The sequence below is a fragment of the Notamacropus eugenii genome, chromosome 3 (genome assembly GCF_028372415.1).
Source record: "Notamacropus eugenii isolate mMacEug1 chromosome 3, mMacEug1.pri_v2, whole genome shotgun sequence".
Lineage (NCBI taxonomy): Eukaryota > Metazoa > Chordata > Mammalia > Diprotodontia > Macropodidae > Notamacropus > Notamacropus eugenii.
Genome location: NC_092874.1, coordinates 337,741,858 through 337,813,946, shown reverse-complemented (window position 1 = coordinate 337,813,946; position 72,089 = coordinate 337,741,858). Strand labels below are relative to the sequence as shown.

At 35.7% G+C, this 72,089-nt stretch overlaps 1 pseudogene; it reads left to right on the top strand.

Moving 5' to 3' along the window:
• The first annotated feature begins 43,711 nt into the window (after positions 1-43,711).
• On the top strand, positions 43,712-44,766 carry LOC140532151 (galactose mutarotase pseudogene; annotated as a pseudogene).
• The last annotated feature ends 27,323 nt before the right edge of the window (positions 44,767-72,089 follow it).

The following is a 72,089-nucleotide window of genomic DNA, read 5'->3' as shown; positions in this document are numbered from 1 at the left end:
AGGTAACCAGGGATCACGTTAGAGGATAAAAAGAAAAGAAAACATGAAACAACTCCTGCTATTGAGAGGCTTACATTCTACAAAAAGATTTTATTATTGCGATAGGACAGTTGTTCAGATCTTTCACTGTTGAGATATTGAAATACAGAAAGGACTGGTTATTGGGCCAACATGGAGAACTTCCTGTGTGGGAAATCTCTCCTCCAGTGGATCCATCAGATCATTGCAACCCATATATGACTTAGCTAAATCCTAGATAGTTTGCCAGAGGCACATGAAGGTTAAAAGATTTGCCTAGGATCAGCTAGTAAGTGTTAAAAGTAGGACTGGATTTTCCTAACTTCAAATCCAGTACTTTCTCCACTATTGCATGCTGCCTGTGAATAATTGTTGGAAATAATATAAAAACCACATTATCCTTGCCTGTTGACTTGACTAGCTAAATCTGAATACCAAAGACTTTCCTTCTGGGACCTTTTCCTTCAATTTCTTTCAACATTTTTATTTAAAGTTTTGGCCAAATTCCATCCCCCTCTCCCTGAGATGGTAAGTATCAGGTATAGGTTACACATGCAACTATGTTAAACATATCCACGTTAGTCATGCTGTACAAAAAGGCTTGAAAAAAAGAAAGAAAATGAAAGAAAGAGAGTGAAAATTTGCAGGATTCTATCTGTATTTAATCAATATTGGTTCTTTCTCTGGAGGCAGATAATATGCTTCATTGTTAGTCCGTTGGGATTGTCTCAGATCATTGTATTGCTGAGGAAAGTCAGGGATTTCTTTAATCTCACCTCTGTCTTGTAAACCCAGGACTACATGGGAATTTAATACACATTTATCGAATTGAATTAAATCCTCCCAATCAGAAAAAGTTTCAAGTTATCTTTACTATTGTAACTTGTTACTACCCAATTGTTTTGGATCCCACTTCTGAAAAAAAAATTCTGTTTTTGTCTCAGCATCTCTTCCATTAAAGATTTCAAGTTATCCTTCTTCCTTTTTCTTTTAAAAAGATTTCTTTCCTGAAGAAAATGTTTCACTTGAGATCATTCTATTGCAGAATGTTGATCAAAGGGTATTCAAGTTGAGTAGAATTTCAAAGTATAATTATTTTAGTTAAACGTTGCATTATTGAGAAACAAAGTTCCAAATAGCTTACCATTGCTAAATGTATTTTCCATTTTCAATGCTTCCCTCAGCCATCTTGTTATAACTGGTATCTTGAACAGTATGAGTTCAGGAGAGGTACAAATAGCTCACTGCTGAGGGTCTAAATAAAATCAATCCACTCATTTTGGCAAATGTCTTATTGATTTAAGTTGTTAAATATATGTTTTTACACCCACCTACATCAAGTATGTTGATCATTTTTTGCAGAGAACATATCATAAAATATTTCTAAATTCTTATAATATTTCCTGAATGGAAGAATAAGAGAAAGTAAAAAGTAGAAAAATACGAAAGCTAAAGGTAAACTGAGTTGGAAAGGTAAAGGTAAACTGAGTTGGAGCTGAGAGACCCTGTGATGGATCACATGAAAAAAGGAACATGGTATAACTTGGCTCAGTACATTCCTACTCAAAAAACATGTACCTATTATGGCTAAGGGAGTAAAGATACTAGACATTTCTAGTGAAATTACTAAGAATATTTGATTGGCTCTGTTTACATCTCAGTTGTGTGTGTTTTTAACTTAACACATAGGACTGTTCTATGCTCTGTCAATAATATAATATTTGTAAAATGCTTACCACAGTACCTGACATATAGTAGATACTTAATAATAAAAAGATTCTTCACAAGAAGGTATTTAATAAATGTTAATGAAAAAATATACTTTACATGATTATTGAGTGAATCTGTGATCTCTAGGCAAAAAGAAGTGAATATTATTAAGATTTTTTTTTCAAATATATTGTCAACAATAAGCAATCAGTAACAGAACTAAGGTAAGTAGAGTTGTCCAGGCTGGGCATCCTTAACATGGTCAGACTTTGTTAATGGGTCAGAATCCACATAAATGGAAGTAGGAATCTCTGGAAGATGTCATGAAGAGGGCACGGTGAACTGGGAAAATATCTTGTATCATCTCCATTTTTTCTGCCTCATTTTTTACTCCTTATGTAGATCCCTATTATTTCATTCTTCCATGTACTATTTAAGTAGGCATAGAAATTTTATTTTTCTTTATACAGGGAAATTGTATCCTTTGAAATATAGCCATGTACTAGAACATGCATTTTGCATATATGATTTGAGATCTAAAAATGTCATATTTGCAGTCTTTGTTGAGTTCATGGAGTGTGTTTTCATATTTTTTATCACTTCGTATTTCTATCTGCAAAAGGCCATTGTGCAAATCATGAATTTAAGTTAAGCTATAGAGGTATTAGAGTTTCACTAGTTTCCCTATCCATAAAAATTCATCACCTGGTGACCAACATTCTGATGATGAGTCTCTCCAAACTTATCTAGGTAAGTACCTAGACAACAGACTCATAGTCCATCATCAGGTCAAGATACAATGTCTTAAAGATCATGCTTTTCTAGCATAGTTTTTGAGAATCAGAGAATCACAAAATTTTAGACTTGGAAGGGACCTCAGTAGTTATCTAGTCCAAATCATATATATAGAAGACCATAGAGTCACCTCTATGCCACTGTGTGGAGGAGGACCTTAGTGAATATCAGTGATGACAATAGTTCACATTCAGAAAGCTCTGTGAGGTTTGCAAACACTTCAATTACTTAAATATCAGACGATACTGCTATAAACTAGCTTACTCCTGATTACAATAAAAACTAGGAACTGAGTCACTCTACACATACCCTAGTGTTTGTGGCTACACCAAATACTAAAAACCACTTGAGGAGACTGCCAAGCTTTCTTCTCAAAAAGCTGCTCTTCCATCTCTCACCTCCACTGCATTATCAGTGGCAAGTACTTGTTTTACTAATATAGGATATGTGGGCAACATGGATTTATCCAATTGCATTACCTCTTGAGCCTCTATTTCATCAGAAAAAACTCTACACTCTAATTCTACTTACATACAGGTAATCTGAGTTTCCATGGTTGTTCTCCAAAAGACATGAATACTCTTCAGAGAAGATTACTAATTTAGACTGTAGGTATCCTTTCATTATGACTTAATTTGTCCCTAGTGTTTCCTCTCTCTGGCTCCAGGAAGTTAGCTTTGGCATTATATAGGAGAAAAATATTTTTCCCCTGGGGTAGAAAAGAGCTCATTTCTGTTCTATTAACTGGTAAAGTCTTTCTGACATCAAGGATCAAGTTTCGGCCCTTCTCATAGACACAGTATTATGTTATGACATACTGGACCAAGGCTTGGCTCTTCACAAATGAGTGAATGGTGACTCTCTGATTAATATATTCCCTTCGATCTTTTTATATAAATCAAGACCTGTATTTCCTTAATCAAATCCTCTTCATTTGAAAATACTATGCTTACTGTTTTCTAGTTTTTATATCTTTCTTAATATAGCTTCTATTTTGGAATGATCTAATAGAGTACTATCAAATGCAAATAGAAATAGAAAACATACTATGATTGTATAATGTCTTAAGAAGTCACATATTGCCATTATCTATGTTTTGTTTTATTTTGCTAATTATTTCCTCATTATATTTTAATCTGTTCAGGACTAAAGGAGTAGTTGAGAGCACATTTCCTCCTTTGATAGCCCCTCTGTATTTGATGCCTCCAATCTAATAAATGGAACAACATGCAAAGGACTCTTTGAATAGTCTCTCAGCCCTTTCCTTGCTCTGAATTCCTTGGCATTTCTCAATATTTTCAAATTTCTTTTCAACGTCCTGTTATGCACCTATTTTTAGACCTACGTGTCCCTTGATAAAATAAAGAAACTCCTATAATTTATTAGTTAAAAGGACTCCCAACATTTTTCAAGCAACGTTTACTCCACATAGCAAGCAGATTAATCTGTGAGGGACGTACAGTACTCACCAAACCTACAATAGAAAAGTAAGCCACACATGCAGTATTATACCACAAGGATAAAATAAAAATATGATCTAAACAAATGACATAGAAAATAACAGTAAGCAAATATGCATATTGGTAACAATGACAGGAAATGATTTTCACACTGAAACACAACTAAATCACACTTAATGTCATAATTAGCACCATTAAATAGAAGACTTTCACACATAAATTCAATATATGAGTACAGCAGATTGCAAATACATTAGAGGCAAATACCAATAAGAACCTGGAAAACCATATACAAAACAAAAGAGAAAGAAAGCAAAAATAGAAACGATATTTTTTTTAATAAGCAATTTATTTTCAGTGAGAAAGGAACAAATATATTACAAAAAATAAAAAGGAAAATGGTATCAAAAATTAAAATTCAATAATTCTCCTTGAAAGCAGCAGGTTTGTTCAGCTAAATTCAACTCCAAAATCAATCACCAAAAAGAATAAAATTCAGCCTATAAAAAAATTGAAAAAGGAAATGTTCATAATGAGGTTATTTCCCATAATTATGGTAATAATACTGGCAATTTTTGTACAACAATAAGGTTTATATAGGATTTTAAGTTTTACAAAGTCAAGTAGATAGATATAGATAGATAGATTTAAATATCCATATCTATCTACAGATAGATATCTACAGATTGAGCTCCCACTTAACAGCAAATTGAGAATAAGTCTAATTTTACTAATTGCTTGAGCCCCCACTACTAAGGCACTCTCTTCTGATCCTTTCCTTCAGTTGTTACTTTACCTATCTTTATTTAGTTAATTCATTCATTCATTCACCTCCTCTCCCTGAACATGGCTTAGTCTTCCTTTTAAGTCAGTCTTTGGGAAAGAAACAATGAAAAAGGAAGCAATCAGTGGCCACCTCCTATATCAGTCATAGCTTCCCCCAAAGAAAGCCATTCAACCTGTTCGTCTAGACAGGTTCACATTCATAATGTTTCCTACGTTGAGAACGTTAGAAAAATATAATTCAATAAAGTCTCCTTTGTTTGGTGTTGAGCCTCCATTTTCTCAAGAAAGGTTCCTGCAGCCACAAAATACGTCTCTCCCTTTGTCTATATTTTATTACCTTTTACCTCTCCCTTATGTGCATTTGGATAACATATGGATCAATAATACAATGGTTAAAGATTTTTTAAAAAACAGCAAAATGTATTATTAACCATCAGAGATTAGGAAATGGTCTTGCCCTTCCCAGGGAAGAAGAGGCAAAACGCAGAAGAGAAGGAAATAAAGAATTACCAGCTCTGAGGCCAGACCTCTGTGTGAGTTCAGGAAAGAAAAGCGGAGCACAAGAAAATGCCTTATGGCTTGAGAATCTAGTACTGTCAAGTTTCTGTCACTGTGGCTCTATTACTTATTCTATGCATTTAAAACTGTTAGTCTCCATCACTGATTATCAGAACTGCTTCCTCTACATCTCTTGCTTCTTTCACGCTCAGCAATTTTCAGGGCAACTGCTCCACCTGACCATGGTTCTTCCCAGGCCATGTTAAGTCTCACCCTTGGGTCCCCAGTGCAGCAATTAATGGCAGTGGTAACTACAACAGCAGTGACAGTTTAGTGGCTCCTCAGTTCTCTTACACTAATCTCAATTCTATAGGAAGTCTTGCTTTAGTCACTGTCTGGTTGTCAGTCCTTGTGAAGGTTGATCTCTTGAAGGTCAAAGAGACAAAGGCTAGTTGGATTTCCAATCTGACCAACAGGCTTACATTTCTAGTATACATAAATATATAGATAGATAGATAAATAGATAGATATAGATATGTATACATATATATACATACACTATATATATATACAAACATATGTATACCTATATGTATGTATATATAATATATGTGTATGTATAATATATACATATATATTATATAATTATAATAATATATAAGTATGTTATATATTATATACATATATACATATGTATATACATATATTTATGTACATATGTATGTACACATACATATAATTATAATGATATATACATTATATATTATATACATATGCATGTATGTATATAATATATAAAATATATTTATATATTATTATAATTAATGTATATATAAATTTATATATATAATCATATAATATTATACTTGGTACTCAAAAGAGTCTTTCATGAGCCTATCCTTTGAGAATAAATAGCAATAAATTGGTTCTGGGAAATGGGAAACTTAATCAGATGATTACAAAAGTACCTCCGTTTGTCATACTTATTAGAAATGGAAGGACTTTGTATTTTTTGCCAATAATTCTCATGGTGAAATCATCTTCCCCTTCATTTTGCAGAAAAGGAAATTGAGACCAGAGAGGTTAAGACCTCCCAAAGCACACAACTAGTTGTTAACAAAATCCAAATCACACTTTGAACCTGTCTCATGTCCTGTCAACCACACCACATAGTCTCCAACATGCTCACATTCAAAAATTCAGCTGTCATTTCCTTATGCTTAAAATGCTTAACAACAGAACAAAACAAAACAAGACAAAACCCAACTAGTCCATTCCCATGACTCTGATGAGCAGCACTTTTGGTCATGTAGTTCATTTTCCCACCAACTTTTCTTTTGTCAGGAGTGTTTTTTTCAGAATAGAATCTTAACTTGCCAAGTAAATAGATAAGATAGAAAGAAGTATTATGCAATCTTCTTTTAAAAATGTACATTTTAAGTGTATTTAAAAATACACATTTAAAAATATATTTTGATTGATGTGTTTTTTTTAGCATCACCATAATTTGCCCAAGTGTCTCTTCACCTCCACCATACAGCAATCCTAAATAATAAATAGAACTTTTAAAAGAGAGAAAGAGAGACAGAGAGACAGAGAGAAAGAGAGAGAGCAGCATGGTGAGCATGTTTTCCCACATTTCTTCCTCTCTCACAATGTATTTGCTTATGATAATTTTGCAACAATCACTTCTGATTTTGTGTGTTTTTGTAGTTCCGTTTACATTGTTTAGTCATTGTGTATTTTGGCACTACTTCATACAGGTTTTTTCTATGTTCCTTTGTATTCAAACCTACATCATTTCTTGTTGTTCCGTCATTTCAGTCATGTAAAACTTTTCATGCCTTCATTTGGGGAGTTCTTGGCAAAGATACTAGAGTGGTTTACATTTTGTTATCCAGATCAATTTACAGATGAGGAAACTGAGGCAGAATTCACTGACTTACCCAGTGTCACCCAGCTAGTAAGTATCTAAGGCCAGATTTGAATTCAGGAAGATGAGTCTTCCAGACTGCAACTCGATCCATTATGCCACATAGCTGCCACATCATTTGTTACATAACAATAATATTCCATTTCATTCATTTGTTTAGTTATTTGCCCATCAATTGACATCTACTCTTTCTAAATCTTAACTATCCCCCTCCCCAAAAAAAGTGTTGCTATGAAGTTTTTGCTGTACATGGAAACATTTTTTTTTCTTATCAATGGCCTCCTTGGGGTATAAGGCTAGCAATGAAGTATCTGAAGAAACATAAAGACATCTCAATCTCTTTATCTGCATAATTCCAAATTGCTTTCCAAAGAGGTTGTACTGATTCACAGCTCTATCACTAATGGACGATTTATTGTTCCTTCCTTTCCACAATGCATCCAACATGCACTATTATCAATTTTTGTCATTTTTTCTGATTTTCTAGGTATGAATTAAAATTGCTAATAGAGATTTAGACCAGTTTTATATGAATTTTAATAGTTTCCATTTTTGAGAATTATGTATTCATATTTTTTTACCACAGTATATAATCTCTCTAACATTTAATTTCTTCTGCTCCTATTCAAACCGTCTATTAAGTTCCAAAGCAGACCTTATGTCTACTATGTAGAAAAAATAACATGTACGTTATAAATTAAGATCACCATTTTTGAGAATCAATGCAAAAGGATTAATTTGAAAGCCTTAATTTTATTTTAATTTATAAATATATTCATGAACATCAGTTAATAAAACATATATTTTCTTCTGTGTACACAAGCAACTTAAGGATCTTTATAGTCAAACTATAAAGATGAAGAGGTCCAGAGTTAAGTTTTTCAGAGTTCAAGTTTTTTCCAGATTGAAAATGTAACTTGACCTTGTATTAAATCTAATCCTTTCTCAAAATATGACAAAACTCCACAAAGTATATACTCTCTAAGAAAATAAGCCTCAAATTGAAGGGGTTATGATTAACATATAAAAAGGAAAATGAATTTGATCCTTAGAAATTGTGTGTGTGTGTGTTTGTGTGTTCGTCCTTCATTGCTTAAGAAGACCATGCCATCAGAGAAATAATGACATGGCCTGAACTTGACTTTGTTTTGAGTGAAGGAGGGCTGAGTAGGTCACCAGCCTCACTTTTCCTCCAGAGCCATATGAATCCAGTGACCAGATATTCATCAGAATGACTGGAGATGATCCAGGATGAGGTAATTGAGGTTAAGTGACTTGCCCAAGGTCACACAGCTAGTGAGTGTCAAGTGTCTGAGGTGAAATTTGAACTCAATCTGACCTATCTAAATAAGTAAAGTAGTGTACAATGTGACAGTTTAGAATGGGATATTTGGAGCTGAAAGGGACCTTAGAACTCATCATTATCCATTTCTCCATGTTATAGATAACAGTATCAAATCCTAGAGACTTGATGACTTGCTCAAGGTCACCCATAGTTAGGTCTAGGACTAGAATTCAGGTGTTGTGATGTTCACTTTAACGTGATGTCATAAAATAAGAATTAATTCAATTACCTTGTAATGGAGGGAGATATTCCAATTAAAAAGAAAGGGTGGTGTTATAATAGAAAAGTGCTTGATTTGAGTTAGAAAAACAAGGATGTAACTCTGGCTCTTGTGCTAAGTAGCTTAACTTTAGGTAACTCATTTGCTCTCTGGGTTTTGTTTTAGTTTTTCTTCTATACAATGTTTTGTAAATGCTGGAGTAGATGATCTCTAAGTTTCCCTCCTGCTCTAATACAGTAAGTATATCTGTTGTTTATATATCATTTTATGGTTTGCCAAGTGCTTCACAGTGATCACAACAACAGTTCTGTGAGGTAAGTATAAAAGGTATGATACCCATTTTATACAGTGGGAAACTGTGACAACAAAATAAAGGAACTAAAAGTCAGAGGCAGGATTAAAACTCTTATATCTCCTAATTTCAGGCCAATTTCCTTTCTGTTAAAGCATACTTCCATTATGAAAATAAGATCAAGAGAAATCATAGAAAGTCTTTTCAATCACTAGAACATATAGCACATAAGTGTGTTTCTCTTATTGGCCACATGCAGTTACAAAGAAATATTAAGATATATATATAGATATATAGATATAGTAAGTAAAGAAATATTTGCTGATTCTTTTAATCTTTTTTACCTGATTTAGTCTTTGTTGATATTTTGCACTTAGAAATCAATGCAATATGAAAATTAAAAAAGACAATAAAAGAAAAAATAGTAAATCTAATAAATTAAGCAAAGTTATAACATAATAGAAGGACTGGGGAATATCCACAATGCCTGCAGCTAAGCATTTTATCAAATACTGACACTGAAGTTTACATACTTGGCCACATAATGAACACATGGGACTCATTGGAAAAGATATTGATATTGGGAAAGATTTAAGGTAAAAGAAAAAAGGAGAAGAGGGTGATATGAATTAATAGTATTATGGAAACAATGAACATGAACTTGGACAGACTTTGAGAGATAGTGGAGGATAGAAGGGCTTGGCATGCTATCTTCCGTGGGGTCATGAAGAGTCAGACATGACTGAATGACTGAACCGAGCAAAGTCGTTTAAACAATTAGAACTACCCAGTAAAGAGCAATGGCATGGTTATACTTAGTTTAATGGGACACTATCATTTACATATTACTAAATATAGTTGATCCCAGTAGAAAAAAATGATCAGAGCTAGTTATTTTTACTATTCAGTCGTAGAATATATATATTTTTTGAAAGTGGTCAAGGGCTAGTTATTTTCATTACTCAGTTATGGAATATAAAGTTCTCGGAATTGTTCAAAATCCAGGAATATTCACACATTCAGAGCATTTCAAGGACAAGATTGAATTGACAGAACAATCTACTTTCCATCTGCTGTGAGTGATTTCATATGTACCTGTTTATGTACATGTTGATTTCCACATGGGAATGAGGGCAGAACTGTTTTTATATTTTCATTGTATGCCCAGTGCTTAACACAATGCCTGGCACTTAGGAAGAGCTTAATATGTACCTGTTTATTGATCAGTTGATTTGGGGCAAAGAAATGAATCTTCTTTTCCTTCTCAAAAGAAAATCAATTGAACTGAAAAAAAAAGAAAAAAAACAATCATTTCTTAAGAAAGATAATTAACAAATTTAGAATATTGGACAGGTATTTAATATTTCTCCATTAGCTCCACTGTTATGGGTTTACTTTGACATCTTCCACTAGGGTCCTACTCTGATGCTCCACTGGAAGCATCAGTTGTGTACTCAGAGGTACTACATCATGTCTGATTTATCCTATCAAGCTGAAAAGGTTCCAGAAACAGATAAGCAGAAGCCTCTACACCTATAATAGGTAAATTTGTAGGATCTTATTACCAAAAAGTTGACAGCATGTTGATGAACTTTTTCATTAACAAGAATCCTTAAAGATCACTAAGTCATTGCTTGGATAAAATCTATATTGTTGGAGCAGGATGTAAAGGATCATGCTAGGTCTAATATTATTTGACTTACTAAGGAAGAAAGCCATACTCACTGAAACAAATAAACCTGCACCAAATTTTGATATTACCATCTGTCCATATGCACACAATTAAAACACGAGGCAAACTGCCATGGCAAACAGGATGGAGAAAAGAGCTGGCACAGTAGTTTAAGTGATGCTAATCTTCATGCCTTTTTACAGTGTATGTTTTCACATTTTTGCCCCGCCCATGGATTCCCTGGTCAGCATAACCTGAAGATGGCCTCCGAAGCATATGTTCTTCTGCTTATACAGCTGGCTACAGAGCCCGGTAGCCTGGTGGGTAAGTTTTCAGTTCATTAGACTTGTCATCCTGGGCCTCTGAAGGTTCTCAGCTCCCTACCCTTCAGGGTCTAAGGGTCTGAAGTATTAAATTGACCTATGCCTTCACATTTATTGCTTAGCACTCAATTTTCTACTTTGGGATCAAAAGGTCAACAGAATAAATTTATGTGAACTACTTCAAACACTCTAGGAAGCCAAAGTTCATACTTTTTTTCATTCAATTAGGGAAATACTTGTTCTTTTGATAAAATAATCAACTTATTTGTAAAGAAGAAGAAGCATAGCTTCACAGTAAGATGAAATCTTGGATTTTTAAACACTTTGGAGTTCAGTGTAATACTGATGTGGGAATTTGGGAAGAAATAAATATGTTCTTCACCAACGATTCTGAATCAAACTGTTGTGTTTTTTTTTTCATTTTTCTGTCTCTTCCTCTTCTTATCATCTCTTATATACAACTTCCCTTAATTCTTCTCACTCTCACATACAAGTCATAATATTTAAATCAAAAGATTTCTTACCCCAAAGTTTTCTAAGTTAGGAGGAGATGAAGATCTAATTATTCCCTTTCTAAATTAAGTTCAGAAGTTACAAGTTTTGTTTCATTTTTTTTTAAATGACTTGGGGCAAGCATGAGAAAATAAGCAAATTAGCATTAAAACTTTCCATGATTCAGGTCTAAAGTTACAGAGATTTAGAGAGGTGGAGCTTAAGACTAGGACATTTGGGGAATCTTACCAATGAGAGGAAATATTTCCTCTGTTGGGAATCTATGTAAAACATATTCCTTGACAGTAAGGCTTGACCTCAGACTAGTATATGTCTCCCTGTTTTTTGCTTTGATTGATGTTGATCACTCAGAAGATGAATGACAAAGTTATCTTTGTGGTCACAGCTATGTTAAAAATCATTTGACTTTAACATATGCTTTGCAAATTGCTTGTTTAAGGAGGGATATTTTGTGATACCAAGTAAAAGTTTTTCAAAATTTTATTAATTTTTTTGGTTTTTACATTATACTCATCACAAATTTCTGCCTACCACATTGAATTCTATTTGTGACAAAGAAAAATAGGCAAAAATATCTGATGCAGTGATTGTATCTGAGAGTGTGTACAATATTCTGTCCTAACATTTCATTACCTTTCTACTGTGAGAGAGAGAGATAATTCATTACCTATTTTCCATGACCTTTATTGATTTTTCAATTACTTAAAACTTCACTTGATTTTAGTGACCTTTTTTTTTTCATTTTCATTGTTCAGTTGCTAAGTATATTGTTAGCTTGGTTCTGCTTACTTCACTCAAAGTTTCACTTTGTATAAGTCTTCCCCTGTTTCTCACATGTATAGAAATATTGCTATATACTTCAGTGTGTTCACATAGTATAGGTTTGTAAGGCATTCTTAAACAGAGAATCCAATTATCTACTATCACAAAGGGTACTGCTATGAATATATATGTATATAAAATATATATGTATCATATTAAACACACACATATTTTATATTGGGTCATTGTTTCTGTCTTTGGCTTTTTTGGGGTATATGCCTATTTATGGGATCAATGGTCGAAGCATATGGACAGTACAGTCTCTTTTCTTATTTCAAACTGATATCCAGAACGATTGGACTACTTTACAATTCTACCAACAATTCATGTATTCTTTAGAATTTTTAAATCAATAAATGCATTAAGTGGGGAAAATTTTTATTAAATATTTCTCATAAAATATCTAACATTAAAGATGCATGAGAAATTGGCACAAATACAGGAACCCCAGGGACAAGCCCCAATTGGTAAGAAGTCAAAAGATATGAACACTTTTTCAAAGAAGAAATGAAAATTATCAACAACTGTATAAAAGATTGCTCCAGATTACTGAAAAAAACTAAAACAATTTAAAAGTTTTACCTCACCCCTCTCCTTCAGATTTGTAATGATAAATCTGTCAGTGTGAATGACAGAGGTATAGTATCTGAATGTGAATTCTCATAAATGATTTTATGTTGGATGTGTTGTGAATAAGTTCTTGAGTCAAGAAGGTGAAAGCATATTCTGTCTGTGCTGGAAAGACTGATACCTTGGGTTCCAGTATTAATCCCAATGAAACAATATCAGCATTTTGGGATCTCTGATTAAAAGCCCTGGTGGATATAGGTATCAGACAAAAATAGTACAAAGGTATCAGTTGTCTCTCTGTGGAACAAAAAAAGAGTCTTTAAAGGGACATAGCTCCAGTAATGTTTGATAGAACTTCCTCAGGATCATAGAGCTGTTGGAAAACCATGAGGTTAATCTATATTATGACACATAGGAGAACAGGAGTCCTGGAGCAAATTTCCCACAAGAAGCTATATAATGGAAAGACAGAGTAGGAAGAGGTAGTTGTAGCTAAGGGACTTGACTGCTCAGGTTACTCTAAACATTCATGGACACATAGTAATGGCAGATGGGTATTGACTGCCTAGTGGCTATAAGCAGGTAACAGCAAAGGTGATAAGACCAGGACCAGTTAAGAGTAAGATTTTAATGGGAGGTGGATTAGCCAAAGCCTCAGAGAAGAAATTAGACCAAACTAGCAGGAGGTTGATAATTCATTTCTCTCTCTCTGCTTCCCTAGAACACTGCCAGGGGAACTCCTACTTCTTTCATCTATCAGACAATTGATTTCCAGTTTCCCCCACTGTCTTTGCTACAGTCATACCCAGCAACCATATCTGGAATATGAGAATTAATTGGCAGTATGGAGAGAGGACATGGTGGGAAGAGAAGGAAAAATACAAATCTGGCTGCAAAGTCTATTGCAGCCTTTTATATCACGTTTGAATGTGTATCTGTGTTTTCTATGCTACTTGACACTGTTAATAAATTATGTGGCTGTTAACAGTGATTTTATCCAAGTTTGTCTCAGTTATAAATTTATGGTTTGAGACTGAGAAGATAAAAAGCAACACAAATGACATACAGAAATGCAAGAATGTTCAACCTTATCAAGATGCTTAATTTCATGAGTATTTATTTTATATACTATTCTTTTTTTAACTTCAGTGACTCTGTATTTGGTATGTATTTCCTTTTTTAATCTTTTTTTTATTTTTTATTGATTCATTTATTTAGTTTTAGTTCAACATTCACTTCTACAAGATTTTGAGTTCAAATTTTTCTCTCCATCTCTCCCCTCCAACCACCCCAAGACAGCATGCATACTGATTACCCCTTCCTCCAATTTGCCCTCCCTTTTATCATATCCCTCCCTTCTTTTATCACTTTCCCCTCTATTTTCTGGTACGGTAAGACAGATTTCTATATCCCATTGCCTGTATGTCTTATTTCCCAGTTGCATGTAAAAACAATTTTTAACATTCATTTTTAAAACTTTGAGTTCTAACTTCTCTACCTTCCTCCCTCCCCATCCCTCCCCATTAAGAAGCCAAGGAATTCTATACAGGTAATGCATGTGTAGTCATGCAAAACACTTCCATAACAGTTATGTTGTGAAAGACTAACTATATTTCCCTCCATCCTGTCCTGCCTTCCCATTTATTCTATTCTCTCTTTTGACCCTGTCCTTCCTCAAAAATGTTTACTTCCAATTACCTCCTCCTTCCACTTGCCCTATCTTCTATCATCCTCCCACACCTCACTTATCCCATTTTAACTGATCATATGACTTTCTGTGAGATTTTGTTCAGGATGCATGAATGTTCAAGGTATTCAGGCATTGTGCTTTACTTCTTGCAATAACTGCCTAATACCTTGCATAGGCTGGAGCTGGTTTAAGTTGTTTCTGTTAATCCATAGATAGTTGCTAGTTCTACACATAGCAAAACCATGGTGTCTACTTTCATGTTGACACCAACACTATCCTTAGGAAATTTCAGAATTGTTCTGAGGGATACCAAATATAAACGAATGGATGAATGTTTATTAAGCACTTTCTAAGTCTTGGGAATATGCTAAGTATTAGGAATACAAAAATAAAAAGGCAGACAGATTTTGCTTTTGAAAAACTCACAATTTCATTGAGGGAAATAACATTAAAGGAATATTCAGCTACGGGGAAGTTCCGAAAGTCACAAGGTCACAGAGGTAAGGGAACAGAAAGACTACCAGGTCCTTAAGCACATCCATAGATGAAGATAATAATGGTGAGAGCATAGAGTATATAGAGACAGGGCAGAAAGTTAGGTCTGGTTGTTGTCCATCCTGTGGAAAGGAATAGGGTCGGTGACTCTCAAAATCTAAAGCATACAAGCAGGGAAGGAACCTGAATGAGTTCTGTGCTACTAGACCAGGAAGGAGAGAGAAGGTAAAGTCAAGGAGAAAAAGCATCACATGCCCCTATTATCACAGCATTTTCTGCCATATCTTCTACCTTCTCTGTCATCTGAAATGGGTTTTGATTCCCCCATGGGCCAGAGGAAGGGGTTAAGAGGAAGTTTAGTCTCCATAGTAGCAGGTCCTTGTCAATCAGTCTCTGAATTCCATGTCATTTTATAGACTGCAAAAGTATTTTCCTAAAATGTCCCTCATAGAATAAATAGAATACAGTGGTCACTTGATATTGACTGCCTGTCACAGCAGGATATTACACATTTTAAGTGTTCACTATCACATCCGGATGGGGTTATATGAATCTGGATAGGACAGACCCATAAGTAACTGATGATGAGGTCAGGCCTACTCTGCGGAATATGTAGAAATTTCTGTACTCAGTTCCATCCCAGTTTCTCAGAGGAGACCCAATGAGCAACAGCTTTTGTTAGAGAAATTAAGCATTTATGTCTCCAATGGGTTTGATCTTTTAGTGGTCATATAGACCAGAGCTGAAGCAGAAAAAAAAAATCTAACCTATTAGTCTTATTCTTAAATCAGGGTGTTGTGAACTCTGGTCATACACTCATTTGTGTATGTGCAATGCTATAATTTGCAAATCTCTTTCTCAATAAATTTTCTATAGGCTCCTGCCTTTGAGTCTAGGTGACCAGTGTAGGTTTCTCGTTTTGTTTCTGTGGTCCAAACACAAGGCATTGCAAATATAATTAAACTAATTTCCTGAGTTTGATCATTCCTTTTATAGACATTCTTCAAAGCTTTCTTTTAGCAATAATTCAGTTGTTTACTTTCTTCAATGATGACCAATAGTGGTGCTGACAGATTCCAAAATTTTTATTTGCCTTTGCTCACATCTACCAGTCACTTATACCATCCACTTACTGAGATTGAACCATTCCTCTATAGCCCTTCATAGTATTGAAGGTCATTTGCCCTATCTCACAAAATCAAAAGATCTCTCATTTTTGTGCTGAAGGACCAGAATCACCCTAGCCAAGAACTAGAATACATTTGGGCAAACTCCATAATACCACTCCAGCTATTGCAAGGACATGAGATTATGAGATTTGCTGTGTTCTGATGCACAAAAATGAAAAAGTGGCCTTTCTACGCCTTCTATCACAACGCTCAAGTTTTCTCTTTTGACATGCTCTTCTACACCGTATGTAATAATTAAGTCACTTTGCGAACCTGAATTTCTACTGGTTCTTCTCTTGGAGGATGTATGTCCTTTGCAGAAATTTGAGGGGTTCATAATTTTACTGTGAAATGGAAGGTCTATTCTCAGAAGCATTCATGGATGAAGCCTCTTTTCTGATTTAAGGAAGCTTTTTAATATTTGACTATGAAGTTTTCTCTGTCCCTCTACTTTCTATGTCAGCTATGTCTTTTCAGAGCAGAATGCAGTGATGAGTTTCCAATGACTAAATCCAATTGCTCTTATATGAATGATCAACTGTCTCTGATAACTCAGTTAGGAATGCTTACTATGTGCTAAGCATTGTGCTAAGTACTGGGAATACACAGAAAGGCAAACACACATCTCTGCCTCAAGGAACTCACATTCTCATGGCAGAGACAATATGCAAATCACACATACAAACACATGTTGGAATTCCATGGTTTAAACTTGTCAATCCCCATCTCTCCAAATCTTTTTGTACGTTTTCTCAATGTTTTAATAATTTCCTTATTTTAAGATTCAGATTCCATTATGGGGATCAGAAGACTTCTTCATGTTTCTGTATCCATTGTTATGTACCATATTTCTAGAATACTAACACCTATCACATTATAATCAAAATGTGAAAGTTGTATTGGACAAATGCAAATAAACAAAAGTGAAGTACCAAAAATAACAAAGCATTAACCAATACGCAAATGCAATCAACAATGTACAGTGTTGCTGCAAAGTAGCCTACACAAAAGCATGCAAATGAAGGCAACATTAGATGAACAACTGGCATATAAAAAGTAATCTACAGTATCCAGGAAATCAATGCCGTTGGCAAATAAGCAGAAGTATTATCAGTGACATATGACAATGTATTAATAACTAATAGCCTTCAAAAATTTAGTGCATTCAGAATTCTAAGAAATGTAGCATGCTGCACATTAGAAAGGAAAATATTAAAGGAGGAAACAAACTAAAAATAGAAAAGTGTTTTTATTTTTATTTTAACATATGTAAATATCTAGACTACTAAGAAACAGGTCTCCTGAAAAAATAAAAAAACGATTTGTAATTAGAACATCACAGGAGTTTTTTTTCAGAATAAAAACAAAAAAAGAAAAAAAAGAAAAAGAAAAGCCCAATATTCAGAGGTATTTATCTCTATTTGCAATTCCTTCAGGTCCCTGAAACAAAACTGTAGTGTGTGTTTGTGTGTATATGTGTATATGTGCACACATACAAATATATACATATATGTACATATACTTCATTCATAACTACAAATATATTCATTATAGCAATTTCTATATGTAAGTCATATATAAACATCTAACTTTATGTATTACATATTTTATGCAAATATGTTAAATACATATTTACAACATTAGAGTATACACTGTTATGATCAGGTCTTCCTCTACACTCAAATTAGAGCAATAAACGCAATAAAAATGGGTCTTAATCAGAGCAATTTACTTCCCTTCCTGATCTAAGAAAATCAGTTATCAGTTGCAGTATCTCCATCTGGTCAAGAATAATGACTATCTTCCTAGCTAAAAGGAAGAGAGGGTTCGATAGATAGGAGAGTTATGATTTCTGAAATGTTCATAGCTTCATGGATGAAGTATATTTTATGAATTTAAAACACTGTCATTTTTAATTGCCCACTGTTCAGAATAGAAAAAAAAAAAATTGGGGTAAGCAGTGGCTTAGCCAAAGGTTGAATTTGCATGCTGGGAAAGGAGAAAGTGACAGGAGTGGGGTTGGGTGCTGGTAGTGAAGATTATATTCAATTTCAGTCAGGCTGAGGTCACAGGTGAAATACTGTGAAGAAAAGTTCTTTGTCTTATTAGTAAATAAAATCTTTCAGATTCTTTACTAAGGCCACCAACATCCATGTATATAGTTAAACTTTTTTTTTTTTATTTTTAAGCTGAACTACCTTTTTTCTTCACAGCACTGCATGAAAGCTTCCCCAAGTTGTAAATTTATTTTCCCTAGTTTATATTTGCCTGTCATGAATCTTTACAATCCATGGGAACTTTGCTATAGACTCTGACATCCAGCATAAATGATGCATTTCCCCGTGATTCATTGCACTGAGATGGATTTGCTGTTTAAAAGAATATAATGCCTAATGTCAGTAAGTTAATGCAGGACACTGGAGATCACTAAAAACAGACTTAAGAAAACTATAAGACTATTTGCTTCCAGCATACTATTAAACAGAAGAAACTGATAAGGAATTCTATTTATCTTTGTTCAAATTCTGGTGCTGTGTCCAATATTGAATTCAATAATGCATTCAAAAATTTTGCCAGGAACTAAAGTAAGGGGATTCCATGGTTTGTTGCAGTTTGTAGTCTCTTCCCTCCCCCTCAAAATAATAGAACATTTATCTTCTCTAATCCTGTGGCATTTTTCTCTTTCTACATGATTTTTATTTTAAATAGGTTTATTGATGCCTTGTTTTTTATACCACAGCCATTTCTCCTTAACTCTCTTCTCCATTGAAACTTTCCTTGTAATCCCCCTCCCAAAATTAATCAAGCAAAACCAACACAAAGTGACTGTATTGGGCAGTATATTTCACATTCCACATCTATCATTTCTCATCTCAAAGGAGAGAGGTAGGCTTTTTTTTTTTTCATCAGTTTTCTGGGGATAAGTCTTTTTTTTATTGCAATTGATTTTGGTTTCGTTTCCATTGCCATAGTCAAATGTCTGCTTACTTCTACATGTAGCAGTTCATGCAAGTCTTCCCATATTTCTCTGAATTCATCATTGCCATTTCTTATGGCATAATAATATGCCAAAATATTCACATAATTGTTTAGTCAAGATCCAATTCATAAATCTCAACTTTTTTACAGTTCTTTCTTTTGTTCCCACAAAAAGAATTGCTGTGACTATTGCAGTATACAGGAGCTATTTTCTCTATTTTTCACATTTCTGGAACTTTTACCCACTACTAGAATTACTGGGTGTGCATGTACTTGAGGAAGTATGTCACAGACTTTGGTGATGGGGGAGAAAGGAGGAGTGGACCATTGTACTATTTCTAAAAGCTACCAATTGGTTCTCAACTGAAAATTTTGGTGGGGTTTCCAGCCAATATCATTAGTCACTCCTAAACCCTTAGAAGTCAGTCCTGGAATCTGAATGGAGAGATGCAGGTAGCCATGCTCTGGAAACATGATTCGCCAGTAGAAGAAAAAGTTGAGATAATGATTTTCACAACACTGTCAGGTAGGAGATAATATCACCTCATATGAAAAAATTGTGGATCAGAGATCCAACATCAGTAGTGGTCTTATTCCATATTTTGTCCTTATCTCTTCACCAAAATAGTTCAGATGAAATGACAGTGAGGTATTCATTTTCTATTATCCATTCTTGCTTTTGTCTTCTACACATGTGTAGGCCAAGTTGGTTGATGACTGCATATGTATCCTCACCTAACAATTTGGGGCAAATCATTTAAGCTCCCTGGTTCTAGTTTCCTCATGAATAAAACATGGACCAAATGACTTAAAGATTCCTTCTAGCTCTAAATCTCTGCTTTTGTGATTATTAAACCAGCTCCTCTCTTTTCTTAACTGAATTGTTTTATTTTCTTCACTTTCAGCCTTGAATTTTCTATTCCTCCTGCCTTTTTGCCTGTAGAATGTTGAGGCATATATTCCCAATGCATCATCATCATTACCATCGCCACCACCACCATCATCACAGCTAGCATTCATATAGTGCCTACTGTTGCCAAATACTTTGTTAAGAGTTTTACAAATAAAATCTCATTTGAACTTCCCCCAAATCCTGAGGTAGGTACTATTATTATCCCCTTTTTGTAGATAAGGAAACTGAAACAAATAGAAGTTAAATGACTTGCCCAAGGTCGAATAACTAGTAAGTGTCTGATGTTGAATTTAAACTCAGGTCTTCCTTACTCCATGCCCAGCACTCTATCCACTATACCATCTAGTTGCCTCCTTATTATAATAAAATAATAATTATAAATAATGTCTTTTACTTATTAATAATATATGTTTAAAAATATGCTTTCTTTAAATTTGATCTAAGGCCAAGGGCCTTATGACAGACTATAACTTTCCTTGTTCTTTTACCACCAATTCTAACATAGACCTGGTCACTTTACAAAATGTTGCTATCATTTCTGCCTAGCAATCACTTTTTCCTTGTTGGTGAGAATAGGAGCCAGAATATGTCCCCCTCATCGCTTTTTCTACCTCTTAAAGGATGGAATAATCATTAAGGTAAGCCAAGACATTATTAACTACTATGTTTTGGCAGGCAGAGAGAGTTTCAGCAGATGTCTGGATAAATGAAGTCTGCCTTCAATACAATTTCAAGCCCATATGACACATTTGTGATTTGTTTCCTAAATGCCTGATCATTTTTTCCCTTCTGTCTAGGTTGTAGTGTACTCAGATGAAAGTAATCATGTCTGTTTCTACTTCTGTTCCTTCTTCAGATTCTTGGATTTCCTGATGTATGTATGTATGTCTTCATCAGATGCACTGCTACTTTGCATCCTCACATTTATCTCTTCAGTTCTTTTTAAATAAGATGCATACCTCAAAAACCAGAGCAAATTAGCTCCACTACATTGGGAGCTCCAGTTCACTTTGCTGCCCAAGCTTTGAGGATTTATATACAAGTAACTGCGGCCATGAAGTTTTATTGCTGGTTCTTTGCTTATAATTTACCTCCTATAAATCATAAGATTATATTTAATGATAATCTTAAAGTTCTATACCAATGTATTTGGTATTTAGCTTGTGCAGTTCTCTCCTCTTTCACTTTTTTTTTGAATTCTTAAACCCTTTTGATTAGATTTTGAAAACTTTCAAATATATATTTATCAATCCAATCCTGAACAATATTCATTTAATTCTATACCTTTAGCTATAGTTCTAATATCATAATTCGATTATTAAACACTATACTACATTCATGATTGCTTTCCAAATATTTCTTTTTCTTCCTTTGAGAGAACTATTTCAATACAGTATGGTGCATGATAGTGTCAAACACGTATGTAATTTGAAACTTTCACTTGGACATATATGTAGGAATCTTAAGACTATCAAAACCAAAACACATCAAATGTCACAGTGTGCTGTCTGAAAAAGTATACACACATTCAGTTAAGTGTATATGAATGTGTATATATATTATTTATTAAAATGAAAGTATTAAATATATTTATTTTATATTTCATATATTTATTTATATGACTTTAAGTACACTCATAAATAGAAGTGGTTTTCCTCATGCTTATAGGCAAGGTCTTTGATTATGCAAGATGTAATGCACTGTAATGTCCTAATTCAAAAATAAAATATAGGAATTTCATCAAATAGCTGTTTCAATGAAAAGATACACATATTGAGTTTCTCTTAACCTGAAATTCATCAAATGAACTTTTTTTCCTACAGCATCAGACCACCAACCTTTATAGATAACACAATATATTTCAAAGTGCATAGATTTCAGTAGAATTTCCTTGATCTCTACAATGTTCAGAAAGATAAAAAAGTAAATAGTATTCATTTGACTTGAACGTGTCAGATTAGACCTCTTTTTGTGAGGAAAACTAGATCACCGGGTCCAGAATCTCTGATTTAAAGCCTTTTTCTGCTTTCTTAATTATTGATAGCCTGATCATCTTAAGCAAGTTTCATTGATTTTTCTCATATTTTACAGTTGTAAAATAAGTATCTTTACTTCTTAAGCATCAACTAAATATGAATTAACCTCTAGCAATGTAGATTGTCAAAACAAGTGTTAATACTGACATTACATTCAAAAGACTCACCTTATTCATTCCTTTATTTTGTATCTTCCTTTTCTTTCCTATTAGACAATTTAATAGGAACAAGGTAGAAGCCCAGAATTCTTTTAATTAGCATTTCTCCAATTGATAGTGAGTTAGATTTTGTTCACATGACTATGGTTAATTTTGATGACTTAATCTGAAAACTTCATATTTTTGATCATTTATCAAGTGGAATACGACTCATTTTTAGAAATCTGACTCAGTTCTCTCTATGTTTGAGAAATGGGGCATTTATCAGAGAAATTTGCTTCCATTTTTTTCACACTTACTATTGCTAACTGTATTTTCCTCGATGCTATCACCCCTGTTTATTCTGTTCTCTGCCTCCTTTCACCCTGTCCCTCCTCAAAAGTGTTTTGTTTCTGACTACCCCTTCCCCAATCTGCCCTCCCTTTCCATCACTGCCCCTTTTTCTTATCTTTTCCCCTCCTAATTTCTTGTAAGCTGCAATAGATTTCTATACCCAAATGAATGTTATTTCATCTTTAAGCCAGTTCTAATGAGAGTAAAATTCATTCACTCCCTCTCACTTCCCCCATTTTTCCACTACTATAAAGGCTTTTTCTTGCCTCTTTATGTGAGATAATTTACCTCAGTTTACCACTCCCTTTCTCCTTCTCTCAGTACATTCTTCTCTCACCCCTTAATTTTATTTTCCTAGATATCATCCTTTCATATTAAAATCACACCTATAGATAGATAGAGAGATAGATAAATTCCTTCTAACTGCCCTAATAATGAGAAAGCTCTTATGAGTTACAAGTATCATCTTCCCAAGTAAGAATGCAAACAGGTTAACCTTATGAAGGACCTTATGATTTCCCTTTTCTATTTACCTTCCTTGCTTCTTTTGAGGCATGTATCTGCAAGTCAAATTTTCTATTCAGTTCTGGTCTTTTCATCAAGAATGCTTAAAAGTCCTCTATTTCATTGAATGCCCATCCCCCCTTGAAGGATTACACTTAATAAGTGATTTTTTTGGTTGTAATCCTAACTACTTTCCCCTCCAAAAAAGTTCTCCAATCCTTTGATGTAGAAGCTGCGAAATCTTGAGTCTTTCTGATTGTAGCTCCACAACACTTGAATTGTTTCTTTCTGATTGCTTGTAATATTTTCTCCTTCACCTGGGAACTCTGGAATTTTGCTATAATACTTTTGGGAGTTTTCATTTTGTGATTTCTTTCAGGAGATGATCAGTGGATTTTTTCAATTTCTATTTCACCCTCTGGTTCTAGAATATCAGGGCAGTTTTCTTTTATAATTTCTTGAAAGATGGAGTCTAAGCCTTTTTTAAAAAAAAATCATGGATTTATGGTAATCTAATAATTTTTAAATTACTTCTCCTGGATCTATTTTCCTGGTCAGTTTTTTTTTTTCTACGAGATATTTCACCTTGTTTTTTGTTTCATTCTTTTGGTTTTGTTTTATTGCTTCTTGATTTCTCATAAAATCATTAGCTTCCATTTGTTTCTTTCTAATTTTTAAGGAATTATTTTCTTCAATGAGTTTTTGTACCTCCTTTTCCATTTGGTCAATTCTATTTTTTAAGGATTTTTTTTCCTTCATTGAATTTTTGTGCCTCTTTCCCCCTTTGGTCAATTCTTCTTTTTAAGGCATTCTTTTCCTCATTGGCTTTTTGGACCTGTTTTACCATTTGGCCTAGTCTGTTTATTAAGGTGTTATTTTTTCAGTATTTTCTGTGTCTCTTTTAGTAAACTGCTGACTCATTTTTCAACACTCTCATTTCTTTTCTCATTTTTTCCTCTATCACTCTTACTTGCTCTTCAAAATCCTTTTTCAACTCCTCAATGACCTGAAACAGATTCGTATTTTTCTTAGAGGCTTTGGATGTAGGAACTTTGCCTTTTTTTGTCTTCTTCTGAGTGTATGTTTTGATCACCCTTGTCACCATAGTAACTTTCCATGCTCAGAATAATTTTTCTTTTGTTTGCTCATATTCCCAACCTATTTATAGACTTTTATCTCTTTGTTAAAATAGGGTTCTCTTTCTAGGGTGCAGGGTTCACTGTCCCAAGTTTCAAAGGCTTTTTACAGCTGTTTTCAGGCATACTTCTAGGGCTCTATAAGTTTTCAACTCTTCCAAGGTGGCATGATCTAAGGAGTGGTTTGTTTACTACTCTTCTGGCCTGTGTTCTAGTCACAAGAATTCTTTTCTGCTCTGGAATTTTGAGGAAGGACACTGTTTCACTGTGGCTATAAGCTCTGATGTACTAGTGCTCCTCCTCACCATGAGACTGCCAAACAGGAACTTGATACCAGTCCTCTAGTCTGAGTATGGCCAAAGCAACAGAGTCCTGCCTCAGTGCAAGCACAGATACCCTTCTAATATCTTTCTGACCAGTCGTTTGATGCCCTTATTGTCCTTAGGCTGAAGCTCTGGAACCAGATTCTACCACTGCTAATTCAGATTCCCAAGGACTGCTCCTGGAATTAGGCCTGTGCTGGGACTGCCTGCACTAGATTGTGCTCCCCTCTCACCTAGGTGTGACAGACCTTTTCTGCTAATTTATAAATTGTCATTGTCTGTAAAACTGTTTCACACAGTCCTGTTCTGTTGCTATAGGATTTGTTTTATGGCATTATTTAAAGGTTACAGAGGGATTTTAGGAAGAGCTGAGGCAGGTTGCTGCTTTTTCTTCTTCATCTTGGCTAACCCCCAGAAAATGATGTCCTTAAGATTACTGATTAATCAATAAATTCAAAAATATATGCCCTACCACATACATTGAACCAAAAGTACACAGCAAAATGTAACAGCTATGATTACTGACTTGTTTTTAATTCTATTATTTGCTAAGCTAGGCTTTTAAGGAAAAAAACATTAACAGAAAATCTCCAAAGTCACTCATTCCCCCTGTTATCCTGTAAATAAACCTGAAGTATCTGCTTGTGTTTAAGTTAATAATTTAAACAGGCATTGTACCAATTCAAAGAATTTTAGAATTTAAAGACACCTTAGATAGGTAATTCATTCCTTTCATTATAAAGATGAAGAAAAAAATATTTTTAAAAAAAATCAGATTTATCATTTTGAACTAGAAAATATCAACAAAAAAATGACTATAATGCAGAGCTTCAAAAAGGATTACATTTGAAAATAAGAATCTCTGTCATATGATCCCTATTTTTTTAATCTTAATATAATTTATTTTCAGTTTTCAACATTCACTTCCACAAAATTTAAAATTCCAAATTTCCCCACATTTCTTCCCTCCCCCCGTCCCAGGACACCATGCACCCAAGCTACCCCTTTTCCCAATCTGCCCTCCCTTCTATCATCTCCCATCTTCCATCCCCCTCCCCTCTATTTTCCTGTAGGGCAAGATAAGTTTCTATAACCCATTGCTTGTACAACTTATTTCTCAGTTGCATGCAAAAACAATTTTTAACATTCATTTTTAAAGCTTTGAGTCCCATATTCTCTCCCTTCCTCTCTCCTCACACACCCTCATTGATAAAGCAAGAAATTCTATTTAGGTCATACATGTGTAGCCATGCAAAACACTTCTTTGCCAGTTATGCAGCAAAAGATTAATCACATTTCCCTCTTTCCTATCCTGCCCTCCATTTATTCCAATTCTCTCCATTGACCCCTTCCCCCCACAATAGTGTTTGCTTCTGATTACCCCTTTCCCCAATCTGCTGAGAATCCTCCTTAATAGGCTGATCCTTCCCCTGGAAGATGGTCATATACCTGAGAGCCAGTGTGGCTTCAGAAAAGGCCAAATAACAGTCCACATGGTGTTTGTTGCCAAAAACTCCAGGAGAAATACCAAGAGCAGAGCGGAGGTCTTTACACAGTGTTTGTAGATCTGACCAAGACCTTTGACACTGTTATTCATGAGGGCTTATTGAAAATCATGTCAAAATTTGGTTGCCCAGAGAAGTTCATCAGCATTGTACGTCAATTTCATGATGGCATATTTGCCAGGTTCTGAAGAGTGAACAACATTCTTGTGCCTTCCTAGTCACTAATGGAGTGAAACAGAGCTGTGTGCTTGCTCCCATACTTTTTAGTATGCTGTTTTCAGTCATGTTGACAAATGCTTTCAATGAGTATGAACATGGAAACAAGGTCAACTACTGTACTGATGGTAAGTTCTTCAATTTGAAAAGGCTACAAGCCAAGACCAAAGTGGAGGGAGTTCTGGTGCATGATTTTCTCTTTGCAGATGATTGTGCACTCAATGCAGCCTCTGAAGCTGAGATGCAACAAAGTACGTATCAATTCTTTGCTGCCTGTGCTAATTTTGGCCTAATAATCAACACCAAGAAAAAACAGATGCACCATCAGCCACTACCACATCATGCATATGTGAAACCATTGGTTACAACAAATGAAGAAGTTTTGAATGCAGTGGATAGGTTCACTTACCTTGGTAGTGAACTTTCCAGGGATGTACACATTGGCAATGAGGTTGACGCATGCCTTCCCAGAGCTAGGTCAGTGTTTAGGAGGCTCTAAAGAAAAGTTAGGGAAAGAAAAGGTATTAGATTAAATACCAAACTGAAAGTCTACAGAGCCATTGTGCTGACCTCATTGTTGCATGCCTGTAAAACATGTACAGTCTACCAACACCATGCCAGAAACTGAATTTCTTCCATATGAACTGTCTTAGCAAGATTCTGAAGATCACCTGGCAGGATAAGGTACCAGACACTGAAGTCCTTGCTCTAACCAAACTGCCAAGCATTCAATCTATTCTTCAGCAAATACAGCTCCAATAGGCTGGCCATGTTGCTCGAATGCAAAATGTATCCTTGACAAAAAGACTGTTTTATGGAGAACTTGCACAGAGCAGGTGATCACATGGTGGTCAGAAAAAGCAATGCAAGAACACTCTCAAGGTCTCCTTCAAGAACTTTGGATTTGATTGTGGGCCATCGGAGACATTGGCACAGGATCACTCAGCATGGTGTGCCCACATCAGAAAAGATGCTGTACTCTATGAGCAAAGCAGAATTGAAACTGCACAAAGGATGTATAGGATGTGCAAGTTTGGAGTAACCACCCCAAATGTTCACATGGTCTATCTGAACTCAATCTGTGGTACAGCACTCAGAGCTCATATTGGTCTGAGTAGTCACAGTCATACACACTGAAACTTCAATTTGTAATGGCAATGTTCCTCTTTGTGAACAAAGGACAACAACCAACCAACTAATCCTGTCCCCTTTCCTCCTGCCTTTTGTAAGGGCAATTTAAATAGGGTAATCTGTCCTATTCATTAATAGGCCCATGTGACCTGCCTGGGTCACATGGAAGTCTGAGTCACATGGAGCCTGTGATTGGAGAAGTTTTCTGAATGGATGTAATAGGAAGGGTGTAACAGGAGGAAGTGAAGCTAGAGCAAAGCTGAGGGGAAATTTGGAGAGAGTAGTCAGAACCAAAGGATGAAGGGAAGCCACCAGCTGGCTGTGAGTATGAGAAGGGCATTTTGTTGAAGGGAAGCCTGCTTGTGATTTGTTTAATGGAGTGGTTTGTGAGAAACCTAGCAGGAGAAGGATTGGGCTGGTATTTTTCTCTGCATTGTTACTATGTATAGACGTCTTTGGCTTTCTGGTATCTGAATAAATGTTTTGGTTCTGCCTTCTGTCTGTAGAGTCTGTGATATTTTACAATTCAGAAATGCCCTGGGATATTCATGGATACCTTAGGCACTATGAATATCACATTGGCCCTACACTTTGCTGCAGGGTAAAATAGATTTTAATATTCAATTAAATGTGTATTATTCCCTCCTTAAGCCAAATTCAATGAGAATAAGGCTCATTTATTCCCCCTTACCTCCTCCCTCTTCACCTCCATTATGAAAGCTCTTTCTTGCACCTCTCCTTTTCTTAATTTTATATTTTAGGGATCCTACCTTCATATTCAGCTCATCCTGTGCCCTCTGTCTACATACACACACACACATATGCACACACATACATATACATATTCCTACACATATATAACACACACACATATATATTATATGTATCTCTCTCTCTCTCTCTCTCTCTCTCTCTCTCTCTCTCTCTCTCTCTCTCTCCATATATATATATATATATATATATGTGTATGTGTGTGTTTCCTCTAACAGACCTAATATTGAGAAAGGTCTCATGAGTTACAAATATCACCTTTTCATGTAGTAATATAAACAGTTCAACTTTAAGGAGTCCCTTATGGCTTCTATTTCTTGTTTACCTTTTCATGCTTCTCTTGATTCCAGTATTTGAAAGTCGAATTTTCTATTCAGTTCTGGTCTTTTCAATAAGAATGCTTGGAATTCCTCTATTTCATTGAAATTCCATCTTTTCCCTGAAGTATTATACTTAGTTTTGCTGGGTAGGTGATTCTTGGTTTTAATCCTAGCTCCTTCCACCTCTGGAATATCATATTCCAAACTTTCTGATCCTTTAGTATATGTATTAACCTAATTGCATTTCCACAATACTTGAATTCTTTTTCAAGCTGCTTGAAGTATTTTCTCCTTGACATGGAAACTCTGGAATTTGGCTACAATATTCCTAGGAGTTTTCCTTTTGGGATCTCTTTCAGGAGGTGATCAATGAATTTTTCCATTTCTAGTTTACCCTCTGGTTCCAGAATATCAGGGCAGGTTTCCTTGATAATTTCTTCAAAGATGATGTGTAGGTTGTTTTTTTTTTTTTTTATCATGGTTTTTAGGTAAACCAATAATTGTTAAATTATCTCTCCTGGATCTACTTTCCAGGTCAGTTGTTTTTCCACTGAGATATTTCATATTATCTGCTAGGTTTTTTTTTTATTCTTTTGGTTTTGTTTTATAATTTCTTGATTTTTCAAAAAGTTATTAGTTTCCCTTTGTTCCATTCTAATTTTGAAGGCATTATTTTCTTCCATGAGGTTTTGGACCTCCTTCTCCATTTGGACAATTTCACTTTTTAAAGAATTCTTCTCTTTATTGCCTCCTTGGACCTCTTTTACCATTTGGGTGAGTTTATTTTTAAAGGTGTTATTTTCTTCAGCATTTTTGGAGTCCCTTTTGCAACCTGTTGACTCACTTTTCCTGATTTCTTGCATCCCTCTCATTTTTCTTGCCAATTTTTCCTCTATTTCTCTTACTTGTTTTTGAAAATCCTTTTTGAGCTCTTCTATGGTATGAGATGATTTCATATTTTTCTTGGAGGCTTTGGATGTAGGAGACTTGACCTTGCTGTCTGCCCTGTATTGTATGCTTTGATCTTCCTCATCATAAAAACAATACCTTTTCACCAAGAAAGTAATCTTCTTAGTCTTATCTCCCCTGCTTTTTGTCATTTTCCTGGCCAATTATTTGACTTTTGAGCTCTTTGTTAAGTGTAGGGTGTACCACCCCATGTTTTAGAGGTTTTGTGTAAGTGTTTTCAAAGATATCTCTAGGAAGTTGTAAATTCTCAGTTCCTCCAAAGTGGTATGGTCAAAAGAGAGGTGGTTACTCCTCTTCTGGCCTACACTCTGGTCTGTGAGCAACCACAAACACTCTTTTCTGCTCTGGAATTGTAAATGGGATTCCTTCTCCATAGCTGCCACCAGTTCTGCCAGTCCAGCCCTCCTCCTTGCCCCAGGACTACCACCCAGGATGGTGATCCAGATAAGCTGCTTGATTTCCCCACAGTCTAAAGACTGAGAGCTCCAGAAGCAGCCACCACTTTGGCAGTGCCTGCCACAAGCCTGAAACTGTGGCTGAGACTGGTAATGAACCATGTTGCTCTCTCACCCAGATGAAAGAACTTTTACACTCACCTTTCAAGCTTTCTTTGGCATTAGTGGCTTCAGAAGCCTGGAAACCACTACAGCTTCCAGGGATTCAGCACCCTGAGGCCTCTTCTGGTTCTATATGTACTAGCATGATCCACACTTGGCTGTGCTCCATTCTGAGTCCTGTGCAATAAACCTTTCCTGTTGGCCTTCCAGATTATCTTGGGCTAGAAATCTGTTTTGTTCTGTCATTTTGTGGCTTTTGCTACTGTAGAATTTATTTAGTCTTTTTTTACAGACATTTTGTGGTGTTTGTGGAGGGCGAGCTCAGGTAGGTCCCTACTTCTATTCCATCATCTTCATTCCGCCCCTATGACCTTTATTTTTAAAGGAAATTTAAATTTCCTATGGTAATTACAACATTTCTCTGGTTGTCTAAGCCCCTTTTTGAACTGCATTCTGCTCTCTAGTGTTTATTGTAATGATTCCTTGATCATGTATAATTAGTTTTTCTCCTTCTTTATATGTCTCCTTAACTATTAGAGGTGGCAAGATGGCACAGTGGATAGATGCTAGCCTGGAGTATTGGAGGACCTGAGTTCACATCCAACCTCAGACATTTATTAGTTCTGTGACCCTGGGCAAATTACTTAATCTCTATTTGCCTCAGTTTCCTCATCTATATAATGGGAATAATAATAGGGCCTATCTAGTAGGTTTGTTGTGAGGATCAAATGAAATAATTCTAGAAGTCCTTAGCAGATTTCGTGGCCCATAGTAAGCACTACATAAATGTTAGCTGTTGTTGTTATCCCCAAACTCTGTTTTCTTCCCCCTCAAAAATTCCCATCCCTTATAAAAAATAAATATAACCATTCAAAAACAATCACATATTTTCCATGTCAAAAATGAAAACTATTATCTTTATCTATACTTCTACTTCAACACCTCTTTGCCAATAAGGGGATCAAGTTTTATTTTCAATCTTTTGGAGTGATGATTGTTATCCTTTACAATACTCTATTCACATATTATAATCCATTCTGCAAGAGGTGCTCACTGTATGGTGCACAGTTTGTACAAGTCCTTTCAAGTTCCTCTGAACCTATCCTTTTCTCCATTTGGCAAAATAATATTTCATTAACATTGAAATAACATAGCTTAGGTTTTCTTTGTTAATGTACATCTTGTTTGTTACAAATTTTTGATACAATAAGAACTGAAAAAATAAAAATTTTATTTTCTATTTCCCTAGCTCTTTGAGGTATATTCCTTATAGTCCTATCATCAGTGTAATGACTTTAGGTATATATCAAAATTACTTTCCACAATGTTTGAACCAATTCACAGTTCCACAAATAGTGTACTATTATTCCTGTATTCTCACAGCCTCCCCAAGAATTACCATTTCCTTTTTTGTCATCTTTCTTAATCTGATAGTTTTAAGGTAGAAATTCAAAGTCATTTTAACTTCTGTTTCTCTTATTAATGATTTGCAACATTCTTATTCATATGTTTTGACTATTGGGAAATGGCTGTTATGTTTATATGTTTATATCAAATTCACTATATATATATATATGTCTACAATTGTATGTCAGAAGTAAAAACATAAAACATTTATTAGATAGATATGCTGTAAAAATTTCTTTCCAAGTTCCCTTTTTTCTTCCAATTCTAACTGCATTGGTTCTTTTTGTACAGAAACTTTTCAATTTTATATAATCAAAAGTGCTCATTGTATCTCCTGTGATCTTTTCTCTTTCTTGTTTACTCAAGATCTTAAATTCTATTTTAATATGAAGAATACAATCCCTCTGATGATTCCTTAAGTTGTTGTTATATGTCCTTTTACATCCAGGTCATATATCCATTTGGTACTTATTATGGTATATGATTGAGATGTTGATCTATGCCTAATTGTGGCCAAGTTGCTTTCTCGATTTTTTCAAGTAGTCAGTTCCTATTCCCGTAGCTGGAGTCCTTGAGTTGATCTAACATTATGCCAACTTGGTTCAGTTGCATCTGACTCTTGTGCACTTGCTTCATTGGTCGATGTTTTTCTTTTTGAAACCAGTACAAAATGGCGGCGATTATTTGTAGCATAGCATGAGAACTGGTTATGTTAAATTGTTATTTTTATACTTTCTACTTTTTTCTAATTACTTCCTTTGGGATCCTTCACTTCATCTTGCTCTGTTTTGGCATATTATAAATAAATAAGCTATCCTTTAAATGTTTGACAAAATTCACTTGTGGAAATGTTTTCAAGTTTTTTGGGGTTTTTTTTGCTCCTCCAACACTGATCCCTGCAGAAGTACTATTTGACTTGCTTAATTTTTTTTTCTGACCTTAAGTTATTTAAATTCATATGTTCTTCCTCTGTTAATTTGGGTAATTCATATTCTTTAAGATATCCAACCATTTCATTTAAATTATCAGTTTTACTAGCATATAGTTCTCAGTGATTTCCTTTATTTCATTGTGAACTTCCCCCATTTTTTTCTATACTGACAACTGATTTTGCTGTCTACTTTTAATCAGATTATTTAAACAGCTATTTTGTTGAATTTTTAAATCATCTGCCTTTATTTATCTATTCAAAGGAAGTTTTTGTCTTTTTTTTAATCTTTTCTTTGACTTCTGGATTTTTTTCTTTGCTATCTTTTCTATTTAAAAGAAATCAAACCCAATTAATTCATTTCTTTCTGTTTTGGTGTTGAAAGTATTTAGAGACATAAACATTCCCAGAAAGGCTACTTCAGTAATATCACCAAAGTTTTGCATTTAAAAAATATTGTGTATCTATAATTTGTTCTTCAAATAACAAATTATTTAAGATAAATTGTTTAGCTTTCCATGAAAATTTAATACCTTTTTCAAATGATCTTGATTATATAAAATTTATTGTGTTTTGTTCAGTGAATGATTTGTCTAATATTTCTGGCTTCCTATAATTTCTAATAAGGTTTTGTATATCATACCACATGACTCATTTTATAAAGTTGCCAAATATAGTTGAAGAATATACACATTCCTTTCCATTTCCATTTAGAACTTCATCAGACATCCAGTATATCTAATATTTCTTAAAACATTAATTGAGATACTTATTTCTTATTTATCTTTTTTGTTAAATTTGTCTAGGTGTGAAATGAGAACACTGAATTCCTCAAAAATTATAGTGTTACTATTTCTCAGTGTAATTCAACTAATTTTTTTCTCCACATATTTAGAAGCTATGCAATTAAGGAAAAATATTAAATAGCATGTCATCATCTCAATCTTCAAAGCTTTGCTTTCATTTTTTTTCTACCCCAAATTCTTTACTTCTCAAATTCTCATGAGAGTAATTTAACTAGATGCCCACATTTTGCCAATATACATATTTTTTAAGATAGCTCTCTCTATCTCACTCTAACTGGAATTACTAAGGCTCAGTGTACCTAGTGATAGTCATGATATTTGACCTCTGTTTCTAACTTGGGTTGATTCATCTCCCCTTGGATAGCCTGGTGGTCCTCACTCCTGCAGGCTCAACATAATTATGACAGACCTTACTCCATGTTTTTTTTATTCTTTCTTTCTCCACACACACAATTTAAGCTAAATAGTAATTTCTTCATTTTTATACTAATATTTTTTCTAGTATATTTTTATTCTCTCCTTACTTAAAACCAATAAAATAGAATACTACCACTCTCAGGTTCTGTATTTATCTTATTTAACTTCCACTGTGACTCTCAAGAATGATAATATTCTGAAAGCACTTTTATCTCCTCTAGTGCTAATACAATTACAGTACTTCATCACTGTTAAGTCCTTCTAATTGTTCAAATGTATTCAACTTTTGAGATTTCTCTTGACTCATATGTTTGTATTTGGCAGTTTTTCCTAAACTCTGATCTATAAATCACAAATGCCTAGAATTTCTCCATCAAAAAATTTAAACTTTTCCTCTAAATGATTATATTCAGTTTTTTAAGGTCAGTTATACTTGATTTTAAACTTGTTTCTGGTTTTAAAACTTTAGGAAAACCACATCCCATGATTTTCTCTTTTTTAAATTTGTTGCAATAAGATTTTCAGTGATCTTGACTGGTTCTTCTAAAGCTGAACACTTCCCTTTGGAAACTTGGGATTTTGTTATTTGTGGATATTGGGTTTGCTTGTTTTTGGTTTTTCAGAAAGTCATCAGTGCATTTTTTTTCTATTTTCACTGTGTTTGGTTCTATTAGATTTTTCTCTTTCATTATTTCTTAAAGTACTGCATCCTGGTTTTCTGCTAGGTAAAGGTTTTCAGGAAATCTAATGATTCTAAAATTCTCTCTCTTTGATCTTCATTGCAGTTCAGATGTTACTTATTTTTTTCCATTTTCTTATATCATTTCAATCATTATCCTATACTATTTTTCAGACAGTCCACTAATTGTGTAAGATTTTTAAAAATGTTCTTTCATAAGCTATGTAGTTTCTTTCCACTTTTTCTTCTAAATTCTCTTTTTTGTCGTTTAACTTTTCATTTCATTTTTTAATCTCTTATTTCATTTGTTCATTGTATTTTGCAGTTCTTGTGGTAGAGTCATTTTTTATTACTGAGGCTCATCTTGTAATTGTTGGGGTTTTCTGTTCTGCTGGGTTTATCCTTAGGATTAATAATGACTTGTAATATTTCTTTGTGTTGGATGTTTTCTTCTTTTTCTCATGTTTCTACCCTCCATTCTTGGACTGGTACTTTGTGTTTGGGCCAGTCTCTGTAGTGGACGGCCTGCATCCCTACACGGCTCGGTGAAGTGGTTGAAGAAAAGAGACATGGGAGGCGGGAAAAGATAGACCAGTTCCCTTTATTGATCTGAGGGTCAATGTATTTATAGACAGAAACTGCAAGCCTAAATGAGATTCTGCTCATCCCCAGTTCCAGATATTCGGCCAGTCCTATCGACTTTAAAGACTGTAAGTCTAGAGGACATCTATTTTACATATCCCTTGTCTTCTGTAGTTCCCATGTTTGTCTCACGGAGACAGCAACATCTGGGGGGCATGGAGAGCCATTCTGGATGATAATGAGCACAGTCTCAAAAAACAGTTTTCCCGAAGGTCTTTCCTGATCTTGTCAACAGCACTCCACCCTGGCCCTCAACAAGTCTCTTCTAGAACCAGAGGCTTAATAGATTGGTTTGATCTTGTACCTTCTGTAGTCTGGAGATTGCCATCACTGCCAATTTGGATGGAGTAACTGATACTAGGGCAAATCACTTCTTAAATCCATAGTTTTTTCTCTCAGTCTACTAATCTTTCACTGTGACCCTGGTCCCCTTTTCACAACATCTCATCAGGAATTGATTTTATCCCCTGCTATAGAGCAGAAAAGTTATTATTGGTTTTCTAAGAGGAAAAACTGAACAACAACTATAAGTTAAGCCTCAGTAATAAAAATGACTCCACCAAAAGTACTATAATATACAATGAAGAAATGAAATAAGTAAAAAAAATGATTTTAAAGGGACATTACATTTTTCAAACTATGTTCACATATTATTTCACCCATGCTTCTTCAATGAAAAAGAAATGCAGGGCAATTGGGGAGTGTAGAGAAGAATTTTTGAGTCTCTACTGATTTTTATTAAAATTTTAGTGAAAATATTTCCTGGAGGGATAGACTTTATGTTGCTAATGGTTTTTTAGGAAATTTTCTATCAACAGATGTATCTCAATGGAAGTCTATATCTCAATTGCAATGATAGATGCATAGAGTAGTACAAAAATGTATTAAATAACATTAATTAACATGCTTTTTTGTTTTAAGGTGAAAAGGTTGCTGTAACGAAAACCCTTTTAACAACTCTAGTTGTCTTAAAATTCTGAGCTGTTTCTTTTTCACTGAAAGGATATAACACAAAATGCTATCTGACTTAAATTTCAAATATGTAAGTCACCATAAATTTTTATAGTGGTGAACAGATGTTGATTTGGGCTTCACTTAGTAGAGAAATACTTCCCAAATTTATCTCAGTGCAATGTCAAAGTGAAATCAGTGAAGGAATTATCAAAGGGGAAGAATCAAAACTTCAATATCTATTAAGAAGGTAGAATAATCTGCTCAGTTGGGCAGTGAATATCTTCTGGTTGGTCTTCTTTAGATACAACTGAAATCTGTCATAGCCTAACAAAATACCCTAGCACCAAGATCTTCAGATATACACAAAAAATGAGTGAGAGATATAAGAATTCTCCATCATTTCAAGATGAGATTTTCCATTGAATATGAAGAAATAATATTTGTGTATAATAATGAAAGCAATACATTTTATACTTCAGGGTTTACAAATATTTTCCTACAGCTCCATTTTATAGTTGAGAAAACTACCATGAGACTCTGAAAATTATTGCCACTGACATATTTATACATTATATGGTTGCCTAAGGTGGGATTCAAACCCTTATCTCTAGATTTCAAGACTTGTACTCTATCCTCTATTTCATACTACCATTCAGATATGCCTAAATATATCATATGTTTACGATCTTTCATTCCTGCTATTAAAATGTTGTCTACAGAACTGTAATGGACTCAATCTTTTCCTTGGATTCACCATCCTTGACAGCCATTCTCTCATAAAGAAAATAAAAACAAATAGCCCCCAGATTGTCAAGAACACATCTTGCCACTGTGAAATTTCATCCACTCAAGAAAAAGTAGACATGACAGAGATGTTTCAGGGCAGGAAAACTGCCCTCCTTGTTATTTATTTGAATTAATACTGAATCCCATATATATCAAATGAGGGGATTGGACTAAATGACCTCTAATATCCCTTTCAATCTAAATGTATGATCTTATTATTCCTATGTTAGAACTCATTAGGGAGATAGTAGTCTGTCAAATGTATAAATGCATCAATTATCCAAGACACATCTTCAATACAGTGAAAAGGATTCTATGAAAAACATTTTTAAAAAATAAATAAATGTACCATAAGCCCATTATAAGACTGCAATAAGTTAACTTCAGATCAAGGACAATCTCAAGGTTACTTAATTTACCCTTCAAACTCAAAAAAGGTGAATGAATAGACAAATCAATGAATGATGGATGAGCACTTGGTTTCTCTTGTTTTAGATTTCTAGTGTTCCTAGAATCCTTACTTTTTTTAGGGATTAGATAACCTTGCTTATGATTTGGAAAAGAAATCATGAGAAGAAATCAATTTTCATGGAGCAAACTCCATTCAAAATGATCTCCCTTCTCTGTATTCCTTCCAAATCTGAGCATTTGCTTCTATATGTTATGAAGTGGTGCATATTTTTAAAGAAACAGATAAGGGAACAGGATATAATGTGAAATCAAGTCTCTACTAACTCATCTAATCAACAAGATCAAATATTTCTAGCAAGTCTATTCATTATATTCCTCTCAGCTTTATTTATTTTTTACCCACAATAGCACTGACACCCAAACTTGATTTCTAATAGGAAATCTAATCAAAATTTCACTGAATACTCCTAAATGTAATTTTATTTTTTTCTTCATCAGTAGTTTATTATCAATAATGATGATAAAATTGTATGTTTATGCTGTACTTTACTCACAAAAAAACATACAAAGTAGATAATCTAACTCTTATTATTCCAATTTTGCAGATGAGGAAATAATGCCCCAAAGGTGAAGCGCCTTGCCCAAAGTGACATGGTTAATAAGTTGGTTAGTTGTTGTCCTTCATCCTCGAAGAGGACCAAAGTGACATCACTATGCTAGAGTCAAATTTCAGTGTGTCTGACTTTGGCTGATCAGGCCAATATGAGTTTGGAATGCTCTTCTACAGGTAGGACACAAATAGTCTATGGGAACCTTTGGGGTGGATATGCCACATTTGTACATCCTGTTTTTCCTTTGCATTGTTTCAATTCTGCTTTGCTCGTAGAGCACATCACCTTCTCTGACATGGGCATGCCAAGCTGAGCAGTCCTATGCCAGTGTCTCCCAAGTAACACAATTCCAAAGTTCTTAAGAGAAACCTTGAGAGGGTCTGGCATCTCTTTTTCTGACCACTGTGTGAACACTTGTCTTGTGTAAATTCTCCATAAAATAGCATTTTTGGCAAGTGTATGTTTTGCATTCAAATAACATGGCCAGCCCATCAGAGTTGCCCTCTCTGAAGCAGTTTTAATGCTTGGCAGTTTAGTTCGAGTAAGGACATCAGTGTCTGGTACTTTATCCTGCCAGGTGATCTTTAGAAACTCAAATTCAGATTATATATTTGCTCTGTACTATTTCAACTAGTCAGTCTATTTCCTACCTCAGTTTTTTCACTGACTACCACCCATACCTGTAATGGAATCTTTTCTTACCTTTTATTCACAGAATTCCTTTCTTCCTTTAAGATATGGTTTAGATACCATCAATTGCATGAAGCCTTTCCTAATTCCCTTAACCTGCTCATATCCTCCCTCCCAACTACCTTGGACTAAAGGACTTTGTGTGCACATGGTGAATATGTGTATGTGGATAGAGAGGCAGACAGAGATAGATAGACAGACAAACAGACAGACAGACAGACAGATAGATAGATAGATAAGATGATAGACAATATTTCCCAAAAGGCTTAGAGCTATTTAAGCTCTGATAACTTCAGAAGTATAAATGCTACAAACTTTAAAAAAATCAAAATTTGAAAAGTTGATTATTTAAACTATTTGAAAAAATTGAGGAACTCCTTTTAACAAAGTATAGAAAGGTCCTAAATATTGGAAGGGTTTTGGTTACTTGATAGTATTTTGTTACACTGTTAATGGAAACCCAAACAATTCATGTGAATTTCTAAGGTAATTGATATGAAGTAATAATTTATCAAAATAAATTATATGGTATAAAAAAATATTTACCCTTGGTAAAAGAAAGTCTTGGAATTTATTTACCTCACTCATCTAAAAGTACTTTGGTCTCTTATTTCCCCAAGTTATCCATTTTCTTTGGGATCTGTAGGGATGCTAGTAGAGAATAAGAGCTTTCAGTCAACAAATAGTTTTTAAAAGTTTACTTTGTACCCAGCAGTGTCCCATATTGCTAGAGATACATAGGAAGGCAATCCCTTCCTTCAAAGAACTCACAAGGAATTCCCTGTCATCAAGGGGATAACATCAAAATAAATATGAATATGCAAGATAAATACACATTACCTTCCATTATATAATAGAAGAGGGAAAGCATTGAGGTTGAGAGATGGGGGGGTGAAGGATGGGAAGTCTGAGAAAGATCTCCAGCAGAAAGTGGGATTTGAGTTGAGTCCTGAAGGAATGCAGTGAAGTTAAGATGAGGAGGAAAGGAGAGAGATAATCCAGGCATGGAGGACAGCCATTGAAAATGCAAAAAAAAAAAAAAAAGAAAAAGTCAAAAAATGGAGATACTTGCAAGGAAGAGAAAACAGATTAGTGGCTGGATCATAGATTTCTTGGAGGGAAGAAAATTATAAGAAGATGAGAAAGATTGAAAAAGATTTAGGTTATGAAATGTTTTAAATGACAACCAGGAATCTATATTCCAAGTCAAAAAGGAATGCCTAATAGATGATAAAGGTCACTACATGCTTCTCTTACTGAATGGACCTTATGCTGATAGCAGCTTGAGAAAACTGTGATGCCTTCTATACAATGGCTGTTTCATTCAAGAGTTTAGACTAATTTTTCACATAGGAAAACAAAACAAATGTATGAAAAGTGTCTCATCTTAATTTTGATGTAAGCTTGAATAAATAATCTATAGAGTTGATCCATCAGTAATAATACAGCAAATGAATTGCTAATTGTATCTAGCATTGAACAGGAAGAAGGGAATGGACTGGTTTGCATTTGTAAAATACACTACTTCTTTTAATTAGTCCAAGTTTCTCATTGAAGCTAGTTGCGTCATTATTAAAGTCAGTATTCTTCTATGGATGGCATATAGCTGCAAGTTATGGAATACCAATCTTTGAAGATTTAAAGCTAAGGGTCACTGTGTAGATAGAGGATAATGTAGAGCATCATTGTAGGCATGAATTGGCTAAAAGGTATTAATGCAAAATATGTAAAAAAAAAAACAGCATTGTAAAGAATTTAATTAATGAACTTAAAAAAAAGAACAAGATAATTATTGTAAAGTGGTGAGCACACAGATGACACAGTAAATGCCATGTAAATTTTTTCTTCTTTTTCTTTTTTCTTCTTTTACTTCTTGTATATATATGCATATCTATGTATGTATATATACACACATCTACACACATATACTTATATACCCACATTCCTAGAGTGGGACCTTTGACATCAGAGAAAAAAGATTGTCGTCTAGATTCAGGAGAGAATTAAGCCTGTGAGGCAAGCTGGGTTGCAGAGAGACCAAGCTCTGTGAGGAAAGCTGCCCACAGAAATACTGCATGCAGGACAGAGTAACATGTGGACCCCACAGAAGAATACAGTACATCAGGACATTAAAACACCCTCCTTGGCCATATATGTTTGCTTTGTGTATGACTCATTACCTGTGCACTCTATATTTCTGCCCACATTTTCCATGAGTAGTTTTAGTACCTATGGGACATTGCAACCCAGTTTTATGGAGAAAATATGACCTCACATTTTACATGTCTTTTACTATATAATCTAATGTAATTTACATTGCATTTTTACGTGTATTATATAACATCTTAGCTATGTGTATTGACTGACTATTAGAAGGAAGCTCACTAGTAGGTAGGTGCTGATGAACTACAGTTGTAGGAGTGTAGGTCCACTTCAAACTGGGTATAGTAATATCCCTAGGGATGCTAATTGCAGGTTGAAGAGCTGTTGAGTAGAGGAAGTCGGCCAAAGAGATTGGTTCACATCTTTTAAGGAAGTATGTATGATTTTGATATATAACACAAGAAATACCTTGTAGGATTTAAAGTGGCATTTTTCTCTACCAAATATATAAACACTTAAAACACCTTGAATTTGAACCTGGCATACTAAAGGGTTACAAGGGCAAGTAAAATCCTTTTTATACAACAATAATTATAGACAGTTTGTATGTAACTATTTGTATTCTACCAATCTCCCTTGACATTTCTTCATATTCCAAATTTCTTTATGTTCTTCACATTTGTCATCTTTACAATGCCATAATATTCTAATACATTAATATCCCATAATTGATTCATCCATTTCTCAATAGTTAGGTGATTTCTTGTTTTTCACAAATGCAAAGAAAGCAGCCATGGCTCAACTGATTCTCCAAATTTGTCAAGTCACTGCCTTCTATAGTCACCTGTCTCTAGTATGTGTTGTATTCCCCCATTAGAATTGAAGTTCCTGGAGGACAAGGACTGTCGTTCTTTTGTGTTTATGTGTCCAGCACTTAGTAGAGTGCTTAATAAACAGTAAATACTTTTCCTTCTCCCTTTCTTCCTCGTTTCATTTATTCATTTCAACAGATTTCCATGTCCACAGATTTCCATTTACTTTTTCTCTTATGTGTTCATAATTCTACTCATGGTCATAAGGATTTCTTTTAGTATTTTTTACACTTTTTAATGTTTGTCTCTGTTAATTAAATATAGCATTTCATAAGCGTTCTCAATTTTATCTTTGTATCATGAAGCTTTTTGGTTGTCTGGTGAGGCCATGATGAAGTCCTTTTCAGAATAATGTTCTTACATGCATAAAATAAAACATATTGGACTACAAAGGTAATCTGTTGTATTAAAATGAAGATGTATTTTTTCCACCATTCAAGTTTGTTGACCTTTTGAAATCTGTCCATATATATTAAGAGTCTATGAACTCTACATTAATAATCTCCCTGTTACATTAATATATCACAGTTGATTTAGCTATTTTTCTATTTTTGGATAATTCATGTTTCCAATTTTCAATTTCAAGTAACAAATAATGATATTACAGATATCTTTGAATAAATAGTTCATCTTAACTGGTTTTCAATAACATTTTCAGGGTATATTCTCTCAAACAGAATTATTGATTCATTATAGCATTGCTTTTTTTTTTTTTTACATAGCTCTACTGGGAACTGTCAGAGTGTCCTTCAAAAAAGTTCAACAAGTTTGCAAATACACTAACAATGACTAAGTATACCTATTTCTCCACAATCTTTACAACACTGAGTTTCATTTCTTTTAATTATTTTTGTCATGTTGGTTGTAGGATGGTATTTCAAAGCTGTCTTTTTTGTATCTATTATTATATGTATGGTTGAGAATTTTTCCAGTATTAATAATTTGTTTTTCCTCTTTTGATAAAGTTGAAATATGTGTGTATATATATGCACACATACATATGAATGTGTGTATATATGTATAAATGTGCATGTATATTTATATATTATATATATTATTTCCTATAGTAGACTGAACCTCGGTAAATTTTTAGTAGTTCCTCATTTATTTTCATTATTGAGATTTTATCTACCATATGTATTATAAGTATTTCACAATCTGTTATTTGTAGATGACAAAAATATTACATTATTTACATAATTATTATTTAATGTAATCAGACATATCTTTCTTGTTAATAATTATATTTAATTAAAAATTCATTCCCCTCTACACAGTTGAGATAAAGACAATATTATATATTTTTTCACTTTTGTTATTTATATTTTATATTTAAAATGTTATTACTTCCATCACATCTCATTCACACACTTCACCATGGTAGCATAAGTTAATAAAGCCAGCATGGTACAGTGGACAGACTGCTAGCCTTGGAGACAGAAAGTCATGTGTTCAAATCTGCCCTTAGATACTTACTAGCTATTTGAACCTGGGCAAGTCATTTCATCTCTGTTTGACTCAGTGTTCTTTTCTTTTTTGCATCTATAGAGTGAAAAGTTAGATTGTTTACCTCTAATATCCTCAAATCTATAAATCTATGATCCTATGACATGAAGGTAACCCTAATTTCTTGAAGGCTAGGTCAGCGTAAAACAAGCTGTGATCGGATCTACCGTACTTGAAAATACAATGCAGGTGGCAGGCTAGGTCCTTCCTGAGTCTTGTCTTGCTACTCATCATCGACAGGTCAGCCATCAACTAATAATGACTTTTTGACCATCTGTTGCAGCTCAGTCATTCAATCATATTCAATTCTTTGTGATCCCATGAACCATGGTACACCAATATTATCCATGGGGTTTTCTTTGCAAAGATACTAGAGTGGTTTGTCATTTTCTTCTCCAGCTTTTTTTTTTTTTAACTACAACAACCAGCAAAATTAAGAGAAAAAAAAACAAAGAACTGCTGTACTGTGTAGTTCATATCCCCCTTTTCAGTGACAAAGGCAAGATAGGTCTCCTAAATTTATTAATAAAAATATTTTTGAGATCATAAGACAATAGCTTCTTTTTATCTGGAATTAACTTAAAGTGCTATCAGAGTCAATCCTTTCCCTCTCCTGCATTTTACAGACAGCCTAGAAGCAATAGTTCATTAAACAATCCTTTAACTACAATTCCTTTAAAATGTAAAAATTAGGTTTTGTGTACCTGTACTACAGCTCCATTTTGGGCAGGGCTTGGATGTTTTCCTTAGTCTTCCCATCCACGGCTTCAGTGGCCAGAAGTGTGTTTGGAGACCTCCCTGGTGGAGCAGGGATTGTAGAGAAGTTTCATCTACAGTCAGACCAGTTAAGGGTAGAAATTATCTCCCTGGGCTGTACTACTACTGCTTTGGAGGTGAAAGACAGGGATGGGAAATTCTCAGATGCAGTACTAGGCTTTGGCAAGGCTATTGGAAGGCTATTTCAAGAAGCATCCACACATGGGAGCAGTAGTTGGACAAGTGGTCAATCTAATTCCCAAAGGGACATTCACCATGGATGAGAAAGAATACAAGCTGGTCATTAACAACAGACTTAATAGCCTACATGGAAGACTAAAAGATTTTGACAAGGTCCTTTGGAAACATCAAGTGCTACCAAATGGCATTCAGTTTTCCCAGATCAGTCCAGATGGAAAGGAAGGTTATCCTGGCAAATTGAAAGCTTGAGTCACATACATGCTCAATGTGGGGCAGTTGATAGTGAATTACAAAACCCAGAGCAGTGGCACCAAGTGGGTCAGTCTGATAAACAACTCATATTTCAACCTGGCAGGCCAGGGTTCACCAAATACATATAATCATGTGGTTTATAATCATGATGCCAAACCTTGCATGGTCAGTGATAACCTGATCACTATTGGAAAGTGGAACCTGTGCAGGGCACTGTGTTTGACCTGAGGAAGCCAGTGGAACTTGGAAAGCACATAGAGAAGTTTCAGATTAATTGTTTTGACCACAATTTCTGTCTGAAGGATATGCAAGAGAAGCATTTTTGTGCAAAGGTCTGTCATCCCCACACTGGGTGGAAGCTAGAAGTATACACAACCCAGCCTGCTGTTCAGTTTTACATGGCCAATTTCCTAGATGTTACAATGAAGGGAAAGGGAGCTGCTGTGCATCCCAAACACTCAGGGTTTTATCTTGAGACCTAGAACTGGCCAGATGTAGTCAACCAGCCACATTTTCCTTCTGTACTGCTCCATCAGGTGAAGAGTCTAATCACACTACTTGGTTCAATTTTTCTGTGACTTAAGGAGGTCCACATTGGCCCTACCAGATTAAGAGTCCAAACAATGGAAATACATCTAAAGACTCTTTGGCACCAAGGTCCTAGGTCTCACCTTCATAAAATGGGAGGTGCATATTTCAAGGATCTAAGTAATCAACTGGGTTGAAGGCATCACAGTGATAGATTCTATATTAATTAGATTCTTAAATCTAAAATGGCTAACTCCAAGTTATGCTTAAAAGTCAACTCTGTTCCCTGTGCTAATGAAGGCAGGAGGAAATAATAAGGAACACCATTCACTGCAATCCTAAGTCTCTCCCTGTAGAATAGGTGGAAGTAACTGGGGACATTAGTATTCTGAGGGTCAGGGACAGAGAAGGCAATTGTTGGTGGCCCATCACCATTTGTATTTCTTTCATTTCCTTTCTCTTCTCCTTTCCCCTTTGCTTTCCCCCCCTTTTTTTCTTTCTTCTCTCCCTATGCCAAAGGGCATTACTCATGGAACTCCAGGTAGAGTTTCTGGCTCCTTTTTTGACTATTTCATCTTTTTTTCCCCACTTGCCCTTCATAAAAATTGCTCCCAAGTAGCAGAGATCTGAGCAAGGGTCTTGAGGCAGTTGTGCTTCGAATTATTTGCCTTTCATATAGTGGAGGTGATTGGTTCCCCACCCCTGCTTTAGTCAACCCCCTAAGACCAGCAAAATTTACAGCTGTGTAGCATCTTCCTCTGTAGTTCATTTAGTATGAGTGAAATTAGACTAAAATCAAAACTTAATGGAGATGACCTATTAGAAGTAGACTAGGATAGTCAATACTACCTAAACGTCTGGCTGCAAGAAACCTTATTTTCTAGAATGACACAATTGTCAGTTGTATTGTGTTCATCTTCAGAATATCAGAATTGCTAAATGACTTTGTTATGTACTCACACCTCTTCTGAATCAAATCAAACTCTGCATGTTGAAAAATAAAATAAAATTAAATATAAAATTATCCAGTGACCAGTTACTGGACATAAAGGTAGAGTAATTGAATTATATCAATATTGGCAACCTGACAATAAATGAAATCAAAAGACCAAAGGAAATATCAACCCACTAGAAGGATAACTGAAGGGGATAAACATCAGATTAAAAATGGAAAAGACACATTTCTATATTAAGCTATGTTCTCCAGCAACTGCAGAGGAGTCACTATATTCCTTTTCTAAGGGTGAAGTTACCAAATGAGGAAGCAGAAAAGGCATTAAATGAATCAACATGAAGTTATGAATAGTTGCAGAATAGCCCAGTCCTATCACACACACACACACACATGCATGCACATGCATGCACATGCACACACAAATGCACACACATACGCATGCACTCACATTAAATAACTGAAAAGAACACCAGGTAAAGCAATTATGAAGAAAACCAAAAAGAAACTGAAATAACATGCTCAATATAGTCCAAAACAGCACAAAAAGATGGCCAGAATACAATGGCTTTTGAAAAAGAAGTAGCTCTAAGAACTTCAATATGAGCTCCAATAAATAAATCTGAATCTTGTGCGTTTTGAAAGAGTTTTCTTATAAGTGAAGTCATTATAAGCCTAGATGAATGAGCATGAAGTCTGAGAGGGAAAGTCACCACATCAGGGAACCCAGTGTGAGCTCTGGCAAATAAGCAGGAAGCCAGTGAGTACAAGGAAAAGGGCTAATTTAGGGAAAACACTGTAGGTTTTAGTAAACAGGCCTGAAGCAGGCAGGCATTCTGAATGAGGATGTTTCAGGGGCTTTTAAGGCAGTGCAAGGTCTAAAGTGAGATACCGACTTTGGCCATTCAAAACAGAAATGTGGACAGAGCTAAATGCCACAGATCACTGCAAAATGGGAAAGGCTAAATCACTAATTTTTCAAAACAGGAGGATCCATGGCAAAAGAAAGTACTATCTCAGAACTCATATTCCCACACTAGGAAACCTTAAAAGAGGCATAAGAGAACATCATGATACTCAGTGATAAACCATAAATTGGGAAGGCTATAACCAAGCCCCTTTGGGAAGGGGATTACACAAGAAGCAAATTAAAGACAAGAACACAAGATATCGAATGGAGCCAAGATATCGGACAAAAATCAGGGACTCTCCTGAGTTCTCCCAAATTTCCCTGCAAATAACTTTAAAGAATTCCTAAAAATGAATTTTGAAGCGGCAGAATGAACAAAAGCATATAGTGAAATCATTTTCCAGCCCAAGACCATATAAAAAAGGGTGAAAGTGGCATTCACTCTAGATCAGGCAAGCCTAACAAGTCAGTAGCAAGCCTTGGGGGTAACTGAATTGAGAGCAATGACTTTCAGAGCTCTCAGCTCACAAACAGTAAAGGGACTAAACAAATGGTCAGAAGGAGTGGAGGGAGAGTTGTTGTGCAAGATTTTTTGGTTCACACACAATTATGCACTTCATGCAGCCTCTGAGGCTAAGGCAACAGAGTATTCGATTAGTTCCCTATCACTTGTGCTAATGTTAACCTAATAATTAACACCAAGAAAACAGAGCTTCTCTACCAGCCAACATTCATCTTCCATATTTGGAACCATCAATTACACAAAATGGTGAAATTTTGAATGCTTTGAATAAATTCACTTATTTTGGCAGTATACTGTCTCTGTCAACAGAGGTGATAAGGTTGACGCACACATTGCCAGAGCTAGCTCAGTGTTTGATAGGCTCCAAAGCAAAATGAGGGAGAGAAGAGGTATTGGACTGCCTACAAAACTGAAGTTCCCCAGAGCCATCGTGCTGACCTCATTATTGTATGCCTGTGAAACATGGGCAGCAGAACAGTGTCACGCTAGGAAACTGAATTGCTTCCTTGATTTGTCTTAGGAAGATTCTGAAGATCATTTGACAAAATAAGGTACTAGATACTGATGTCCTTTCTCAAAGTGAACTGCCATGCATTTGAAGTCTACTGCAGAGAGCATTACTCTGATGGGCTGATATAGCACCAATGTGATACCCACAGCAGCTTCTATGGATATGCATGCGTATTTCAGGGGTAAATTTGCAAAATATAAATAAAAACTCTTTTCCTCAAAGGCAAAACCAAAATATTTATTCAAATACCAGAAAGCCAATTCCATCAAATTTTTTTCTTGTTTGTTAGTTTGGTTTTGGTCTGTGTTTTGTTTCACAATATGACCAATATGGAAATATAATTTATTCATGACTGTGTATGTATATCCTCTATCAAATCACTTATCTTTTCAGTGAGGGGAGAGGGAAGAGAAGAAGGGAGAGAATTTGTAACTCAAAATTTTAAAAAGTGAGTATTAAAATTGTTTTTACATGTAATTAAGGGAAAATAAAATACTGAATATATAGTTCTTTAAGTAAAAAAACTGGAACACAAGAGTTTGAGGCAGAGGATGAGACAGGTTTGAGACAGAGGATAGGCTCTAGAACAAGTCACTTCTACAGGGAAACAATGACAGGGGAATATAGACTATAGAACAGACCAGTCCAAAGGAGGCTTACCTTGCCTATCCAAAAAAACAAGAGTCTTTTCTCAGAACAAAGTCCTAGTCAAAGAAATAGGGCTATAAATAGAAGCAAACAAAAGAAAACAACAAAAAAAAATGAAGAAATACTATGTATTATGAGAAAGAAGCATAAAGTTAAACCCCAAAGAGGGCAGTAAGTCCAAAATTAATATAAACAGAGCATTCTAGGAAATAAACTGCTTGACAATAAGCATTATAAGAATGATAAGAAGAAATGGAGCAAGAGATAAAAATGAAATTATAATGAAAATTAGAGTTTGTGTGGAAAAGTTAGAGTAGGATATATAGCTTAAAACAGATTGTGGAAAACTTTGCCCCAATAGTGGACTCCATGAAAAATATTATGAAGCATTAATGAAGTGTTAATCACTACGTGAGGGAAAAAGGCACAAGAGAAACAGTAAAAGTAATTTAAGGCAACTACTAGAAAAATCACCTGACCTAGAAATATTCTTCTTTGTAATCTTAGGAAACAAAATTTTAGTTTTCTGAAATTTCCAACCAAGGACAAACTGAGAGAGTTTTTCCTCAGACCCAAACCTTGTCTAGATACTTAAAGACCGGAATTTCAGGGCATAGGTTTCACTTGGGATCATGTCACCTTGGGAACTCAATAAACTTACAAGTTCTCAACTTGAACTGCCCCTAAAATACTAGAATAATGTAATACTCAATACCCTGAGACATTTCCTCTAGAAGTTCACAGAATCCACCCCTAATATAAAATCCAAAGCCAAGAAAGAAGCTGGAAGAATGAGTAAATTTTTAAAATGTATGTTTTGATAACTCTCTTGGAATATAATGTTTCCCTTGATTTCCTATATATATTATTTTACACATTTAAAATTATTATTGAGAAGGGTTCTAGATGCTTCAACAAACTACCAAAGATATCTATAAAATTTTTAAAACAAATAAAAAATTAAGAACCCCTTCTATAGACTAATCTCCATGACATTTAGAGAATGTTCCCTGAGAATTAGAGTATAAAAGATGGAGGACCTCAGGCAACCCCTGAAGGAGCATTGGGAATATATACCTATGAAAGTTAAAAAGTCTCTGCTGTCCATAAGCTCACATTTTAAGTGGGGGAGACAGCACATCTAGGAGGGTTCAGTTGTGAGGCAGATGGAGGGGCCCAGGGATTCTGAAGGTTCAGCTATAAGACAGATGGAAAGGCCTCTAGGCCCTTAAGGCACATTGGCAGTTCAACACTCAGTGCCTGGGGCTATGAAGGGTATAGTGGCATAGCAGATGGTAAAACCTTTCACCTTCCTGGGTAGAGAGCAAACCTCCCCTTCCCCCCTTCCCATGCCCTTTCCTTTTAATGTAGGGGAGAATTCAGAGTACCTGCCTGGCTAATGTCCCTATAAATACAAAAAGGTTGGGTGAAGGACAACCATGGAGCCTTCTTTCTACTGGGTCAACGGGATGGAGATTTAAGACATAATTATCTACAGCCTTCCTCTGATCTCAATGTTCCTAATCACTACCCAAAAAGGAAAGATATTCTAATATGATTTGTTCTTGAAAAACCCAGGGTGGCTCTCAATGATTAATACTTCTTTAAGTCATCATAAACTGAATTATTAATTTCGTGTCAGAATTTTACATAAAAATTCTGGCTTGTTAATCCATAGCAAAGAATTCATATTCTCCCCCTTTTTGAAAATGGGGCAACTTTCCCATTCCCCATCAGAAAATGATTTTGAATGCATAAAACAAAATACATAAGAGCCCACAATAATATTATTAATCATAGTGATAATAGCTGGTGTTTATACAGTACTTTAAGTTTAATAAAGGGCTTTATACATGTTATATCTTTTGAATATTTTAAAACAACAACCCTTCAAAGTAGGTACTATTATTCTTATTTTAAAGATGAGGAAACCAAGGCTGAAAGAGGTTCTAACTTGCCCGGGGTTGCAAAGCTAGCAATTATCTGATGCTGAATTTGAATTCAGTTCCTCCTGACTACAAGTCCAGCACTGGATGAAGTAGCAGAAAATTATGTTGAAATTAAGCTATCAAAAGATTTTTTTAAAAAAGTTAACCCAGGTTAAGAACCTCTGGTTTAGAGGGTGTTTTTCCCTCCAAGTCACTAAATCCTCAGCATTCTTAAGTCAATATAAAAATAAAAGTCTATGATTCGGTGGCACTAATTCCACCATTAAGTGTGATTTTCTTAACAGTGTTAGTGTATAAATGAAGTGTTGTAAGTGAAATTGCTATTAATTTGCATATTTGCTTCCCTACTTATTTGCTGTGCCACTTGCTTAAGGCATTGTTTTATGGTATTATTGTTTCATAATACTGCACTTTCATTTAATGAGTACACACTTTTGAAGCCAAGACAGACATATCTACTCTTTGATGCTTTGCATAGTTCCTGACCCGAGATAAGACCTTAATAAATGTTTCCTTTCTTCCTCCTTCCTTCAGAGTTCTAGGGTACCCTAAGGAGTTTTGCTCCTTACATCTTTACTGCAAAAGGTTCAATTTCCCAAGGGTTTGATTCCATTCCCCAGTCCATTGCTGAGTGCCAGTAACTTCCACTCCCATATCCCTTATCTAATTCATGCCAACTACCCTTTTCCAAAGGGTTTATTTACTTTGGAGGTATAGCAAAAACAAATATAAAAATATCCCCCACCACACACACCTCCAGGAAACAGTCTTAGCTCAACTCCTACATAACATTGGTCCCATCAAATTCACTTCCAGACTAGGTATGACTGATGGAGGAATCCTCATCTCAGCTATCCTAGGCTGGGTCCCAAAGGTCTTTCTTACTTCTCAGGGTATGCCTGGCTGGCTACAAAATTCAGAAAAATCTGGAACTCTGGGGTGCTACAGTGCCTTCCTGAAATTTCAAAGATTGAAGACTCTAATCCTTCACATGAAGCACAAAAAAAAAAAAAATCAGAGGCCAAAAAGTAAAGATGTTTCACAGTGTCACATGGCATCAGAGGAGAGAAGACCTCTGCTCTTATTGTACTGTCCACCAACAAAGGGCATGAATGAAAAAGTCAGTGAGATCCCACAAAAATGAAGCTGAAGAATTTTAAGCAAATAGAGCAGGCTGGAGCTTACTCAGCCTTTTTGAAGACAGTTCTGGCTTTGAAGCCAATAGGAAAAGGCTCCTTTTAACCATACAGATAGCATGCCAGAACTACAATCTTTCCCAGATACTTCCATTTCATATCATCCTGACTCTCCTAGAAGCAGCATTCTCACCCTCTCCCCATGGGAAGTTGCATCGGCCAAGCAAGCTGATCTGCAACTGCACCAAACCTCAGTTACATGTATAATACCTCTGAATTATTGTTTGTTAAATATTGTCATCATAGATCAGTCTCTGGAACCTATAGAGAATAATTTGCTTGGCAACTATTGTGATGCTTTTGAGTTAGAAATTCACAAAGGTTTTCCAATTTTAGAAGTAAATGAGAGAATAAAAAGAAGTCTAACAGTGGTGGAACACTTTGGCTGAAGAAAGGACCACTAGATACTTCCACTCTAGTTCCACTTAAAAGTCCCCTCTCCAGGGGTGACTTTCACTCTACTTGACACCCTGAAGTTCCACTGTCCTATCTGGTGACTATCTTTTCTGGCTAACTATTTCAGAAAGACTCCAGCCATGTTTCTCTTTACCACCTACTCCCTGGCCATCTTCTTGACAGCCTGCCAACAGCCAACTACTTTTCTGGGTACATGTAACCTTTTTAATACAACTGCTGTTCAGTACTGGAATAATGGTCAAATTGTTCTACTCCAAGGTATTGCTTTATGGCCATGCCCATCATCCCTTTAACTATCAAGAGCAAAGTATTCCTTTCCCATCACCACTCTCCTACACCTTGTGTCTCACCATGTTAGACTATAATCTCCCTGGAGGACAAGGATTATATTTTTTTGTTGCATTTATATCCCAAATGCTTAGCAAGGTGTTTGGCATACAATAAGCACTTAAATTTTCTTCTTTCCTTCTTTCTAGTCATTGAGGTTTCTTGGAAACTTGTCCTAGGAGCGGAACAATGTGAAGGAAAAGTTGCCCAATGCTCTTTCTCTTACTTTTCTTTGCAAAGACTCCTCCTCCCACCAGAACATACTTGGATCATTTTGTTTCTCTGTTTCTTTTTGATCCAGATTCATTTCATACTTTCATTGCTTTGGTGAAGCCACAGTAACAGGTATCAGTAAAAATTTCTTTGATTCAGCTCAAATCCCTAGCTGGTGATCCCCACAAACTAGAAAAAGAAGTTTCTCTTTCTCTGGGAAGCCAACCATAACCTTTCCCTCAGCTGTTTTTGAGCAAATGAAATGAAAGTAGACCAGTAATGAATTAGGTTAACCACAGTTTTATCTTAATGCCAACTTTTAAAATCTCGGTGGTCAGAATGTAAAATGGGCTTTAAAGAAATAGGTGTAAGCTTAGAAGCAGACAGATAACTCTCCTGGGAGGGAGAGGGAAAAGAGGAGAGTGTCATCATTCCCCATTTGGCTAACCAGAATAGCGACAACGTTTTCTGCTATGGCTCAATGTGGCCCCTTATCATTCAACTATATTCTTTCCCTAGCATCTTACCTCCCAGTCACTGGGAGGCAGCACTGGTGGCAGCAATAACATCAGGGGTGGCACTGATTATCCTGCCAACTCATCCTATCTTCTCAGTCAAGTCAGAGAGAGAATGTAAATCTTTCCTCCTTCCAGTTGCTCCCAGGATTGGGTATAGAAGTGGTTGCAGGGAATTGGGGTAGGTCTTTTGCTTCCACAAACCCACAAGGTTGTGATTTCTCTTGTTTGTTGTTGGCAGCAGTACATTTTTAGGTCCCCTTAAGGGAGGCTTGGACATTTTTTACCTCTAGGGAAATTTAGCCTTTTCCCTCCTGTAGGGGCAAGAGGACAAGGGGAATGTGTCTTCTTGGAGCAGTCACAAGCTCTAAATAGTCTTTAGATCAGAATAACTTCCTGAAAGCATTCATCTCAGCTGTACTCTATCTCCTTGTATAGAGAGGATGAGGACTGCAAAAGGACATTATAATGACATTGAAAGGGAAGATCAAAGAAGTTTGAGGTTGTAAAGTAAGTCACAGCAAGGTCAGGACTGCAGATTTCACTCAGTTCTCTAGAATTATCCAATCTATTGGATCAGAAACACTGACAATAGAAAATAGCTCTGGAGCACTAAACTATGCACCATATTTTGAGGAAGAAAGGTCAGGGAATTGAAATTCAGGGGACCCAGCAGAAAGGATACTGAAGGGATTCTTTCAGTTAGGAATAAAATATAGTTCACCTGTTCACTTGTGAGAAGTGTCAAAACTGGGTCTCATTGCAAAAAGACATGGTTCATCTGTGTGTAGAACAGAAGCTCCCTATGCCAGAAAAGAAATCTCTTCTTGGGATTAGCCTGAAACTAGGTCCATATACCAGACAGAGAAACACTTTCTGGGGGCAAGATTGAGGTCATATTTCACATATCTGAGAGATATTGCTTACCTAAGTTAGAAAATTTCTCTAGAAAAAACCCATGTGCTCCTAGGAAATAACCATAGGGAGTTTGAATTACCCATGTGTCAGAAGCATTATGGAATTAGCAGGTGTCTGACCTAGGAAAGAGAATGAATTATTGAGGAGCCTCAGAAGACCATCTTTGGGGTTTGTAAGAGTTTCGAGGTCTGTGAAGCCTGAAATTACAAGGTGGACTTGTTCACAAAAACTAAAGGAGGATTAATGTAGAGGGGAAACAACTTTGGTTGTTTGGTACATTTATTTATGCTATATTTTAGCAGAGAGGAAGAGAAAAGCCCCTTGACTTTATAATATGTATGATAAAAAAGGACAGAAAGTGATAGAGCAACATTTAATAAAGAGGACTCATTCATATTGGACCAAGAATGCAGAGGCTTGACATATAATCAAATATAACAAGAATACATTTAGGTAACTGAAAACTTCAATGGAACTGACAAGTAGACAGAAACTTTATGTACATAATGGAGAACAATGACAAAGTTGTTAAGGATAATTCCCACTGGAAAACCCCATCTGTGAATAACAATGGAATGTGTGCTAGTGTGTGGACTATGGAGGAAAAAATCTGTGACAGATGCAAATTCAAAGGCAGAAGCCCTCTGAAACCTTTTTGATGGAGAGAATTATACATAGAATCTTTCCACTTGGAAATGGAAGAAGGAGAAGAAAACCTTCACGGCTTGATTTATAAACACCACCCTCAGGAGACAACCAGAAAGACAAAACTGTCTTCTGTTTCAGCTGTGAAGAAGATGGCCACACACAGGTTGGAAGCATTCATAAGAATACAGTACATGTGTAATAAACAGACAAATGCACAGATGAAGGAAGGAAGGAAGGAAGGAAGCAATGAATGAAGTTGAGGTGTATTGTACTAGCACTGGGAAAGTGAGATGGGGCATAAGGAGGTTTCCCTGGTCCTCCAAAAATAGTTAGCATGACCTCGTTATCAATTCCTTAGGGATCTACACCACCCAGATTTCTAATACTCCATATAGAGGTGATGGTGAAGACTGAAGATGTGGAATAGCCAGACAGTGAAGCAGAAAGGACCATTGTATTCCAGTCATTCTATAAAAGACATTTGAGGGGAAATAGCTTTATAATCTTTGAAAGGGCTTGTGCTTATCATAAAAACGATTCCTATCTAGGATACATCAGACTGAGCTTAACATTTCTAAATGAAGTTTTTGACAGTAACAGGACAATGTGTACTGTGGGATGTTCAGATTTACCACCTCTCAAAGGAGTGTCAGTCTGAAACTAACTCTAGCCTATTCCAGGTAAGGGGGAAATGCAATAAACTGCAAACTGGTACTCAATACTTGTATGGTTTGAATATCCATGCAACCTATGCAGAGGCCTACAGGAGATGAGAGGTGAGTGATGACAGTGAACAATATGGGAGCACTGGTTATTCAAACATCAGAAATGGATCATGAAAAAGTTTTATTATTTTCAATTCTACAATAATGGAATAAGGGAAGAAATGAATGAATAAAGCATTGTGCAAAGTGCTGTGCTAAGTGATGGGAATTCAAAATGAAAAGAAAGATAGCCTTTCGTCTCATGGAGCTCACATACAAAAGGGAGAGATAGTACATATGGAAGATCTTGATTCTGTGATGTACCAGCACTAGGAAGTTCAAAGATTAAGTATGGATCAAAGTTGCAGGTGTGGCCTGATCCAATGACATATTTTGGTCAATGCCAAATGAGATGGTGCTTGCCAGAGCTGGGCAGCAACACTAACCAACTATAATTTCAGCAAATGCTCTGGGTCAGGGGAAACTAATGTAGATGCAGATGCCCTGTCTAGCTCAGAAGAAAAATCTCCATAGATTCTGCATGTGACATTTCTAGTGCACACTGACATTTTCATCAGGAATGATGCCACAGGCTTTATACCATTTTTGCTAATGTTTGGACCAGAGCCATACCTACATATTTACAAGTGCTTTGGAGTCCCTGAAGTACATATCTCAGCTGAGAGAAAAACCGAAACAAGCTTGTCAGGTAGCTATAACTTCAGCAGAGCTATGAAAAAAACACAGTATGATGTATTCTTTCACTGTCAAGACCCTCAAGAAGGTGAGAGTTTTGCTGGGAAATCCTGGTGCTTGCAAGTTAGCTGATTGATAGAAAGATCCATGCCTTCTTGTGGAGAACTGGGCAACTTGCCTGTCTGCAGGGACTGGCAGGGGCCCCATAAAGACCATTCACCACAATCACTTATTGCCTTTGAGAAGGTTAGTTGGACTCCCTGATGAGCAGGTAGAAACTGATGAATAGTTACACAGCAGATTCCAAAGAAAAGTACTAGCTGTGCAAAGACTCTGAATCAGACAATGACTTAGAAATAGATATTCAAATTGAAAAAAAGAATTAGTCTGTTACCTAACAACCATGTCAAATGAGAAAGATGACTGCACCGAGAAAATAAAGACTTTTCCTGCCTAGAACTTCAGTCTTAGGGACTCTTAGGAAGCAGAAGTACCTCATACTGTATACTAGTCAGATTGAGCCTCCAAAAATTCAGATTTAGGGAGACAGGACTATGGTTCTTAGGAAGACTAGAATCCCTTTATATCATTTAATAGCTCAGGTATATGGCTGACACAGACTAGCAGGCAGCAAATTGACCGGTGGCTAGACTAGCACGATATAGGGAAAACTGAAAAAGTGATCATAGCTAGATGACAGCACTAATATTTACTACCAACATTTACAAATAAACAAATGTAAGTGCATGTGTTTATAGATGAATAGGTCAATTGCTGCATATTTTTGGTGTACTATTGTACCCTCTGGCTATTCATATATATTTGTGTCCATGTTAGTAGCCCACATGCACCATAGAGAAGTTAGTTCTTCTAAGCTGTCTCTCAGTATAACATTGTTGATACGCATGCTTTGTTAATCTGAGAAGACACTGATGCAGCTAGTACTTTTTTTGGCTGTTACGCATTTGTGCTTGTGTTCTATAGATAAGCAGGAACTGCTGTGATTCAGGTATGTAATTTAGACCTATCATCACTGAAGATGTCTGTCAAGTGATGCTTTACATTGTGTTACGCCATTTTAATGTATTGTTGATGAAGACTGGCTGTGAATGGAACCCCAAGGAGATTATCTAGGATGCTGGGTTAGGAAGATCCACTCATGAAGAGTCAGGGCTCATCAGATATGAAAGACTCCCTACTGCCCTATGAGTCAACACACCTTCCTTACTACATGTGTCTGCATCTCCATTTGGAAATCAGAGGAACTACTTCTACCTGAACCAAGGCTTACTAAAGATGCTTTCTATGCTATTTTTAAATGTTATCTTTTGTTAAATGTGAGTTGGTCTACAAATGCCTCAATTCATTTGTCTTGAGCCTGACCACTGGACAGGCTTGAATTGACAAGTCTAGAACAATCATTCAAGCTTACAGCCTGAAGCAGGAGAAAATCTAATTTCTCAGAGAAGATGCAGACTTTTCCCAGAAGTCCTCACCATTTTCAGTCTGGAGTCAATCTTCAAATTCTCCCCTAATCTATGTCAAGAAATCTTCTCTAGATGATTCTTTGTAGCACAGAGAATTCTAATACAACAAAAGGTAAAGAGGTAAGGAATGAGCATGCATAGCCACCATGCAAGGAAGCGTACCAGAGTTTTTATTTCTATAGATGAAGTCACCTCAGTGATAAACAGGAGGATACCACGAATATCATTAACTGGAACTAACTTTCAATTTGTTCTTATGTATGTTTTTTATTTTCAGATAAACAGGAGTTTAGTGGCCTCCCCATAACTAAAGATTTTCCAGTAAGGAATGATTGACCACTTGTTAAATGCATTAGGGAGGAAATTCTTGTCCAGATGAGAGCTGGACAAAATTATTTTTGTTTTGGTTTTTTCGGGTCTCTTTAGTAGCTCCATATTCCCAACATCAGCTTTTAACCAGGAAATTCACAGTGTTCTGTGAATTTAACACAAGAATTTTGAGCAAAAATTCAGAAGACAATTTAATAAGGATATGAAATTTGCCTCCCTTCTTTCTTACTTTTTTCTTTTTTTCTTTTTTCTTTCTTTTTCTTTTTAAATAATGGGAAACTATTGCTCCTTGGATTGAAAAAAAGTGATTTATTATAGGTATTAATGTTTCTTGCCAACAACTTTTGGCATTTTATGTCCTACTATTTGTCAGTCTTCTCTACTGACAGGACAATAAATTTCCATTACAACCCTATTCCAAGTTAATACACAGTTTATATATGTAGTCTTCATCTCTTTTCTACTGCAAAATGAGAGCATATTAAAATTTTTGTTCTGCAAAAGAACTTTCAAAGTCGATAATGAGACTTTTTGAAAGAGAAGGCAAAAACAGAGTTAGAAGGGGAAGCAAGGTTAAGAATAGCTTTAAGCTACCCTATGTATAAGAATTTATATAGGAGTAGCCTCAGCCTCAGGCTTCCTACTTTAAAGTTTTCCTCATACTGTTGAATCTCTTCTTTCTTTCCTTATAGACTTTCTTCAAATCAGAAATGATCAATTTTTGAAATATATTTGTATGTATACATATGCAATATATCTAGATATGCAAGTGTATGTACATATCGAATTGTATTATGTTATATTTGTTATATTTTGAGGCATTATGTTATATTATGTTGTTATGTTATGTTATATTATGTTATATCTGAAGTCACTTGGGTGGCTGCTACATGACATCCTGTTCAATGGGATTTTATTCATCTCATCCAGTGACTTGGGTACGTTTTAGATTCTTGTACAATTTAGATCCCCTTGGAATGGCCTCATAGAGGAAAGAATGGCCAAAGTTGATAGAGTATACCTTAAGACCTTTGGTAAAGCAGGGGAGGGAAGTAGAGAGGGGGTGTTGTAATTGCCAAAGGGGAAAGTGTATATCACTGTGTGAAGGCCAAGATAATCTCTTTGTTCCTGAGTGAGTCTCTGTATAAATACATAGAAACTTCGAGAGGAGAGAGGGGCAGGAAGAGAGGGTGCTTTAAACAAAGCTGATAAACCTCAGTAATGAGGAATCCCTTGTATTGCATGACATTCCTGGAGCTATGCACACTGCAAAAAGAGCTATAATCCAAGCCAGACAGAACTTTTGGGCTTCTCCCTGGTCTAATGGCAAACTCTCCTATTCCGCATCTTTGCAGGAACAAGTTGAGGAATTGTTATGCACATTTGAAACAACTGAACAACAAACCACAGCAGATCATGTGTCTATAAATGGAACCTTGCTGAAAATGCCCAGGGCTCTGTAAATCAATTTGGTTTTAAATTTTAATTTAATTTTTCAGTTAATAAGGACTTATTTTCTATCCTTGTCATATCAGTCATTCAAGAAAAAAAAAAACCCTAGCAATAAATATTAGTAGTAAAATAAAACAAATCCCCACATTGGCTGAGTCTAAAAATGTGTGTCAGTGGAAGAATCAACTCAGAGACATCTTAATTTGCCGTGATGGAGGGAGCAGAGAACTTCAGCGTCCACATTTCTGTGTGGATATACAAAGGAAAGAATGACTATCCATAATAACAATATTTGTTACCATGAATAATAATCCATATTATTGTGGATAACAACAATAGCTGGCATTTATATAGGACTCTTACATTTGCAAACCACTTTACAAACATTATCTCATTTGATCTTCACAACAACCCTGAGAGGTAGGCGGTATTATTAGTCCAATTTTACAGATGAGAAAGCTGAAGCAGATAGCATCTAAGTGATTTGACCAGCGCTGTTGTTGGTGAGTTTGTCCTTCGATTTTGAAGAAGACCATGATATCAGGGAAATGATGATATGACTTGCACTTGACTTTGTTTTGAGTGAGGGAGAGCTGTGCTGGTCACCATCCTCACTTTCTCCTCCTGAGCCATCTGGGTCCAGTGACCAGATATTCATCAGGATGACTGAAGATGACCCAGGATGCAATGGGAGACCTTGGTCTTTTTAGGCTGGCCTTTTCAGGTACTCACTTAGAGGGAGGTAATGCCCATTGAGTGAATAGGCCTCTTTAAGAAGGAGTCAGGGAATGGTCCTTTGAACAAAAGAAAAAAATAACTAAATCAAACTGGGAGGGAAACAGAAACTGTTACTATTGATAATCTCTCTAAGCCATCCGTTAAGTGGAGCCTGGGCAGGGACTTATTGTTGTCTAGTCTAAGTGATTTAATCAGGGTCACATAGCTAATAAATGTATGGGACTGGATTTGAGCACAGGACTTCCTGATTTCAAATCCACTACACCAAGTAATTCCATAAAAATCCCTGAAAGAGCTCAGCACAAGGGGATTGTCCTGTTAAGAATGTGTTGTATGAGAGAACTTAAATGTGTTCCCTCCTCTCTTCTCCTTCTCCCTCCTCCCCCCATGATTGCTTAGATGCTACATAAAGAATACAACTTCTGGGGCCATCCTCCCTATGCAGGTAGGTTCCATCCCTACTCAGAAACCCTAATTCTGTCATCCATCCCCTCCAGATCTGTCATGCCTTCTCTCCCTTCCCCTCCCCCAAGGAGCCTACATCTGTTATTCAGGAAGCTCAAAGAGTTAGGTACCAAATCCTTATTTACTCTTTTAGAAAGGTCTCTTACCATTTCTATAAACCATTGATTGCTTGTCCTGGTACAACTATGTCCAGGAGCATCCCCCTGAGGTGAGGTGCATATTAATCAGAGCTACAGGTCTGCAGAAAAGCTAGATGGCACAATAGATAGAGCGTTGCACCTGGAATCAGGAAGACTCATGTTCCTGAGTTCAAATCTGGCCTTAGATAGTAGCCCTGTGAGCTGGAGCAAGTCACTTATCCCCATTTGCCTCAGTTTCCTTATCTGTAAAATGAGCTGAAGAAGGAAATGGCAAACCACTCCAATATCCAAAAAAAACAAAAACAAACAAACAAATTAAAAAACAAAAGCATGCAGATCAGGTCATGTAGAATCTGACACATCTGGAACAACTGAACAACACAACTGGAGCAGATCATGCATCTAGAGATGGGACCTTGCTTGGAAATGCCCAGGCTCCTGTAAATCAATTTAGTTTTAAATTTTAATTTAATTTTTCAGCTAACAGGAATTTATATTCTCTCCCTTTCACCTCAGCCATCCAAGAAAAAAAAAATAAAAACAAAACCCTTGTAACAAACATTAACAGCAAAATAAAACAAATCCTCACATTGGCCAAGTCTAAAAAATGTGTCTCTCATTATGAATCTTGAGATCTCTCAGAAATAATAAAAAATTCTCTTCAGGTATTCTTTACACCTATTCTGGGTAATGAAATCACTTTATTTAATTTAAGTCAGTCCAATATGCTATGTTTTGTAATCTTCTATTAATGAAAAGCCAAATTCGGTCCAGCACCCTGCTGTGAGATGCTAGAAGCATCTCTGATGCATGACATGTAAGCCCCTTATGAAGAAGCCCACTACAGAACATTGCTAACGGAATGATGGATTCACCTTTGTGAGCTAGATGAATGAGTGGGGCACCAGTGCTTCCATAGCAAATAAAGCTGTTATTTTTCATCAATTGGCTAGCATAGCTGTTGCAGTTTAAACTGTGAGTCATACCATCATGGTCTTTTTTTTTTTTCACTTTTCTGTTCTTCCTGTTTGTTGCATTATATCTATTTAGATCCACAGCCTTCTTCTCCTTCTCAAAGAAATAAAGTGTTTTTTGTTCTCAAGCTGCAAAGTGATGTCATTAGTGTGAGGGCCCATCCATGGAGGATCATCAGTTCTGAGCTGGAAAAAGCCTTAGGGGCCAACCTGCTCTTTTTACAAATGAGGAAGTTGAAGACCAGAGAGGTTGTGACTTGCCCAGTAAGCGACAGAGCTAGGAACTGAACCCAAGTCCCCTAGCTCCAAATCGATCGTAGTTTGATGAAGATTGTAACCTTTCTATCAAGTAGATGACCCTCAGAGATTTCTGCGGACAAGAATAAAAAATGCCTTTTAAAACACAATGGGGAACCATTCTGTACCTAACTATGTTAGTTATCAGAAAACAACCACAGATACTGTTACCAAGAGCTAATCAAAGCCTTTCCAACTTGGCAGGATGACTTGAGCTCCTCTAGCACAGGCTTGCAAACTCAGGGTCACATCCACAAATCAATGAGGCATCAGAGAATGGACACTACAAGAGAGTGCTAGGCTCCTGTCCTTAGAGAATTAGCAGTTTACCTCACTCATATCCTACAGTATAAAAGAGACTGCACAGATGAAACTAATGGAAAAATACCAATGAGCTGAATAGTGTGGAGAACATACAATAGGATGCTAACGATGTTAAAAAAAATTTCGTGATTACTCATAGTTCAACCAAAGAACTGTGAGTAGAAAAGTCATGAAGCTAAATATAGCTCTTAAATTGGCCTTTAAAATGATTTTTATATCACCTTCTGTGTTTCTATGTTTGGACATTTGCTTTTGCAACATTAAAAAAACTAAATTAGTCTATAGACCTCTTGTATTGAAATAACTCCCTTTGTGGTTTCAATGAGGGCCTACAAGAATTATAGTAAGCTTGTGGTCACCCAAAGTTTCACTCCTTTGACTCTTTTGGCCCCCAAGATCAGGTTTCCTGATTACCCTAACACCTTAGACCACTCCATTTAGTATGCCCTTGTGTGGATTGTCCTTAAAAAAGCAGAAGGAACATTTCAGGGACACTGTGATTGGAGAACATCTTGACGAGAGATGGCAAAGACATGACCTAGGGAAAAATAAATTAGGTTGAGTGTGCTTTTTCTCTTGTCTTTCTTCACCTTTCCTTCTAAACCTCCATCCATCCTGTCTTCCCCATCCCACTCCACCCCACTCTTTTCTATGTATTTCTTGCTAGATGATTTGGTAAATAATCTATTTTAAGCTAATCTATCCTTAGCTATTCTAAGCTAAGTGGTTGAAAACATCTGAAGGATATTTGCAGTTAAGTGGGGACATTTGGGAACCCAGAGCATTAATCCAAGTGTTGAGGTTTAGGGTGCTCTGGACCCCAAATACTAACCTGCCTGAATATCCTGCCTGAATGAATTCGACCCAAGCCTTCTTTCAGTTAAAGTAAAATAAGTTCATTAAAGATCCACCATATTGAGTAGACTCTTAAGGAATCTGAGCATTTGTATCTCTGGCAATGCCAGCGGGTCAGATTGAACCTCGAGCCTTTGTAACTCTAATGTAAGCAGGCTAGATAGAAATTGAGTATTTGTGACACTTGTATTGACAAGTGGGCCAGAAGGACTCTGAGCCCCTTCATGAAGGCAAGGTGGAACTTACATGCAGAAAGACTGAGGGAAGAATCCAGGGGTGGCCAAGTAGTCTGGGGGAGTAGGGGTTCCAGAGATAGTCTTGATGGGAGTTGTCCGTAGCCTGGGGTGTCAAGAGGTAGAATCTTGGGAAGATCTTGATGGAAATGACCAGTATCCTGGGGTTATTAGAGGTCAAATCTAGGGAGGATCTTGATGGGGGTGGCCAGTAGCCCAGAGAATGGGATTTTGATAGGATCAAGGGTAAGAAGTAGGGGAAGGAACTCTGGAGGTAACAGAGATTTGGCCATAGGGATAAAGAAAAGCTAATGGCCTGGAGGGAAAGCTAGATCCAGTGGGGAAGATTCAAGGAGAGTTCAAGGAGGTTTCCTGAGCCTATACCCCATCACAAGGTAATATATTTTAATATATTTTAGTGATACATTTTATATTCACTTTACCTTTCTTTGCATATATAACTTTTCTCCCTTTCTGCCCAGCAAGGCATGCCTTATAAGAAAGAAAAGGAAAGAAAATAGGCAGAAGGGAAAAACATTTCAGCAAATTAAACCAAGTTGATCAGTCAAGTTTGACAGTATATATATGGTCTAACTTCCATAATCCGCCACCTCTGCAATGAACAGAAGGAGGCACGTTTCTTATCATTTGCTGTGTTTCTATCCAGTCATTTTTTGCTACAGTTCTACCCCACCCTCCAACAGGACCACCAGAGACCCTGACTGCAAGGATCTATAATTGTCAGTTCTGCTCTTCCTATGGCCTTGTGTCACTATCTTCAATAAATATTCCTTAAGTATCTGCTAAATGTCAGGGCACTATGTTAAGCCCTAGGGATACAAAATGAATAAAAAGAAAAATCCTTGCCCTCAAGAAGCACACAGTCTTCTGTGGGAGACAATAAGCAAACACTTTAAAAAAGCAAGTGATTTACAGGATAAAATCAGAAAAAAACTAGAGAATGCACAATGAAAAGGCTATCAAATTGACCACTCTTCTGCAGATATTATGTCAGTGGACTCCTGAATTGTGCTGTCTTGGTGACTTACCAGATCATAACTCCTTTCCTGATTGCCACTGATCTATATGAGTTACACCCTCCACCCAGACCCCATTAAAATGTTAACTCATTGAGGATAGGACTGTGTTCCTTTTGTATTTGTATCCTCATTGTTTAACACAGCGTTTAGCGTTAAGTGGGACAGCCAGGTGGTATAGTGGATAAAGCACCAGTGCAGGAGTCAGGAGGACCTGAGTTCAGATCTCACCTCAAACACTTGGCACTCACTAGCTGCGTGACCTTGTGCAAGTCACTTAACCTCAATTGCCTCATCCTGGGTCATCTCCAGTCATCCTGATGAATATCTGGTCATTGGATTCAGATGACTCTGGAGGAGAAGTGAGACTGGTGACCTGCACAGCCCTCACTCAAAACAAAGTCAAGTTCAAGTCATGTCATCATTTCTGTGATGGCACGGTCTTCTTTGGCAATGAAGGACAAACACACATGCAAGCATCACATAGTAAGCACTTAAAAATGCTTTTCATTCTTTCTTCTCTGGTCAAATTTCATCATTATTATAGCACAGAATTTGGGTTTATTTTCTTATTATTATCACTTCCTTTCACATTGTTGCATTGTGCATATAGTTGCCTAGTTCTGCTTATTTCACTCTGCACGAGTAAGTTTCCATGAATTCTTCAATTAATACTTGATTAAATCCAAGTATCACAAATTCTTTAGCCCTTCTCCAATCAATAGGTATTTACTTTGTTCCTAATTCTTTGCCACCACAAAAATGCTCCTGTGAATACGATGGTGTATAGAGAACCTTTCTTGTGCTAATGAACATACTTGATATATGAAATTAACAATGGGATACCTTGGTTAAAGGGTGTGAACCTTAGTTCACTTCATTCTGAATTGCTTTCCAAAATGTTTAGATCAATTTCCAGCTCCCCCAACATTGTATCAGTGTGACTGCAACCTCTCCAACAATGATTATTTCCATCTCTTTGGGGTGTGGAATGGTGCTTTGATTTACAGTAACATATTCCTAGGGGAATTCAGGTGGTGGAGTAGATAGAGTGCTAGGTCTCGAATCAGAAAGACTTGAGGTCAATTTCAGACTCAGATACTTATTAACTTTGTGACCCTGGGCAAGTCACTTAACCTTGTTTGTCTTACTTTGTACATCTGCAAATTGAGCTAGAGAAGGAAATGGCAAAATAGTCTGGTATCTTTGCCAAGAAAATATCAACTGAAGTCACAAAGAGTCAGACAAAACTTAAATGACTCAATGACAGCAATATATGTCTAATGCTGTAATTTCAGGTTCTGAGGCAGGCAAGGGGGATAGGGTGGGTATAGTTTTAAAAAAAAGAAGTCTTCCTGGTATCTTTCAAAATACATGACAATGAGAAATTAATTGCCTATTCTTTCAAATTACATGTTTGGTGTAGACGGCTAATCTCTACAGTCCTCTTCACCTCGAAGACTCTTTGAGTTTTCAAAAGAGAAAGATTAATTTGCTGGATTTGTAGTAATCTGGGCTTAGTTGACTTTTAAATTAAATCACCAAGCCAGCAGGGTGCCAAATATCTAAGTAACAGACCAAGTAATGATGTTTCCCTATACATGTTCCATGATAATTATCATTTAACAGTATTTTTAGTCATGTTCCCACAGGTAGATGATAGTCAGTGCCATCATGTATTTAATGTCAGGAAAGAACAAGTCCATGAAGCCTCTCCATGCTATAGATTATAAAGTAGTTAGCTGATCGTACCATGTTTGTTTAGCACTCAGTAATCTAAAGTGCAGCTTTTTCAATATAATATGAAAAACCTACAATATACAGGTCATCTCCATCCCCAGAAGGTAGTATTATAATAGGATTTCATTGTAGACCAATGTTTTGCTGTTGTTAGTTTCCAAATGATTCCCAATACAGTGATGTTGACTGACCAGTAGCACCTGTTTCTGCAAGTTCAAACCAGATTGAGAGAGCTTGAGGCATAGATGAAGGAGACATATGGTTATAAATGTAAAAGTACAAGAGGGCAGAAATAGCTTTAAGGAGCATGATGCCTGTGCAGAAAAGAGAGGCTAGCCTTAATTAAAGGAAAAGCTAGCCTTGGTAAGGGGCAATAGAAGATTAGTCTTCCTGAGTTCAAATCTGGCCTCAGATACCTACAAATTTTAAGACCCTGGGCAAGTTACTTAACTTAGTTTGCCTCAATTTCCTCATCTGTAAAATGAGCTGGAGAAGGAAACAGCAAACTACTCCTGTACATTTTCCAAGAAAACCCCAAATAGTCAGATGTGACTGAAAGGACTATACAATAAAAGCATTGGCAATTAATAATTATACTTTGTGAACACCCCTCTACAAGAGAAAGGACTTCGAGTCCCTGTAGCACTGAAGCTGTAGGATGCCTTGTCCACCCATTTTCCTCATATTGTGCTTTGATGCTGTTATACTCTAAAATTATGTCCACTCTTCCCATGGAAACTATGGATGCTGTATATATTTTTGAGAGAATGTGTTCCAGTATTATGGGTAGATTGTGCTTTATTTTTACTTTTCTCACTATCCCATCTTAGCAAAGAACTTTGCTAAAGAGTTAATTGTTTTTACTGGTTGAGAATTAATGGGGCTGTTGTTCAAGAGTTTTCCAGTCATGTCCAATTCTTTGTGACTCCTTTTGGGATTTTCTTGGGAAAGATACTGGAGCTGTTTGCCATTTCCTTCTCCCCTCATTTTACAGATGAGGCAACTGAGGCAGAGTTAAGTGATTTGCCCAGGGTCACACAGCTGGTAAGTGTCTGAGGCCAGATTAAAACACAGAAAGAGAAGTCCTCCTACTCCAGGTCAGGCATTCTATCCACTATGCCACCTAGGTGTCCCATTAATGGGGCTACTGAAGCATAATTTCAGGAGTACAACTCTGCCAATTATACCCTAGACCCTGAAGTAGTAGCTACTTTGTGGAGATCCAACCTGTGAGTTTTAGTGTAGGTTAGAGTAAATCATTCAGAGGCATGATTACACAAAGAAATTGTCCATTGGCCATTGTCCATTCTTCTGTTCCCTTCTGTTAGTTAAAAGTATTCATTATATTTAATGAAAATATATTTTTCTCTGGGTTTAAGTACAAATATACAGAACATTCTTTAAAACATTTCAAATTTATTCTCATACCATTTTTATTCTCTTTTATCATTAACCTTAAACTCAAAAGAAGGAAGTCGGTGGATCTGTCTTATTATGACAGAAGCAGAGTAACCAAGGGAAAAATTCTATGTGGGAAAGAGAGCAGTAAGTTATATATATGGAGAAACCAATAGAAAGTAATTTCTCCCTTCCATCAGAAGGAATATATTTAGACAACTCATTTCTCTGAATTACCATAGCACTTTTGCCTTTTGTTTTTCATTTTACTATTTTATGTGTATTTCAACTGTTTGTATGCATGTCAAATTTCTGTTACTAAACTGTATCTTGATGATAGTTGGATAGTTGTCCTACATTCTTGAAGAAGACCAAGATGACCTGTGTCTGACTATGACTGATATGAGCTCAGGATGCTGTACCACAGGTCAGACACAAATAGTCCATGTGAACATAATGGTTGGATTCTGTGAATCTTCCTATTTTACATTTGATTTTGGAGGCTCTCTCTTTCTTTAATTGATGGATAGATAGATATGTAGATATATAGATATATAGATAGATAGATAGATAGATAGATAGATAGATAGATAGATAGATAGATAGATAGATAGATACACACATATATAGGAATTCATACACATATAGCACATACAATGGTAGTTATAATGAATGCTTGTATTAGATGTACTATATATATGTGTGTGTGTGTGTCTATATATATGTATAGATGTGTGTGTATACATATCTATATTTATGACATTGTCCAGGGGCTATACATATGGAAATAGCTTATCTCTGCTGGATTTTAAATGCTTAGAAGAAAGAGAACTTATGTTTTTGTTTTTTGTATCCTACCTACGGCAGCTACTGTAGTATATGACTTTATTTTCTTTTTATCCAGATCCCTGATTTCATTGATATGGAGAATTACTGGTTTGAAATTTCCTGTCACTGCTACAGATTGTCAACTAATCTTTTGAAGAATTAGATAATTTCCTGGGGACACCAAGAGATTTACTGATGTTCTTGTGGTCACACATTCAGTATCTTTCAGAGACAGGATTTGAACCCAGTTATTCTGAGGTAAGAACAATAGTCTGCAATTGTGTAAATGTGCTCAACTTCCGCCAAGTAGTCAAAATCTTTCAAGCCCTCTTATCACCAACCTCCTTCATGCCACTGCATTTCATCACTTACTTTATGTCTTAGAAAGAAAAAAAAAGTGCTTCATTTCAGTGAATCTCATCCTGTTAAGTATACAGGTTATGACAAATTTCACGAGATCTTAGATGATAACTTTTTATACTTGAATGGATTACACATTGAAAAATTTAATAAGGAAGTGTTGACTTAAGCATCACAAAATTATTTAGCTTCTATAGCAGCCCTGTCAAACTAAAGGGAAAAAAAGAAAAGAATAATTATGAAAATGTCAAAAAATCAAAAGGTGAAAGACAAATTGCAAAATGATGTAGAAGTATTTTTTATAAAATTAGTTTGGAAAAAATCAAATCACCATGTTATGATTTCATAACCTAGTGGAAAAATCTTTTACTGCTTTCTAAAAGTCTTTTTTCTCATTTTTATATAAATCCATGAATCTCTGCTATTTCTGTGTCTAATTTGTACTAATTTTAATTTCCTTTAACCATTATAAGTGTATTTAAACTAAATCAAATTATTTCCATTTTTTAAATGAAAATTGACAGACCATAAAGCAACACTAACTTTTTCCATGTTTAAATTATTTGGTTTTCTTGTTTGTTTGTTTTTTTTAAAGGCTAAGAGTTAGTCTAACTACTAAATGAATACAGGTGATTATTGTGCTGCTATAAATCATTTGCCTTCAAATTTGAAAAGAGGAAAAGAGAAAATTGAACTTATAGTCATTAAAGTAATAAAAAATGTTGAAGAACAGTGTTTTATTTTGGAATCTTCACTGTGGATGACACACAAATTGCTATCTTTTCTCTTTTTTGTGGAGAACCATTTAATAATCAATACAGGAGATTGGGCACACGTTTGATTCAATTGCATTAGTCTATATAAAACTATCTTGGAAATCAATGACAAATTTTCTAATAACTGGGAAAATTGAACAATATGTTTAAGTTATACTGAGAAAATAAAAATGGGTTTTCCAGCATTATTTAGTGCCTTATAGTCAAACAAGAGCAAATATCATTTACATGTTTCAATGATGTGATGCTTCAAAGGGTATGAAGAGATTGATATGAGTTGTTCTTGACTGTATATAAGATAGCCTTCTCCTTTAACGAGGACTCGGAGAGTGCCTAGATTGTCCTCAGAGTGGTGAGATGAAGAACAGATGTGATTATGGAAGAATTTTCCTTAATGCAACTTGTATGGAAAACAATTTTCAGGATATAATACTTTGTTTCATGAGGACTCCATTTGAATTAAGATAAAAATAGTCATATCTGGCAATGGCTGAGCAAAAAGGAGCTACAATATTTATTTAAACCCAGTGAAAAATTGAATCTGCTTCTTTATTCAGAGCAATTAACTTGCTAGTTTCTGAACTGTTCTCATCCTCTACAATTTCTTTTGGCTCTGTGTATTCACAAATAGCTTAAGTCATGTTCTACAGATCAGTCAGTAGCTATTTAACTCCTAAGTCCCATGAAACTGTACTAATCAAATATCTTATCAAATCTGCCCCTACTGCCCTTCTTCTGTTGATGGCACTGTCATCATCAAACCAGTCATGTAGGGCAGAAACTTGGGAGTCATCTTTAAGTGTTGACTCTCCTTCACTTCGCTCCCTCAACATCCAATCAGTTCCCAAGTTGTAATTAATAATATTTCTCCCACTTACCCGGTATTCCAAATGGTTTATATCTGGAAGGAATCATAGAGATTTTCTAGTTCAACTATATTATTCCACAAGTTAGGAAATTGAGGCCCAGAGAGAGTAGATAATCATGACATAGCAATTCACTTGAGACAGCATAACACGAAGCAGAGAGAATGCTCTTATAATCAGGAAAATTCTTGGATTATATAGCCCTTCAATCACTTACTAGCCTTGGAACCCTAGGCAAGTCACTTAATCTTTCTCAGACTAAGCTTCCTCATCTGTAAAATGGGGACAATAATATCTATAGCACCTGTCTCCTAGGGTTGTCATGAGGATCAGGTGATATAATATATGTAAACTACTTAGCATTCCCAGAACATGTAAATGCATAATATATAATGGCTATATACCCAGAACATTAAAGGTCATGTAAATGGCAGTTTTTACTATTGAATTTTAAGTTTACAGAGAACATCCTTTACAACACCTCTGTGAAGTAAGCAATTAAAGTATTACTATTTCTACCTTAAAGGATGAAGAAACTTAACCCTAACTAATTAAGTCATTTGCTCATGGAAACAATTAGAAATTGTCTAGAATAGGATTTGAACCAGGTCTTTTCACTACAAGTCTGTTACCATTTCTACCACAGCACATTGGAAGTAATAGAATTTGAACCCAAATGCTCTGATTCCAAATTCAGGACTATAGTCATGATATTGCATTGTTGCACATTCCTTCCTTGGATCTCTGTTACTATCGTGATGACACATCTCTTTACCTATTTTCCTCATTGCCTCTTACTTAGAAACTTAACTGGCCCATCTTATTGCCAGTTTCAACCTACAACTTTCAATGGGTCTCCATTCCTTACAGAACAAAACACAAACTCCTTACTTAGGTATTTTATGTCTCCTACAGTCAAACTCACCCTAAGTGGTCTCCTGATTCAAGCCATTTCATCCGTCTTTTTCTATGTACAAGGTTAAGATTTCATTCTCAAATCACTCAAAATCAATAATGCAACCAACAACATGTTCTATGCCCTGATACCTTTATCAGATGAGAACTCCTCTTTGATGTGCATAATCAATCAATAAAATATACAAATTAGGTGTGAATAATTTTTAGAATCCTCTAAAAGGATTGAGTCAGACAGATAATCAAAGTTACAAAATAAACATGGGAAGCAAAGTACTTGAACCACTGAATTAAAAAGATGATGAAATATATTAGGTTTGACTGAACTTTCTTATTCTTTCAGGGGGATCACCATCCTTTTTATCACCCATGTTTGCAATCTTTCAGAATTCACCCAAATTTTTCATTCTCATATTATTTTTATCTATATAATATCTCTCATGTCTATCCCCTTCTCTTTATTCCCAATTTCCACTTTAGTTCAAGCCTTCATCACCTTTCATCTGGATTATTAAAATGGTGTTCTGATTGGCCTCCCTGCCTCATGCCTTACTAACTTTAAGCCATCCTTTCTCATAGCTGCTAAAGTGATTTCCAGAAAACTCTGGTCTGACTATACTTAAGACTAAAACCCTCATTCAATAAAGTTCAATAGACTCTCATTGCCTTTCTGTTTTAAACCATTCACATCCTGGTTCCAACTTAACTTTCCATATTGATGGATTGAAAGATTCATCTCCAAATTCTACAATAGAAACACCAAAAAAAAAAAAGAGAGAGAGAGAGAAAATGGATAAACAGAGAAACAGAATTAATACTTCCTTGAAGGAACAAGCTGTGTCAACTTATACAGCGCATTTTTAATCCATGACCCAAAGAAAATAGACATAGAAGGATAATTTTTTTTTTATTTCAGAGTAAAAGTAAAATACATTTGCATCAATTAATATGCCTGGTCCTTCCAATGTTAAAATTCATTAAATACCTCCACAGGAAGTAGAGTGCCAAAACAATTTTAAAAATACTATAAAGCAGC